This window comes from Pinus tabuliformis, chromosome 6, assembly GCF_031772625.1.
Source record: "Pinus tabuliformis cultivar Carrire ecotype Pingquan chromosome 6, CPIR1, whole genome shotgun sequence".
Classification (NCBI taxonomy): Eukaryota; Viridiplantae; Streptophyta; class Pinopsida; order Pinales; family Pinaceae; genus Pinus; species Pinus tabuliformis.
Genome location: NC_142292.1, coordinates 85,311,815 through 85,383,903, shown reverse-complemented (window position 1 = coordinate 85,383,903; position 72,089 = coordinate 85,311,815). Strand labels below are relative to the sequence as shown.

Here is a 72,089-nt window from a genome sequence, read left to right as displayed (position 1 = left end):
CACAGAACACCCTCAGACAGCAGAGCTACAAAAGGAAAAGCAGGTTGATGAACAACTGGACCTCATCATGCAGCTGAATCAGAAGGTCCTCGATCTGGAGAAAGAGCTAGAAGGAGCACTACAAGATAAACAGGGAGAATCCACATCCCAAGCTCCTCCAACAACTTCAACAACAGCAACAACTACAGGGGCAGCAGTGGCCCCCACATCAAAAGCAGCAGGAACAACAACGGCCCCAGATGCCAGTGCAAGCATAGAAGAATTAACTAATGCCATCAAGGAAATGGAGCTCCAGGCAAATGAGATAAAGAAGGCCAAGGAAAAATTGGCAGAACTGGATGCCAAGTATGACAAATCAAAGGTAACTGTAGCAGAACAGGGCAGAGAAATAAAGGCCCTAAAGGAAAAAATAAAGGCCCTGGAGAAGGAGCTAAATCTGGAAAGTGCCATGGCCGACATAAAAAGAATTTTATGGGGTAAGATTGGCCAAACTATCACCAAACAATGGAAATCCATCAAAACAATCCATGAGCAAATGGATTTGATTGGCCAAGCACAGACAGAAATCCAGAGGGCCAAAACAGTGCTGGGAAACAGACCTGAGCAGGCAAACAGACTGATAGATTTTTTGAACGGGCAAGACAAAGAGGAGCTGGCAGCCATTGGCATCAACAACAGAACAGAGGCCATCCTCACAGCTAAAAAGGTGCTAACTCTCAGAAATTATGTGCAAACTGTGGAGAGAAAATGCTATGAAATACAGGCTGAGGTGGAGGAGTATAAACTCAAAATGGGGATGCTGCAAGCAAAGGGACTGCCCAGCCTACTAAGCAGCACAGGGAGATTGATCACCAGAGATCAATTTACCAACAGGATGGCTACTTATATTGAAAATAAAATCACCGCATCTGGCAGTACTCCTGAGCAAATAGGGCCTCCAACAGGACAAATCTTGTACACTAAACTTGAAGGCCTATTCTTCATTGAAAATGAGGCAAACCATCTGTTTGAAACTCCTCCTAACTTTTGGCAGTATACAGAGGCCGATGAGACCTTAATAAAAATTCGGAGACATCAAATGCCTAAGGAGGATTGGTGGCAGGCAATGCTCCAGATTTTGCCACGGTAGCTTCAGTCATTCGGCCACTGCCAGCTCCAGGTCACTAGAAGACAAACAGCAGAAAAGGGTTAGCATTTAAAAGCAGCTAAAAAGTGACTCATCACATAGACGATGACAGCTAGCCAAGTTTTGAACAGCGCATCTCCAACCGACTCTAACAGCCATAAAGTCCAAATATCTTCTGACTATTTTGACAGCTGAAGCATTAAGGAATTACTGCAGCATTCACTCCTTCAGCTACTGCATTCCGGAGATTAGCATATCATAAATGAGATATTAACTCATTCGTTGATATTTTTGATGTAAATTTTGTATATAAACTCCCCTGAGTAACTCATAAGGGGTTGGTAATTTTCTCTATGAGACAAATGTATTTGACACTTTCAGAATTATCTAATACAAAGGGCTGGAAGAGCTCAGTGATTTCCTGAAACATCTGATGTCATATTGATGCCATGCGTACTGGTGCAGAATTCCTTTGCTGTCTGATGGAATAATAAGTCTTTCTCAAACTCTGTTTTGTCTTCTTATGTTTATCAATACACACTCATGTTTTATTGAACTAGCAGTATAGTAAAAGAATAGTGCTAGACATGTTTTGATGACACCTAGTGCTCAATCTTCATTGTTGTATATGTTTTCTTCAGAATTAGCCATGAACATGAATTCTTAATCGCTCATGTTCCACTGATTCCATAAATATGAATGTTATTTAGAAATTCTTTACTGCTTCTAGATTAACATTTTCACTGTTTTCTCCATGATCATTTAAGTGAAAGATTCTTAATTGCCTTTCCTTACCTGAAACACATCACATCTAATTACAGTATCACATCATTATTTCTCAGACACTAAACTGGCTCTGCAGCATTACCACTGTATCAAAGCAGCATATCAAAGAACTAAAGGACCACTGACTCCATTGCCCAATGGACTAGAACACCCTGGAAAATGCATAAGTATCTTGACTAAAATTATCATCCAACAAAGACCTTAAACAAACCTGAACTCATAGCTAGCCTAAAATCATTTCAAAACAGAGACAAATCATAAAGAGAGAGCCCTCTCTGATTACAGTTTGGCTAGAAACTGCAATCCAAAGATTGGTTAGTGGTTACCCCGGCCGTATTCCCTTAGAGTCAAAGGGAACAACCTGGGTGTTAACATAAATGGCGACTCCACTGGGGACTTCTTAGGATTTTCCAATTTCTATACATCTCTCAAAGCTGCAAATCGAGCCTGAAATCAGTCAGGAGGCCTTCAAAACTGTTTCTGTATTACATAAACAGCTTTTAGGGAAGAGCTTTTTCAGTGAGTCTTCATCTCAGCTTTGAAATATATATAGCCATTCCAAAATCTTTATCCAGTCCTTGCAAGTATAAAAAACTTCCTATAAAATCCTAAAAAACAGTTAGAAGCTGGCTCCCAAGAAAAATCCACGGCATACCAGGGCAAATCCTGACCCTAATCCACCCATCATTGTTGATAATCCAAATACCATCCCTAGAAACATTAAGAGGCAGCAAAGGCAGGAGCAGCCTGCTGATTTAACCTCAGATTCAGATCATCCCAGCCTTATCTCTACCCCATGCAAGGTCCTTTTCCGGTCTACCCCTAGTTCCCCTAGTTCACCATCCACATCTCAGAGTCCTCCTCTCACATCTTCATCCACTGCACATATCCCCTTGACCAACACTCTAGGTTCACCCCTACTTATCACCCCAGTGATACCCACTGTTCCTATTATCCCAGCTACCCCTGTTAATCCTCTAAACCCTGTAAATATGGCTAACAGGTATGCACCCTTGCAAATACCAGCTAATGCTGCAGCTCTACCCCAAGATTACCAAACCAAAATCTCATATTTTGACTCCAATGGCCCTCTGACAGCTGTCCAACATGCTAAGAGGATGCAAGACCATTTTGAGACCTATGAAATAGATGATGACAGTGTCAGAATGAGGATGTTTGTTCAAAGCCTAACTGGGGATGTAAGAACTTGGTTTAGGTCCCTGAATGCAAATTCCATCACAACTCCTGATGAACTATATCAAGCCTTTACTAGTAGATGGGAGAAGAAGAAAGATCCTCTGCACATACTTGGGGAGTATGACACTATCAAAAGAGGTCCCCAAGAGACTGTTCTGGAGTATTGTGCAAGATTTAACAATGTATATAACGCGATTCCACAAAATTTAAGACCTCCTCCTGATTTAGCCTTGTACAAATTCCCTAATGGTTTTGACCCTGACATGGCCTATCAGTTGAAGGAAAGAGATCCTCAATCCCTTGCAGAAGCCCAAAGGGTTGCTGTCACAGTGGAAGCCAACCTAATTGCCAAAAGAAACAGGGCAAGGTTGGAAAAGAGGACTGCTTTCAAAGAGGAACCCTCTGCCTTTGATCAAAAGCTAGATGCAATTCTCACTGGAATGAAAAGATTGGGTGATAGAGTGGAATCGGTTGAAAGAAAATCATCATGGGAAGCACCACAAAACAACCCTCCTAGGAATCCAAATTTTAGGAGAACTCAAAACCCAAATGTTGGCAAGGCCAGTGCTGACCAAGACATAAGACCCCCTTTCCAAGAAAATTATGCAGAAACTTCCACATCAATAGAGCCCAATGAAGATCCTGAGATTAATTTAATGGGTCTAGATGGTGAAAGTCAAGTTTTCTTAACACAAGAAGATCATGAGGATGATGAAATCAAACTGTTCCAAACTAAATCAGGTGAATCCTTTGACTTCAAACAAGGCTATGATACTGCTGTCTATGAAGTCCATAAACAGTACAAGCTAAGGAGCAGAACTGTGAATGTAAATCAGCCTGAAAAGATAAAGGATAATCAGCAGCCTAAAAGAGCCATAGTCACAGAAACTAATGACAAAACAAATTCACCTGTAGAAGAAGTGATTATTGAAGAGATCACTGAACCACTGTCCTTAAAACAGCAGCCTGTGGCCACTTCACCTTCTCAGCCTAATTTGAATGTCACTCCCCAAGAGATGAGTAAAAGAGGCAAGTCCCAAAGCCAAGATAAAAATCAAGAAGAAGATTTAATGAACAAGGAAAGGACTGTTATCCATAACCCCAAGACCCAATCTGAAAAACCTTTTGACCTAGAAACAGAAATTGGCAAACTAAAGATAGCAATTCCTCTCTCAGAACTAGCCAAGCATGACATCTATAAACTACAGATCAAAAAGTCCCTTCAACTCACTAGCAACAAAGATGATGTCAATGTGCTGGATGACACCCCAGAATTATTGTTTGGCCCGAAAGTGGATGGAAAAACGGTAGCCACAGGGGTATTACCTTTTTATGTCAGCTTACACATTCATGATAAAATACTACATAATGCAATGTTTGACTCAGGTGCCTCTCACAATCTCATGCCAAAAGCAGTCATGGAGAGATTGAATCTAGACATAACAAGACCATACAAGGACCTGTTTTCCTTTGACTCCAGCCAAGTCAAGTGTTTAGGTCTCATAAAAGACTTATGTGTGTCTCTGGTTCAATACCCAAACAAAACAATCCTAATGGTTGTGGTAGTTGCTGATATCCCACCTAAGTATGGGATGTTGTTATCAAGATCATGGGGAGCTAAACTCCAAGGTTCCCTACAATTAGACATGTCATATGCCACCATCTCTGTTTTCGGGCAACCAAAAAGACTGTACAGAGAAACACTCATGAAATATATGGTCAGCAGTGAAGAAAAGCCTCAAAACTTTCCCATATATGCTGTCCATTCAGACATAGACTCATACATTCTCTTCAATGATAGCACAACTCCCTCAAAAGGTGAGGTTGATACCAAGATACTCATACCGGAGGAAGACTCAAATGGAAAAATTACCACCCATGAAACAACAGTCAATCAAACACTAGATACTGTTGTTGTTCTAAATATCAAGCATACCCAATCAAATGATGAAACTGTCCTAGAAGACAAGCTAGATGAAAAACCACAACTTCTACTCACATTGCCAGCCCATGAACAGATCATTAAATCTCCTTCCCAACAGGATATTCTATGGTTCCTTGAATTTGATGGCTCAGTCAACAAGTTAGGGGCAGGAGCTGGAGTTTGGGTACACAATAAAGAAAATAGTCATGCAGAAGGCAGAGCCTATAGATTGAACTTCAGATGTACTAATAACATGGCAGAATATGAAGCTCTTTTACTAGGCCTCAAGTTAGTAAAGTTCTTACAAGCTGTCAGGGTTTCAATCATGGGTGATTCAGATTTAGTTATTCAACAAGTGAAGGGAAACTTTGTCACCAACGACAAAAGACTAAGGACTTATAGGTCTGCTGTTGCTGAGGTACTAAACTTTTTCTCTGAATTCCAAATCACTAAAATTCTTAGAACCCACAATCTACATGCTCATAGTTTAGCCACCTTTGCAAGTACCTGCAAGCTGCCTTTTGAGCCCCATCATTGTTTTACAGCTGAGGTAAAACACAGACCCTCCATTCCAAACAATGTTAATGATTGGCAAGTATTTGAGGATGACAAGCAAATAAACCATTTTTTAACTCTGCAGCAAGAATTTGCAGGATTAAATATTGACACTGATACAGCAAGTCAATCACAAATACTTGATACAGCAAGTCAATCACAAATACCTGATACAGCAAGTCAATCACAAATACTTGCAAGAGCAAGTCCATCACAAATACAGTTTCAACAGATTACTCACCCAATATCACCTAGAACAGCAAAACAAATGCTAAATCCAACTATTTTCAACAAAGACAACATCCAGCAGATTCAATCAATCAGTTGTGAGGAAGTGGCCGATGCTGAAACTGAAATCATACAGCTGAAAGACAATTTTCTACCAACAGGCCTAACTCCACTAGAAGACATCTTTGACTCAAATGATATCCCCAGAAAACCAAAAATGCAGCCCTTAAATGCAGCCATTGAAGAATGCAACATAGGTACAATTGACAAACCCAAAATAATTAAATTGTCTGCTTCTTTACCTCCTGACCAAAAGCCTAAATACATCGACCTCTTTAAAGAGTTCCAGGATGTCTTTGCATGGAGTTATGAGGACCTAAAGTCCTATGACACCTCTGTTATCCAGCATACAATCCCTCTCAAACCTGATCAAAAACCCTTTAAACAAAAATTGAGGAGAATCAATCCTATGCTTCTCCCAGCAATGGAACAAGAGGTACAGAAAATGTTCAAGGCTGGCATCATAGCACCAATCAGATTCTCTGAATGGATCTCCAACTTAGTCCCTACAAGGAAGAAGACTGGTGAAATTAGGCTGTGTGTGGACTTAAGAAATCTGAACCAAGCATCCCTCAAAGACAACTATCCATTACCCAAGATGGATCACATTCTCCAAAGAGTGGTAGGGGCCTCAAGGATCTCATTACTGGATGGATTTTCAGGCTTCAATCAAATCCTGGTGCACCCTGATGATCAAGACAAAACAACATTCACTACCCCATGGGGAACTTTCAAATATGTAAAGATGCCTTTTGGATTGAAAAATGCAGGGGCAACTTTTCAAAGAGCAATGGATATTGCTTTTTCCAAAGAGATTCATGACTTCCTTGTCATTTACCTAGATGACCTTACACCTTTCTCAAAATCAGACCAAGAACATATAAAACATTTGAGACAGATCTTCCTAAAATGCAGAAAATATGGAATTTCCTTGAATCCCAAAAAATCCCTGTTTGGTTTAGAGGAAGGTAAGCTATTGGGCCATATCATTTCTAAAGATGGCATTAGAATTGACCCAGATAGGATACAGGCTATCCTACAAATGCCCCACCCAAGAAATGTCAAAGAGTTGCAAGGATTCTTGGGAAAAATCAATTTCTTGAGAAGGTTTATCCCAAACTTAGCAGAACTAATCAGATTATTAAATAACATGCTAAAAAAGGATTCAAAAGTCAAATGGACTGTTGAAGCCAATCAAGCCTTTGAAGGTATAAAACTGGCCCTTACCCAAACCCCAGTGCTGACCAATCCTCAGTTTGACAGAGAATTTATCATTTTCTCTTTTGCCTCCCAGCATACTATTGCTGCTGTTTTGTTGCAAAAAGATGACCAAGGAAATGAGAAGCCAATTGCTTTCTTTAGTAAAGCTCTTAGAGATGCACCCCTGAAGTATCAAATCATGGAAAAGCAAGCTTATGCTTTGGTCAAAGCCATTAAAGACTTTAGGATTTACATCCTATACTCCCATGTTATAGCTTATGTACCAAGTCCTATTGTCAAAGACATTCTCACCCAAGAAAATTTAGAGGGCAGAAGAGGAAAGTGGATTGCCAACATCTTGGAATTTGATATTGAGATAAAACCTACAAAACTAATAAAAGGGCAAGGCTTGGCCAAATTAATGATAGAAGCAAATTTCCAAGCCTTAGACATTAACCAGCTGGACAGTGAACCGGAGCTGGCGACTCCAAAGATCAATGTAGCCTTTGAACAATCCCCTTGGTACTCTGATATATGTTATGTATTTCAAAACCTGTGTGCTCTCCCAGGATTGTCCAGAACTAAATGTAGGTTCCTAAAAAATGAAAGCTTCTAAATTCTGTGTTATGGATGGAAATTTATTGTGGAAAAACCATGAAGGAATATTGCTAAACTGCCTAATTGAGAATGAAACTGACAATATCATAAAGGAATTTCATGCAGGTGACTGTGGTGGACACTTGTACTGGAAGTCCACTGTGGATAAAATACTAAGAGCTGGGTATTACTGGCCCACCATGTTCTCTGATGTCAAGAAATTCACCACCTCATGTCATAAATGTCAAGTGTTTGAGGGAAAGAGACAGTTGCTGCCACTTCCCTTAAGGCCTATTGCAACAGAGAGACCTTTTCAACAATGGGGCTTGGATTTCATTGGGGAAATTCATCCCTCATCTTCAGGCCAACATAGATGGATCTTAACAGCCACAGACTACTTCACTAAGTGGATTGAAGTTGTTCCATGCAGACAAGCAAATGATTCCACTATCATTCAGTTCTTGGAGAACAACATATTGGCTAGATTTGGCTGTCCTGACAAAATTATAACAGACAATGCTGCGGCTTTCAGATCCAAGAAGATGGTGAACTTCTGCCATAAATTTCACATCACCTTGGGCCATTCTACTGCATACTATCCCCAAGGAAATGGCCTTGCTGAGTCATCAAATAAAAGTCTGGTAAACATCATAAAGAAAGTGCTAGAAGAGAACAAAAAGAACTGGCATAAGAAGCTTGTGAACGCCCTATGGGCAGATAGACTAACAACCAAAAGATCAATTGGGACCAGCCCATATGAGTTGGTTTATGGATTAGAGGCCAAATTTCCTTCATCACTAGGAGTGCCTGTTATGAAACTTCTTCAAGAAAGCCAAGCTGAACCAAATGATATGCAAAGAAGAATCAATCAAATCATATGTTTACAGCAAACTAGAGACCAAGTTTTCAGCAGAGTTCAAGTTCTACAAAAAAAATTAAAGAAGGCTTTTGATAGAAGAACTAAGGCAAAAGATTTCAGCATTGGAGACAAAGTCCTCAAGTGGGATGCAAGAAGAGAGGATAAAGGAAAACATGGAAAATTTGATTCCCTTTGGAGAGGACCATATGCTGTCCAAGCAGTGCAAGGAAACAATACTTATTTCCTTAAAAGTCTAAATGAAACTGACTTGGATGAAGGTCCTGTGAATGGCAGGATGCTGAAGCACTATTTTGACTACCATCCATAAGTACAGCCTGAGTTTCCATTGTACATATCCAAATGTATATATTACTTTCTGTTAAAATGTAAAAATGCAGTTTCTCAAGTTTGATTAACTACCAGCACAAGGTGAATAGAATCAGAGGTCTACCAAGAAGAGAAGCACACAATTTTGGCATTCCAAAGCAGCAAACTGCAAGATTGGCAAGAGCAGTCAAGGAGCAAGGCAATCTGACCTGCTGTTCTTGGTCTTTCAAATGAAACACCATCCCCATGTGGAGCCACTGTTAGCTACCTATACCAATAGGTTTCATATTTCATGATTGGCACTGAAAAGGTCCAAATATGCTCTGCTTTGATGATTCAAAGATCACATATTTCCAAGAGAATACAATCTGTGCTTATAGCTTGGTATGGACTTAAATTTTGATGGATGGTCCAACAGTCTAATCTGGATCATGTCATGTTTTAAATTTTCAGTTGTAGAATAGAGAAAGAAGTCTGTCCAAACTGTTTAATCTTGGCAGACAAGTAGTTTAGGTAGAGAAGAAAGGCTCCCAACAGCTTAATCTGGGACCTTGGAAGAAATAAGGGTAGAAGTAGATAGAAAAAACAAAAGGAAAAGCCAAAGAAAAGAAAAGGCAAGTAAGGGTCTGCAAGCCTAAGTGCACCCTCCAAGAAGAAACAAAAAATGCTAGGCAAAGTAGCGGGGTAAGTAGATGGGGTTGCAGAAATGGTATTCATTTCAGATTTAACCTTGATGGTCAAGATGAGAAAAGAAAAACAAAGAAGCATGTCTAACTTCCCAATTACCCCTTTCCCCACTCATTACTAACATCCCCTCATCAATTGAAATGCTTAGAAAAACTTGAGGTTTGATGGTGGTTTTATTCATTGAAAAGCCACATTTCTTGTCTAAAAATTCTTTTCATTTTGATCTACTCCCTAAACTGAGTAAGTTTCAAATAAACTTAGTGATTTTCCCCCTCATTCACATTTTCCCCCATATTAACTCTAACTCTATTATGTAAATCCCCTATGTCACCCTTTCCCTAGTATTATTAACACCATGGTGTATAAACCCCCAAGCACTCTATAAATATCCTCCTTTTAGCATTATAGCTAAATATGTTTGTCTAAGGGAGACTTTAGACCACCTGGGACTATGCTCAACCCTATCAAGGGATTACTCTAACCCCTGGTTAAGAGCAATAACCTCTCCATAAGCCCAAACCTCACCTCTGCTAAAAACCCTCCATAAACCCTTTTTCACAAATTAACCCCAAAAACCCACGAAAACCCACAATCCTAAAGTTTTCCGCCGAAGGTATTTAATTGAATATTTAAATAAACCGGCGGGACCCCCCAACCTGCACGATCCGTCGGAGGACCCGCCAGCCGTCCGATCCCTGGCGCCCAAGATCTAACGGTGGGCGGTCATTTGCGCTCCCCGACCTGCCGACCTTTAGCGTCCGGGGAAAGTGGTTTTGGGCGCCGTACCCTGGACGCGTGGTAGGCGGGGGGGTTGTTCGGAACCCCCCTCCCCGATACCGCCTTTGCCCAAAGGTGGTGCGGGGAACCCGCTTACCGCCTCCCCGTTACTGCCCATCCGGCGCACATCACCCTCACGCCATCCTGACGTCATGTTCCTTCCGCCCGCCCCCGCGCCCCGTGGCCCTCCACGCGGCCCTGCCGCCACATCCGCCTGCCACCTCGTCCAGGCACGCTGGCCTCCAGCTCAGCGTCCACGTCACCCGTACCCGGGCCCGCCGTGACGTCATGCTGACGTCATCGGTGGAAAGGCGCCAATTACTTATTTTTGCCAAATTGGTCGTTATAAACGCCCAAAATAGCAGTTTTGTGTCATTTTCAAGCGAATTGCAAAGAACTCTTGTCGCTGCCTCACCACCAACTCGCTTCTGGACCTCCAAATTCGAAATTTCGACCGTGCCAACTCATCAAATCAACTACCACAAAGCCTTCACGGTTCGGCCCGCAGGCTTGCCGAGCGTTTATCCAGGTATTCACCGTAAATCTCATGTTTTGCCCCATGCATGCCATTTCTCTGCTAATTCACCATTGAACACTTGTCAAAATCCTAAATTCAACTCTGTCTGCTACCTGAAAGTCAACTAAAGTAACCTACATTGCCTCTGCATTATAATTCGGCATTGAAACAGTCGACCCACGCACCTAGAACCATAAAATTGTCCTCAAGGTGCTCGGCATTGTTCCCTTTTGCCGAGTACAGGCCAGCTGCAAATTAACCAAAATAAATCCTGCACACCCTCTGCAAATCATTCCTAACAATTCACAACCCCTGTGAATTTACTAAAACCTGCAGAAACAAGCCGGCCTCTTTCACTGTGAAGAAGAGTTCAAGCATTGTCAACATTGAGGCTATTACTGAACTCTGAGGAGCCTTGCAAACCACTGCAATTACATTATTCACAATCAGATTATACAATGGCTGCCCCTGCACCCACAGCTGTCAATGTTACTCCTTTAAATGCACCAAACAAAGACCTGGAGGCCTTGCCTCTTGTTGACAGGGACTCCCTTATTTAAGACTTTGTGGGTAACAGGTACTTCATGCAGACCTTCAAGCAGTTGAGAGAAGACTATTTGAATGGCAAGGACACCTATGGGATATGGGAGTCAAACCTACCTTACTACTGCCTCCCCTCTGTCAATGTTTTCCCTCAGATTGTGCGCCTATGTGCTGAAAACTATGATGTGCAGCAGAGAGCCATTAAGTCTCCATCTGGGAGCATCCTCTTTCACATCAATCCTGAATCCATTAATAAAATGCTCCACTTTGACCAGACTGAGCTGCTATTTCCCTTTTCCATGAATTATCTGCTGGATGCTACTGCCAAAATGACTAGTGAGGAGATTCAGAATGTCACCAGGACATTCATGAAACCTGAATGCCAGCCTGCAGGGCCACCTCCCTATATGGATGTCTCCTTTACAGAAACAGGCAGACTACTACTAGATATGATCTCTTATGTGCTGGGGTACAGAACCAGTGAGCATGTGGATGGAACAATGCTGGTTTTGTTATCTGTTTATAGTCCAGGCCAGCCCCCTGCCCGCAAGTTTAACTTTGCTAAGTTAATAGCTAACAAAATTCATGATCAGTTGAGCAAAGTGGACAGACAGGGTGTCTTCAAGTACTCCTCTTACATCTACCATCTTTTCATGTATTATCAGTCCCAGGTTTTTCCATGCTACATCAAAAAGCTGGATTATAGAGGGGAAAGAAGATCTGTCATCTTCTGGACATCTGTCTATCACCTGGTCCAAAATTCACCTTATTCCTATTGTGAGTTTATTGACCAGTTTGTATACCCTGTCTCCTGCTTGTTGATGAGGGCTCCTCCTTCCAGAATATCAACTGAAATACAGAAAGCTTTGTAGCTTTCCAAGAAGTCCAAAATAGGTGATTGGTACCTATATGAGGATCATACAGTCATCAGAGTGTATGGCTGTGAGCTTTGTCCATTCAGGCTCCCAAAATATGTGCCTATGAGGATATTTGCCCTTGAGTATTATAGGCAGCTGATTCAGTCTGACCTTACCCACTTCCACAGCTCCAAAAAGAAAGCCCACCTCAAGTTCAAACATCAGCTGGGCCCTTTCATCATGAATAAAAAGGAAGGTTGGGAAGAGGCTGACCAGATCCTCAAAGACAAATACCAGCTGTCATATAGTTTTCGGTGGGTCCCTTATGACCATGAAGGCTTCATTTCTACTAGGAGAGTCAAGTACAGGCTAGTAGGCATTAAGCATTGCAGTTATCCCCATATTGAAAAATATGCCAACCAGCAGGAATGGCTACAGGATTCTATAGTTGACAAATTAACTGAAGAAGAAATGATGATAAAGAATGTCAAGGAATTAGAAAAGACTCTTGACCTAGACTCTGTGCAGCAGGTACCCTTCAAACGGCCTCATTCAGCAGGAGAAGGGACCTCGACCTCAAGGACTGCACCAGCCACACAAGCATCTTCTACAGCAGCACCAGGCTTAGACAAAGGAAAAGGAATAATGGGTGCTGAAGAGGAAGCAGTGAAAGAGAAGGCTGCGCCTTCAACTAAGCAGCAAACTGAACAGCAAAATGAGCTGCAGAGGGAGGAGCAAACAGAACAGCAGCAAGAGCAAACTCCTCCTCCACAAACTGAGCCACTAATAGCACCAATTTTGCAGACCCCAGCACATGAGGAGAGGGGTACTAAAAGAGACAGAGAAGAGTCCACTCCTATTAGTGGATCCTCCCATCAGCCAGAGACCAAAAGGCAAAGGGCTGACTCCCCAGAAGTTGAAGACATCACTGAGGAATTCCTTGACAGTTCAAGGAAAGACAGGGAAGCAAGCCAGCACACTGGTACCAGCTCATTCCAACAGGAGCAAGGCCTGCAACTTGGTTTGGAGGTGTCATCCTCTTCTCAGCAAAGCAAGAAGCCTAAAAGCACTAAGGCTTCTTTTAAGCAAATCAAGGCAGAGAATGATTTGCTAAGAGTGGAGGTGTACAAACAATTTATGAATGCTACACCAGCCCAGCAAGAAAGATTAATGTCTGTATATGACATTAAAGAAGAAAAAATGATATTAAGTCATTTCAGGCCTACAGTACCGCAGCCGAGATCAGCTGCAGATTTTGTGAAGACAAGGGTGGAGGTAAGGGCAAAGGACATCCACCCCATGGACCAAATTGAACTCCACAAATAGACTGGAGAAATGGTCTATGCAACCTTGGTGGAGAAGGCAACCATGGCCCATGAACTGAAGGAGTCACTCAAAAATACCAACACTCAGTTGGATTTTGAGAGAATGTCCTCCCTGGCCAAAGATAACAGAATAAAATCTTTGGAGGACATTATCATAGACCTAGGACATGATCCTAAGGATCCAAAGGGTGTAAGGGCCCTTATGAAGAAAAAGGAGGATGACCTCAATGCACTAAAGAAGAGGTTAAGACTGCTGCCCACAGAACACCCTCAGACAGCAGAGCTACAAAAGGAAAAGCAGGTTGATGAACAACTGGACCTCATCATGCAGCTGAATCAGAAGGTCCTCGATCTGGAGAAAGAGATAGAAGGAGCACTACAAGATAAACAGGGAGAATCCACATCCCAAGCTCCTCCAACAACTTCAACAACAGCAACAACTACAGGGGCAGCAGTGGCCCCCACATCAAAAGCAACAGGAACAACAACGGCCCCAGATGCCAGTGCAAGCATAGAAGAATTAACTAATGCCATCAAGGAAATGGAGCTCCAGGCAAATGAGATAAAGAAGGCCAAGGAAAAATTGGCAGAACTGGATGCCAAGTATGACAAATCAAAGGTAACTGTAGCAGAACAGGGCAGAGAAATAAAGGCCCTAAAGGACAAAATAAAGGCCCTGGAGAAGGAGCTAAATCTGGAAAGTGCCATGGCCGACATAAAAAGAATTTTATGGGGTAAGATTGGCCAAACTATCACCAAACAATGGAAATCCATCAAAACAATCCATGAGCAAATGGATTTGATTGGCCAAGCACAGACAGAAATCCAGAGGGCCAAAACAGTGCTGGGAAACAGACCTGAGCAGGCAAACAGACTGATAGATTTTTTGAACGGGCAAGACAAAGAGGAGCTGGCAGCCATTGGCATCAACAACAGAACAGAGGCCATCCTCACAGCTAAAAAGGTGCTAACTCTCAGAAATTATGTGCAAACTGTGGAGAGAAAATGCTATGAAATACAGGCTGAGGTGGAGGAGTATAAACTCAAAATGGGGATGCTGCAAGCAAAGGGACTGCCCAGCCTACTAAGCAGCACAGGGAGATTGATCACCAGAGATCAATTTACCAACAGGATGGCTACTTATATTGAAAATCAAATCACTGCATCTGGCAGTACTCCTGAGCAAACAGGGCCTCCAACAGGACAGAGCTTGTACACTAAACTTGAAGGCCTATTCTTCATTGAAAATGAGGCAAACCATCTGTTTGAAACTCCTCCTAACTTTTGGCGGTATACAGAGGCCGATGAGACCTTAATAAAAATTCGGAGACATCAAATGCCTAAGGAGGATTGGTGGCAGGCAATGCTCCAGATTTTTCCACGGTAGCTTCAGTCATTCGGCCACTGCCAGCTCCAGGTCACTAGAAGACAAACAACAGAAAAGGGTTAGCATTTAAAAGCAGCTAAAAAGTGACTCATCACATAGACGATGACAGCTAGCCAAGTTTTGAACAGCGCATCTCCAACCGACTCTAACAGCCATAAAGTCCAAATATCTTCTGACTATTTTGACAGCTGAAGCATTAAGGAATTACTGCAGCATTCACTCCTTCAGCTACTGCATTCCGGAGATTAGCATATCATAAATGAGATATTAACTCATTTGTTGATATTTTTGATGTAAATTTTGTATATAAACTCCCCTGAGTAACTCATAAGGGGTTGGTAATTTTCTCTATGAGACAAATGTATTTGACACTTTCAGAATTATCTAATATAAAGGGCTGGAAGAGCTCAGTGATTTCCTGAAACATCTGATGTCATATTGATGCCACGCGTACTGGTGCAGAATTCCTTTGCTGTCTGATGGAATAATAAGTCTTTCTCAAACTCTGTTTTTTCTTCTTATGTTTATCAATACACACTCATGTTTTATTGAACTAGCAGTATAGTAAAAGAATAGTGCTGGACATGTTTTGATGACACCTAGTGCTCAATCTTCACTGTTGTATATGTTTTCTTCAGAATTAGCCATGAACATGAATTCTTAATCGCTCATGTTCCACTGATTCCATAAATATGAATGTTATTTAGAAATTCTTTACTGCTTCTAGATTAACATTTTCACTGTTTTCTCCATGATCATTTAAGTGAAAGATTCTTAATTGCCTTTCCTTACCTGAAACACATCACATCTAATTACAGTATCACATCATTATTTCTCAGACACTAAACTGGCTCTGCAGCATTACCATTGTATCAAAGCAGCATATCAAAGAACTAAAGGACCACTGACTCCATTGCCCAATGGACTAGAACACCCTGGAAAATGCATAAGTATCTTGACTAAAATTATCATCCAACAAAGACCTTAAACAAACCTGAACTCATAGCTAGCCTAAAATCATTTCAAAACAGAGACAAATCATAAAGAGAGAGCCCTCTCTGATTACAGTTTGGCTAGAAACTGAAATCCAAAGATTGGTTAGTGGTTACCCCGGCCGTATTCCCTTAGAATCAAAGGGAACAACCTGGGTGTTAACATCACCAACGATGTGGTATTAGAACTTTGATACATTTATATGGGGACTTGGCTTCACCAGAAGCAAAGCAAATCACTGTGTGTATTTTAAATTAATTGGTGACCGTGTTATTTATCTGGTCTTGTATGTGGATGATATGTTGTTGGTTAGAAATGACAAATAAGTTATCCAGGATTTGAAGACCCACTTGTCCTCTAAATTCGACATGAAAGATCTTGGTGCTGCAAACTATATTTTGGGCATGGAAATTAAAAGAGATCGGGCAAATAGGAAGCTCTGGTTAAACCAGAGGAAGTATGTCGAGACAATATTGCAGATGTTTAATATGCAGGATAGTAAACCGATGAAGGTTCCTATTCCTGTAGGTGTGAGGTTATCTGTTGAACAGTGTTCCAAGACATAAGAAGAGGAAGAGGACATGTCCCGTGTTCCATATGCAAGTGCAGTCGGTAGCTTGATGTATGCAATGGTCTGTACTAGACCAGACATTGCACATGCAGTGGGAGTATTGATCAGGTTTATGTCAAAACTAGGGAAGGAGCACTGGACAACAGTGAAGCGGGTTTTTAGGTATTTTCGTGGCACTAGTGATTATGGTTTGTGCTACCAAGGAAGACCAGGATTGGACAGAGTGTTGGATATTCATGGCTTTGTTGATGCAGACTGGGCTGGAGATCTAGATCAGAGAAGATCTATAAGTGGGTATGTGTTTAACCTATTTGGAGGTGTAGTCAGTTGGATGAGTAAGAAACAATCTGCAGTGGCATTGTCAACTACAGAGGCAGAATACATGGCAGCCACTCATGCAAGCAAGGAAGCAATTTGGTTGTAGAGATTGTGTTCAAGTATGGGGTTAGTACAGGAAGCTATAAAGATAAACTGTGACAACCAAAGTGCAATTTTCTTGGCAAAGAACCCCACATATCATTCAAAGACAAAGCACATTGATGTTCAGTATCACTTTGTGAGGGATATGATAGAAGACAAAAAGGTGTTGCTGGTAAAGGTGGATACTTTGAAGAATACTGTAGATGCATTGACAAAATCTGTGAGCTCTGAGAAGTTCTCTTGGTGTAGAGAGACAATGGGCATTTCAGGGATGGAAAAATGACTAAGCTCTCTTGTGGCCCCCTATGGAAAGAAAAAAACAAGTGGGAGAATGTTGGGTTGTGTTATATTCTTTCCACGTAGTTAACAGGGGGTTTGAGGGGCATCCGTAACCCCACTTTATGGGGTCCACGGCAGCGCCCCGGAAAATTTTGGTTTTTCACCCTATGTTAGGTTGGACAGACCCACCTATGGTTTTGTGCATGATTTTCGCACATGTTTTTTGGACGCGATGGTTTTCAGTCCATGGTATTGGACGCGATGGTTTTCGATCCATGGTATTGGATGCTTTAGCATGTATAAATATGTATTATAGCATTGAAAGGAATATAATTAAAAATCAATCTGGTAGTCCCGGTTTTGGGATCCAGGGGAAAATCTCTATGTATATGTGTTTTATGTGTTATGATCTCGCATTGTTTATTTTCTGTGTTTTAGAATTTGTATGCAGGTAATTTCTGTACAGGGTTAAAACCTACATCTTCAACATCCTTACCTCTATCACTAGAAATGTGCACTGCAAAGTACACACACCTTTTTCTATGACTACACTTTGCCTACATAGATGTAACCATTCTGAATAATGTATCTTTCTTCTTACCCTGTAAGATTCTTCGTTCTCCATTGTCATACATGCATTCAATGGCCTTGTCATAACAATCCACCTTGGTCCTATGAAGATACAAGAAGTCCATACCCAAAAGCATACTATACGATCCCAATGGAAACACATTAAAATGTGCTGATGTAGGCATACCATTGAACTCAAATGCACAAGCCATTACCCAATGATGAACTCTTTTCTTTGTACCTATAACCAACTACACTATCTAAGATTTTGCATGCACTTCCTTATTAAAACCACACTTATCCACCAGGCCAGGATTAACATAACTATAATTAAATCTAGGGTCAATCAAAATAAAAACAACTTGATCACAAAGCTTACCAGCCATCTAGATAATAGATGCCTAGTGATCTGCCTACCTATTATCTATGTTGGGTTGTGTTATATTCTTTCCATGACTAACCCACGTAGTTAACTGGGGGTTAGAGGGGGGGATGTCACAGGGGGTTTGACAGGTACCTATAACCCCACTCTATGGGGTCTAGGGCAGCGCCCCAAAATTTTTTGGTTTTGGACCCTATGTTAGGTTGGGTGGACCCACCTATGGTTTTGTGCATGATTTTCGCACATGGTTTTGGACGCGATGGTTTTCGGTCCATGGTTTTGGATGTGATGGTTTTTTGGTCCATGGTATTGGATGCTTCGGCATGTATAAATATGTATTATAACATTGAAAGGAATATAATGAAAAATCAAGCTGGTAGTTCCGGTTTTGGGATCCAGGTGAAATCTCTGTGTATATGTGTTTTATTTGTTATGCTCTCGCATTGTTTATTTTATGTGTTTTAGAATTCGTATGCAGGTAATTTTTGTATGGGGTTAAAACCTACATTTGGTATCAGAGTTGTTTTGGCTTCAAGGGGATGCCTTTGTTGCTGAGGGGTTCCATTCGGGCCTATGGTAGACCCTGTTCAATGGGAGATCTGCGAGATTGATTCTAGTGGTGAAAGAAGATGGCAAGTAGCGGAAATATAGAGATCAAGAAATTTAATGGTCAAAGTTTTGAGTTGTGGAAACTCAAGATGGAGGATCTGTTGGTGGATAAAGATCAGTGGATTGCGATAGATCTGGGTACTAAACCAACAGGAATGTCCGATGAAGAATGGAAGAAGTTGGATCGAAAGGCAAAGAGAAAAATACGATTGTGTGTCTCAGATTCAGTATTGCTGAATGTATCAGGGGAAGTTATGGCGAAGGCTTTGTGGGACAAGTTAGGGACATTGTACCAATCTAAGTCTTTGGTGAATAAACTGTTCCTGCGGAAAAAGTTGTATAACCTGAGGATGAAAGATGAAGACTCGATGACAGAGCATCTAAATGCATTTAATGTTGTGGTAAGTCAGTTATTATCTGTTGATATTAAAATTTCAGATGAAGATAAGTGCATCAGTTTGTTGTGTTCTCTACTATATTCATGGGATATTCTGGTTATTGCAATAGGTAGTAATGCAACTGCCTTGAAGTTTGATGAAATAGTCTCATCCTTGCCGATGGAGGAGATGAGATAGAAAAATATGGAGATCCAGAATGGTGATGCCTTGTCTGTACGAGGATAGTCCCAGAATAGAAATAAAAATAAGTCATCGAGTGGGAGATCTAAATCTAGAGGGAGATCTAAATCTCCAAGAAAACCTGTAAAGGTGGTGTGATGAAAATGCAGAAAGGAAGGGCCTACAAAAGGGACTGTAAATCTAAAGCTCCTAATAAAGGAAAGGGATCTGATGATGCTCCTTCTGCAGAGATGAAAACCACCTCAGATGAAGGTGGGGATGTGTACTTGGCTTCTTCAAGTACACATGTAGATCATGAGGCATGGTTGATTGACTCAGGTGCATCCTTTCACTTCACTCCCCATAGAGAGTGGTTCTGTGAGTATGAGAAATATGATGGTGGTGATGTCTTCTTGGGGGATGATAGGAAGGCTAGAATCGTTGGTCGCGGAAAAGTAAAGTTGAAGTTGCAAGGTGGAAGGGTTAAAACACTTCTGAGTGTTCTGCATATTCTTGCATTAGCTAGAAATCTAATTTCTGTAAGCAAGTTGGATGATGCGGATGTAAAAACAGTGTTCGAGAAGGATACCTTCAAAATGGTTCAGGGAGCACTGGTATTAATGAGGGAGATCAGATTGGAACTTTGTATAAGCTGCAAGGTAGCACTGTTATTGATGGGTGCAACAGTGTTGTGGTTCCTGAAAGTGGAGCAAAAAATCTAGTGGTCTATGGAGAGAAGACCATGCTGTGGCATCAAAGGCTTGAACATATTGGAGAGAAGGGCCTTTGAATACTTCATGGTAAAGGTATGGTAGAAGGTATGAGTAATAGCTCTCTGGATTTTGATTTCTATGAAAATTGTGTATATGGGAAGCAGAATCGGGTGAGTTTCCCCTCTGGTGGTAAGAGGGCAAAACATATAATAGAGCTTATGCACAGTGATGTGTTTGGACCTATGAAGGTTCCATCACTAGGTAAGTCTGTGTATTATGTATCATTTGTAGATGACTTCTCAAGGAATACATGGATATAATTCCTTAAGAAGAAATATGAAGTCTTTGATAGGTTTAAAGAATTTAAGGCTCTGGTGGAAAACTAGACAGAGAAGAAGATAAAGGTGCTGAGGACAGATAACGGTGGAGAGTTTTGCAATAAGGAATTTGAAGAATTCTGTAAGAAGTATGGTATAGCATGGAAAAAGACTACTCCATATAGGCCTCAGCAAAATGGAGTTGCAGAAAGAATGAACAAGACGTTGATGGAAAGGGCAAGAAGCATGCTCAGTGGTCCCGGGTTAGGACAGGAATTCTGGGCAGAGGTGGTGGAGATAGCATGTTACCTAGTCAACAGATCACCTTCATCAGCGTTGGAGGATAAGACTCCACAAGAGGCATGGACTGGTAAGAAACCCTCTCTTTCACATCTAAGGGTATTTAGATGTGATGCATATGTAAATATTCCAAAGGAGAAAAGAACCAAGTTGGATAGTAAATCTCGAAAGTGCATATTTATTGGGTATAAAGATGGTTTAAAGGGTTGTAAGCTTTGGAACCCAGTAACAAGGAAGGTTTTGTATAGCCAAGATGTGGTGTTTAGAGAGGTGAAATATGTTATTAAACATGAAGTCCAACCAAAGGAACCTAAGAAGATAGAGTTTAAGCTAAAGGAGGAAGAATTAGATTCTACAGTAGAGGAGGAATCAGAAGATGAAGAGCCACAAACTCTGGGTCTGAGAAGATCAGTTCGAGAAAGAAGGTAGCTAGAAAGGTATAGTCCATCTGCTTTTTGTTCAAATTTTTCTTTGTCTGTTATTGATGATGATCCCAGAACTGTGAAGGAAGCAGTGGATTCACAAGATGGAAATCTCTGGAAAGAGGCCATGGTTGATGAAATGACATCTTTGCACAAAAATGAGGCTTGGGATCTGGTGGAGTTTCCGGCTGGAAGGAAACTCATTGGCAACAAATGGGTGTTCAAAAAGAAGACAAATGCAGAAGGAAAAGTGGAGAAATATAAAGCTCGGTTGGTAGCAAAAGGTTATTCCCAGGTGTCGGGAATTGATTTTAGTGATATTTTTTCTCATGTTGCCAAGGTAACTTCTATTAGATTACTTTTATCTGTTGTTGCTGCTTTTGATTTTGACGTAGAACAAATGGATGTGAAGACGACATTTCTTCACGGGGATCGGGAAGAGGAGATATACATGAAGCAACCTGAAAGTTTTGTGGTGAAGGGTAAGAAAGAACTAGTGTGCAAGTTAAATAAGTCTCTGTATGGGTTAAAACAGTCACCAAGGATGTGGTCTCAGAAATTTGATACATTTATACGGGGACTTGGCTTCACCAAAAGCAAATTAGATCACTGTGTGTATTTAAATTAATTGGTGACCGTGTTATTTATCTGGTCTTGTATGTGGATGATATGTTGCTGGTTGGAAATGACAAAGAAATTATCCAAGATTTCAAGACCCATTTGTCCTCCAAATTCGACATGAAAGATCTTGGTGCTGCAAACTATATTTTTGGCATGGAAATTAAAAGAGATTGGACAAAGAGGAAGCTCTGGTTAAACTAGAGGAAGTATGTTGAGACAATATTTCAAAGGTTTAATATGCAAGATAGTAAACCGGTGAAGGTTCATATTCATGTAGGTGTGAGGTTATCCGTTGAACAGTGTCCCAAGACACAAGAAGAGGAAGAGGACATGTCCCGTGTTCCATATGCAAGTGTAGTCAGTAGCCTGATGTATGCAATGGTCTATACTAGACCAAACATTGCACATGCAGTGGGAGTATTGAGCAGGTTTATGTCAAAACCAGGGAAGGAGCATTGGACAATAGTGAAGCAGGTTCTCAGGTATTTGCGTGGCACTAGTAGTTATGGTATGTTCTACCAAGGAAGACCAGGATTGGACAGAGTGTTGGATATTCATGGCTTTGTTGATGCAGACTGAGCTAGAGATCTGGATTAGGGAAGATATACAAGTGGGTATGTGTTTAACCTATTTGGAGGTACAGTTAGTTGGATAAGTAAGAAACAATTTATAGTTGCACTATCAACTATAGAGGCAAAATACATGGCAGCCACTCATGCAAGCAAGGAAGCAGTTTGGTTGTAGAGATTGTGTTCAAGTATGGGGTTAGTATAGGAAGCTATAGGATAGACTGTGACAAACAAAGTGTAATTTTCTTGGCAAAGAACCCTGCATATCATTCAAAGACAAAGCACATTGATGTTCACTATCACTTTATGAGGGATATGATAGAATAAAAAAAGGTTTTGCTAGTAAAGGTGGACACTTTGAAGAATACTGTAGATGCATTGAAAAAATATATGAGCTCTGAGAAGTTCTCTTGGTGTAGAGAAACAATGGGCATTGCAGAGCTGGATAAATGACTAAGCTCTCTTATGGCCCCCTATGGAAAGAAAACAACAAGTGGGAGAATGTTGGGTTGTGTTAGATTCCTTCCATGACTAGCCCACGTAGTTAACCAGGGGTTAGAGTGGGGTAGGTTACAGGGGGTTTGAGGGGTACCCGTAACCCCACTCTATGGGGTCCAGGGCAACGCCCTAGAAAATTTTGGTTTTGGACCCTATGTTAGGTTGGGCAGACCCACCTATTGTTTTGTGCATGATTTTCGCACATGGTTTTGGATGCGATGGTTTTTTGGTCCTTGGTTTTGGACGCGATGGTTTTTCAATCCATGGTATTGGATGCTTCAACATGTATAAATATGTATTGCAACACTGAAAGGAATATAATGAAAAATCAAGCTGGTAGTCCCGGTTTTTGGATCTAGGGGAAATCTCTTTGTATATGTGTTTTATGTGTTATGCTCTCGGATTTTTTATTTTATGTGTTTTAGAATTTGTATGCAAGTAATTTATGTATGGGGTTAAAACCTACAATCCAATGTTGCTTAGATCCATGAAATGATTTTCCCAACATCCCCAACTATCTGTGCTTCTTATGTACTATAGATTTGAGGCCTACCACCCTGATTTTGTGGAAAATCCTTCTTGAGATGCTCCTTACCACATTTCTAGCACTGCAAATGTCTCCTACCATCACCTCTATTCTATTGTTCTCTAGGCTAACGTCCATTAAAATTCTTGTAAGGTACAACATTCTCTTTCTCACTTACATCCTGGGGTCTTGTTATTTTCAGCTTTCATTTACCTTGAGTCTTGTCTTTCCCTTTCCAACACTGCTGAGATTTTGTCTTACACTTTGCTTGCTCATAATAGTGCTTCAACTTCCAAATGACTTCTTCAAGTGGCTGAGGATCATCATACTCAAACCGATCTTTAAATGCTAATGGTGATCCACTAACAAATCTTTGAACTTTGGTTTTTGCATCTTTAAGATATGATACATACCTCAATAACTCCAGGAACTTTTTCATATACTCCTCATTTTTCACCGATCCGTTATTTAGCTCATAGAACTCCTTAACTTTACTATCGTAGCACCTCTATGACAAATATTTCTTCGTAAAAAGTCTCTTTAATTCATTCCAAACAACTCCTCTGCCTTGATGTCTCTCACAAACTTCACGTTTTCCCACCAAATGTCTTCTTTCCCTTTGAGGCTGAAGATATCTATTCTAGCCTTCATGTTCTCTGTGTAATCATGCAACTCAAAAAATTTCTTCATCTCGAGTAACCATGCCTCTGCATCTTCCAACTTATTCAAATCCCCATCAAATGTAGGTGGCTTTGTTTTCTTGAACTCCACTGGAAAATATCCCCTGTCACTCATCTTGTAAGGACGATAACGATGATGACCATGATACCTGTCACAACTCGAACTAGAATAGAACCTATGTCCATCACCTTTTCTATCCGGTGTGTCCAAGAACCTTCTATCCCTGACTGTGTCATCTCTATTCGACCAATGACCACCATAAGACCTGTTACCATATTCCCCATTCATCCTTTCCTCTTGTTCATGACTGATCCTAAGTGGTCCTTGTCTCTGCAGATTTGAAAGACTATGAAGGACGACTTCATTAAACTCTACTTGTTTCTCCTATGCCTAAATGATCGTGTGATTGTCTTCCTTGAAAATTCTTATTTCTACCTTCAAACTTCTCAAATTGTCTCATATATCAAGAGAGTACCTATCAACATGTTGGTCATTAGATCTATAGGGAGAATCTCATGAACTATAGTCTACCATCTTTGTTAGTCATGTTTGATCTTATTCCTACAAGTATACCATGTAAGCTAAACCAAAATATAAACATAACCAACATACCTCAGTATAGTTCAGGGGAGGATATCTTGTGTGCAAGAGAAACCAGATTAGCATGATAAATGTATATTCGTTCATAATCAATGTACCAATATCATCTCAATAATTATCCAGTTACCATGAATGACAATACCAACTGCATACCATGACCTCATGCATGACAACTATATCCATGAAAATGCATGCACACATCCACATGGACAACCGACATTCACAACAAATGCATATTCAACTAACATGCATTCACGAAAAACACATTCCAACAACAAAATCATCAACTTCTATGTGACAACACAATTGTAACAATGACCATCACCATACATACACATCAAACACATACAAAACCTACATGCTTGCATGACAACCATATTCCGCCCATCTAGTCCAAGGGGTGAACCATGCTCTGTTACCACTCTGTAACACGCTCCTCCCACATATACTAGATCTAACCGATCTACCAGGGTAAACATGTGACTAATAGTTACTATGATATGATTCAAATCCCCAAGTATAGTTAAGGAGGTGGAATCGACAAACCAAAACCAAATTAACCTTCCTTAGAAGCTATAGAAGCTATAGGACCCCCAGGGTCTAACCAACAGCTCCAGGTACCAAACCCCTAAGTTAACCTACTATCTGACTGAACTATACCCCTAGTAACACACATGAAAAACCCTCCATGCAATTGAGACCCTCCAATCACACACATGAAATGCCCTACATGCAATTCAGACTGTCCAATCACTCCCACAATAAGGCATCCATGCGACTGTAGCCTTTTTAGGTTGTTTTGTGCTAGCAACCTCGAATTCTGAGTAACATTTTCAGGGCTAGGACTCAGGCCTCTATCCAAAACTTGATGACACTTTTAGAAATAATAAATAATAATATGACAAGGCCTCTAATGCAAAACTTGAACAAGGACATGACCTAACAAGGCCTATCCATGACGGACATTCCCTCAAACACATCATTAACATGTAATCTATAGGTCATATAAACACATCTGATCATAGGGACTTCATGCTTATTTGAGAATCTTCAAGAAGGTCTAATGCCATTTCACAATAGTTATATTATCATCTATTAACTCATGCATTCATTAACATTTCATTTAAGAAGCAAAACAATATTATAGCCATAACTCAAGTCTTCTTAAACCATGCTTATAAGCAACATATAACCAACAAAATAACAATGATAGAAAACCATTAAAACCACATATTAACAAGTACATTCACACATGGAACAAAAGAGGAAAAGAGCTCTTATTTACATATTCAAAATGCAACCAAGTCAGGGACTTCCATGTACCACCCGACCATAGATTGGGCTGAAATAAATCTTTGTTTCAACCAATCACCCCTGTGCCATATTCTAAGCATGAATGTGGGACTTAAAACAATAAAACCAAGTCTTCCTTGGGCTTTACCATAATCCACCAAGGGATTCCTAGGCCCAAGCCCCCATCTATACAACCAAGCTTTATTGCAATCCCGCCAATTGATTCCTAGGTCCAAACAAGAAACATACACTACATAATTTACCATAATCCCACCACATACCGATCCAAGGATCACTAGGCCTATACATGCATGGATGTCTCTGGATCTCTCCAAGTAAACCATGAGGAATTTGTTTGTCTCCACCCTATAGGATTTACCGTATATCCCACGATTCATAGTTGAGGATTCCTAGGCCCAACAAGGGTATACACAATCTAACTTTATTGCAATCCCACCTTCACTAGTCCAGGGATTCCTAGGCCTTGTGTTTCCTCCTGAGACCATCCTACTCAGTTTCAAAATCATCCAGTAATCCAACTCAACCAAGTAAGAGAAACCCCATCACACCATGGCTATTCGGAAATGGTGAGGCAAGGTTGAAAATCACTATCACACCTAGAAAAACCCATGTCAATGAGAGCAAGAGAACCAAAAACACACATGCATGTACCATGCATGCCAAACAAGCAAGGAAGTCATACATACAACTCGATGCCTGCAAGTGATCTTGCTGTAGCCGCTTGATCCAACTCTTCCTTGTGTGATCTTGGCTTCCCTTTGCTTCCTTGTCCTTCCTTTTCCTTCCTTACTCTAATGCTAGAGTGCTCCAAGAATGTTCTAAGTGTCCAAGAGTATGAGAGATAGAGAATAGAGGGAGAGCTTCAAAACCGAATTGACAAAAGTTGTGTACTAATCCTTAGAAGGCCTTTTATCATTGAGGCCTCTAATTTCTTCAATTTTCCATTATTTTCCTTCATTTTCCTCCTCACATGAAACATGTGACTCTTCACCTTCCTTTCCTCCTAATTTTCTTTATTTTCATAAATAAAATGTCAATTAATTCCTCTTTTCCATTTCAAAGCCTTTGCCATTTCCTTTGCCAATTTCCTTGGCATATTAAACCAAATGAACACCCACACTAGGATGTTTTTCCCAACATTCATCTTGGAGTAAGTGTCCCATGACCTTGGTCTTATTTTTCCTTTATTAACTTTATAATTACATGAACTTTTGACCCAGGCCTGTTATAGTTCACAATAATTATTGAAACAATAAATAAGCTTGGAAACAATGTAGTGGGATGACACTTTATCATTAGATTAGTTGTTACATGGAAATGAAATTGGAGTTATGAGGTAAAGGGACATGTGGAGCGATAAAAATGTGTCTTTTTAACTCCTAATTACCTTCACATTAATTATCAACCCAGAGACGACTTTTTATTTCAAGAGTGTACTCAATCTGAGGCGGCTATTTACTCAAGAGTAATGTTTTGCAGTATAGTGCTTAAAAGCTACAAAAGTAAATGGTTGCATGTCTATAACTTAACTACTTCAAAAGGCTAAATCACACCAAGCATTGCATCAGTCGAAGGTTCGGTAGCAATAACCCATCCTTTTCATAACTGATGAGAAAAAATCCGAGGTCTGGGAGCTAGGTAGCAGATGCTGGGGCTCACTACAGCCTGAGATCGTCCTTTATGAATATAAATGAAACGACAAGTAAAGGAAATAACGATGAAATAGAATAGCACATCAGCCAAGGGTTTGGTGGCAATAACCTATTCCTTTCATAACTGATGGGAGCAGATCAGAGGTCTGGGAGCCAAATAGCAGAAGCTGACAGTCACTACAGCCTGAGTCTGTCCTTAAGAAATGGCAAGTAAATGAAACAACAAATCAACAATCTTGAAATAGACCAGCAATTGAAATGGAACAACAACTAAATATGAATGTACAACAATTCAAATCAAGCACGCAACACACTTATCATTAAAAGGGACAGTAATCCGAGCTTCGATACAATATGCATGAATCACAGTTATAAAGTAACAACAATTGTAACGGAACAACAATCCCGAATAAACAACAGTCACAATTTAAGAATACACCATACAGTTGTACCGATTTAGGAACATACAACGCGGTTAATCTGTAATCGAATGACAATCTGTAAGGAACAACAATGTTATATCAATTATCAACAGGAACAGCGATGCGATACAAAGTTAAAATGATAACATAGCATTCCTGTTGCAGATAACGATAGTATCCAATCAAGTATATCTAATAGCGCTGATATGTAAAACAGTAAAGTGCGTCAGATTACTGAACAGAGTAAAAGAAAGAAATCAAACCACACATGAAGCATAAAGATATAATACAGCAGCAGCGTACTCCACCAGAGGCTGGGCCTTTAGCCGCCAGTGGATGCTGCTGGGTTACTTCAGGATCAAAGATGAAATGACAACTAGATTTATATTAAAATATCAAAGCAGAGTTACAGTGGATTACAACAAGAAATCTCTCAATCTCTCAGCCATTATCCATTCTCTCTGCCATCCTCAATTCTGAATCTCTAATTCATCCCTAATTCCATCATTCGAATCCCTCCTCCATCTCTGATCTCTGTTTTCATTTAAATAGAGAGAGATCAGAGAGCAGTTACAATAGAGATAACTACAACATGATTTCTATTACAAAATTAGATTGTTTCCAACCAATTGATAAACAAGAAGATATATTTCCATCCATCTTTCAACAAGAGCAAGACGAATTTGGATTTGCAACTGAGATTTGGAGGACGGCCACACAACGAATCTGAGAAAATCGTGCTCAAAGAACCCTGTTTTTCTCTTAGTACAAGCCGAATTTGGGCAAAACATTCTTTGAAAAAGTTAATTCGATTCATTCTGGATAAAACCCATGTTCCAGATTTTCCAGATTCTTCTTCATTTGCCCAGAATCCCAACCGCAAAATTGTCACTTCTTATTCCAGCGAATTGCTGAGTTGGCACTTTTAATGATCAAATCTTCAATCTGGAAATTATCTTGGAGGCTAAAAATGGTGAATAATGTTACAACCAATTTATTAAAACTATCATTGATAAAATCATGCATAATCATCTCTTTATTAGAAATAAAGGAGAATAATAATATTTGTTCATAAGAGCATAAATCATCATAAAATGGATTTATATAATAAATTATAATAAATGACATGATAAAGAATAATAGAAATGGGTGGAATAAGTGTTCAAAAGTGATAATAATAATGGCATATTAATGGCACAACATACCCCCACACTCAATATGTTGCATGTCCTCATGCAACGAAAACTGAATATATTGCATGTCCTCATGCAACCCAAAGACAAAAACCCATGTGTTAACCAAGCAATAAAAAATATATTCATCTCAGCTCATGAAATGGATGGAACAAATGAATTCTTCCTTAATTAATGAATATTCACTTTTAGTATTCTTGATGAAGGCATAACAATTTTTACATTGACATTCAACTATATGTATATATGAAGTTGCAACAAAATATGATATAAGTAACAGCAAACTTCATTAACCATTTTCTCAAAAACTACAAACTAGCTTTTGTTGAAATTTGGCAAGTAAATTTATAATATATGAATTCCTTTATGATCCAAAAAATCAGATTGTTTTGATGCACGGATCATGAGATATAAACAAAATGGCTGTAGGTGAGAGTGCATGATTTCCGAAATTTTATGAACCAATTTATCTTGAAATTATCTAGGTATGTGTATTTTAATAGTATGTCTGTGTTTCCTAGAGATCACAAGAATTGAGTTGATAGTTTTAAAAATATTATGGAAATCAATTTCTACACTGAAATTGTATGCCTTAAATGAGAAAGAAAATAGAAAACATCCATCATGCGTAGCAATTCCTCCCCTCTTTGAAAAATTAGCATGCCCTCATGCGATGCTAGAAAACAAATAGAGGTGGTTGCTACTATTTGTTGAATTCTGTGCTTGGTGTAAAATAACATGGAATAAGGGAGGTGTTGAGAATGAATAAGAATAGCAATGGATGATAAAGAATATGAATGACATGGTCATAAGAAATAAATGAATGAAAGCAACACTCACCCAAACTGAAAGATGATATGTCGGTGAAAAATGGGAAGTGGTACAGATGTGGAGTGAAGGATGATAAATAATGCTCAAAATGGATTTTTATGAAATTCTCCTAAATTTGTAATAAATCAGAAAATTATGTGATTTTACCTCAAGTTTTACCTCCAAAGATGTGGAATGACATATATGGACTGGCAGTTGTTGAAGCTGATGTAGGCAGAGTTGGCACTGAAAGTGATGCAAAAGGTGGAATCCAGGTAAGCACATCATGTCTGAAGAATTGTTCACGTTCACGAGTTGCTCGAGCCTCTTTTGTTATGTGCAATAGTGTGGTCATGCTATGAATAGAATTATGCCCATACTTGTTGTTTTCCTGCAAACAAATCACTATTTTGCATACAATGTTCTTGAACCCATAGTGTAAGCAATAGATAAGATGCATGCAAAAATTTCAATCAGAAAAACTTATGTATACATGCAATACTAATATTTTGGCAAATCAACAAGTGATGGTAGAGTGCAGTAATCATATAGCATGCAATCCCATAATGCATACATTCCCCCCTCCAATTGGAAAATGAATTCCATGACCATAAAGCATATGAGAGGTGTTGTGCTGATGGCAAGGCAAGGGAATGAACAATACAACAGTAGAGTACACATATCAATGATAGGACGATGAGAGTTATGGTTATAATGAGAGCAGAGTGTGTAAAGATAGTTATGAATAAGAGATAGGACACTTTGAATTGATGATAAGTGATGAAAAAGAGAAAAAGAACAACAATATGCCAATAAGATGCTTTACTGATAGTATGCTAGCTGAAAATGATGTGATTGATCATAAAACAATTTCTCATGCATAAAGGTTCAAAACAGGGAAAAAGTTAAGGAAATAACTTCTCTAATAAAAAGAAAAATAAGAAAAGGGTATTATAATAATAATTGACGATAAGATATAACTTCAATACCATAAGCAGAGCCGCTGCTGCCAGCAGGCGTCCATAGCCTCGGCAAGGTTGCTTTTTAACCCATATGAGCCAGGATCCTCAATTTATAAATGGAGAGTTACAGTGTTGTTCTATAGAAGAGATCAGTGTGCTAGCATGGTAACCAGATAATCACACTGCCATTCACTGGGATGTAGCAAAAGTGATCAGGCCAGCTCGTGATGAAACCTCCTGTTCCAAGGATAATTTGGCTATCCAATGGATCATAACTCTGGTGTGGTGGCCATAATGGGAATGCCACTTTCTTACAACCTTATGAACATGGTAGGCTGGCTCGTAATGAGACCCCCTATCCTCCATCTGAGAACAAAATTTTGTTGTTATTACATATTTTTATGATAAAAAGAGGGAGGCTCAGTACTCCTTAAGAGCAGGGATGGTGGAAGAAGTTGAACATGCCAATAGAAAAAAAAAATATACCCATAATCTCATTTATTACAGACAGAGAAGATTATAACCAGGGAGGATGGAACCAACATGGTATTAAGATGATCAATCAGTATCATGTACAGCAGAAAACAATGCAGTAAAGTAATATATAAATAATTGTGTCCCTTTTGAAAAGAATCTATCATCAAGGAGCTATCCTGTTAAAGATCATAACGTGAATGATATTAACTCGCTTCAAAAGAATCCATAATTCTTGTCCTCATAAAAGTAGTGTACTTCATGCCATAAAATGGAATCAGTTAAAATATGGTTGAGATGAATTAGGAATAATCCCACAAGAGGAAGGAAGGGTTGCTCTCAAAAATAATCCCAAAGTGTTGCTCTTTTGAAGGAACAGCAAAAACACTCAAAAAGAAAGTGGTGTTCCTTGTAGGGAACAACAAAGAAAATGCATGTGAAAAAGTGTTGTTCCTTAAGAGGAACAAAAAAAAAAAAAATGCGAAAATGTTGTTCCTTTGAAAAGGAACAATAAAAATGTGAAAGTGTTGTTCCTTCGGAAAGGAACAACAAAAATGTGAAAGTGCAGAAATGATGTTCCATTCGGAAAGGAACAACAAAAAGTAAAAGTGCAGAAGTGTTGTTCCATTCGGAAATGAACAACAAAAAAGTGAAAGTGTAGAAGTGTTGTTCCATTTGGAAAGGAACAACAAAAAGTAAAAGTGCAGAAGTGTTGTTCCATTCGGAAAGGAACAACAAAAAGTGAAAGTGCAGAAGTGTTGTTCCATTCGGAAAGGAACAACAAAACGTGAAAGTGCAGAAGTGTTTTTCCATTCGGAAAGGAACAGCAAAAAGTGAAAGTGCAGAAGTGTTGTTCCATTCGGAAAGGAACAATAAAACGTGAAAGTGCAGAAGTGTTGTTCCATTCGGAAAGGAACAGCAAAAAGTGAAAAAGGAACAGCAAAATGAGTCGTGGAAAAGGAACGACAAAATGAACCGTGAAAAAGGAACAATAATTTGAATTGCTGACCAAAAAGGTGTTGTTCCTTTGGAAAAGGAACAGTAAAACGAAATTGTTGTCCCTTTGAAAAAGGAACAGCATAAACGACAAAAGTGCACACAAACGCTATCCCTTCAGAAAAGGAACAGCAAAATGCACAAGCATGAAATGCAAGCACACAAAGAATGAATTAGCTGTTCACTGTATTGATGCTGAGGATGGGTCACAGTTTGAATGAAGCAACACCTGAAACACAAAATATAAGAAATATCAGAAAAGAAACAACGTTTTATTTAAAAACAATATGTAAATAACTAAATTAAGTTACAACAGCTATGATGTTATGTCAAAAAAAATGATCTCTTTGAAAAATGTTTTGGCAGCAGTGATAAGACATGAATCTTCAAATTGAAATCAATTCTTCATTTGTTCTATTATGAATCCGTTGGGTAATGAGTTGGATGAAATTCCTTTGTTTTATTAAAATTTGTTTCAAGAATCACTCGTCCATAAATTGACCTTCTTTTTCTCCTAGGACCTGCAAAAAACAAGTGTCTACTTGCAATAAAACATTAAATCATAGAGAAAGAGAGGTGATCAAGCTCCCCTAATCCAAGAATTATGCAAAAAACAACAAGTAGTTACCCTGTATAACAAATCCATTGAGAAAATAACAAAGTAAAATTTATCTGTCACTTGGGGGAGAGTAGTGGCCAATCATGCTAACCTGCAGTGTTTTAATCACAACTTCTTTGTTTTTTGTTGAAATTGAGTGATTCCAAAGCAAAATGAGAGATAATTCAAAGGGTTATATTTATTAGAAACAGGTTTTAAAAATTCAATGCTATGATATGTCAAATTTGTTTAGAACAACCTGCTTAATAGAGTCATTTTCGATTACCCAATCTAGACCAACGATTGATATTTCAAGCATAGATTCTTCGTTTGATGTTGGATTCAAATGATTCAAATTGGAAATGAAAGTATATTCATTTATTTATCTCCAAAATAAACAGGTTTTGAAGAAAATAAGAATTGATAGGTCAAATACTGTAAGAAACAGTCAGAAAGACATAGTTTTAAGGGTGCTGATTTACGATAGACAGTCAGTATTTTGATCATAACTTCCCCATAAGATATCAAAAATGAGTGATTCCAATTTCATTGTAAACTAGATTCATAGGGGAATATACCATAGTAACAAGTTTTAAAAATTCGAACATTTATGCCTCCAAAAACTGACTGTCCCAACTCTGTTCCTGAGTTGCCCACTAGACACCCTGTCAATGTTTTGTTTCTAACTTTTTCGTTTCAAATCCAAATTGAGTGGTTCAAATTGGGTTAGAAAGTAGACATCAAGGGCCACCTAGGGTAGAAACATGTTTTAAAAATATTCACTTTTGGTCCCTCAAAACATGACTGTCCCGACTATTTTTCCAGAAATCTCATCAAGCCCGAAAGCCAAAAAATGATATTCAACCATTTTTTCATATTGATGATAAAAATGAATATAAGTGTTTGTAGAACTATTATTTCCATTATAAGTCATTTACATACACAAATGAATTTAAAAAAATTATCACCGATGTTGATTTCCGTAGCATGTTGCAACAAAAAACAACTAGCTTTACAAAAATAAAAATGAAAAAGATGTGTTTGTTTTATTTGTTTATTTATTTTATTTTCTCCACTATCCTACTCTTCTTTGAGAATCGAATATGTTTATGTATAAGAGTATTTCCAGTGGAACCATTTTAGAATTAAGGCTTTACGTATGCACATACCCAAATTTGAAAAATGCATGTTGATAAAAATTAGGGTACGAGAAGCCAACTTCCCTTGAAAAGATGGTATCAAAAATTGTTGAAGTATGGAGTGATGATGCAAACACGTGATGGAGTGAAACCAATCTTCAATATATCCGTTACTTTCTTGATTTCCCATCATACCATGAAGTTCTTGAGCTTTTAAAATGGTTTGTTGGTGCAACCTAAAGAAACCTCATTTTCTTCCATAGCTTCTACAATTTTTGAATTTGAAACATTCTTAATCTCATTGTAAGTTTTATCTAATGGCACATGTGAGATAGAATGGGTGGGAAGGTTGGGTAAATTTGGCAGTCCAACACTGTAAGCATGTTGTACTGGTTTATTATGGTGAGGGTGTGGAATTAGTTGAGCAGGAAATTCAAAAGTAGAAATGTTGGGCAGTTTCTTACCATAATAGAAGATGTTCTTAATGTGTTTCTTCGAAGCTCCTTCTTCCAATGTTCCTGTCAATTAGTTAGTGAAATGGGTGGTGCTTACATCACCACTTGAGTGAAACCTTGGGATTCATTTTTCAAAATTTCTATTTTTCCTAGTCAAACAAAAATTCAAACAACTATTTCTACCCAACAAAAATTAACAAATCTGCCGAAAAGCGGGCGAGGGAGTAGGGCTGTTACATGCTCCGTATGCAGGTTCTTACCTTCCATTTTTAATACCCAATTCTCTCCTAGCAGGCACTCATCAGATTCACACTACTCTTTAGAAATGGATACACTCTCCCCGGCAACGGCGCCAAAATGTGGAGCGATAAAAAGGTGTCTTTTTAACTCCTAATTACCTTCACATTAATTATCAACCCAGAGACGACTTTTTATTTCAAGAGTGTACTCAGTCTGAGGCGGCTATTTACTCAAGAGTAATGTTTTGCAGTATAGTGCTTAAAAGTTACAAAAGTAAATGGCTGCATGTCTATAACTTAACTACTTCAAAAGGCTAAATCACACCAAGCATTGCATCAGTCGAAGGTTCGGTAGCAATAACCCATCCTTTTCATAACTGGTGAGAACAAATCCGAGGTCTGGGAGCTAGGTAGCAGATGCTAGGGCTCACTACAACCTGAGATCGTCCTTGATGAATATAAATGAAGCGGCAAGTAAAGGAAATAACAATGAAATAGAATAGCACATCAGCCAAGGGTTTGGTGGCAATAACCTATCCCTTTCATAACTGATGGGAGCAGATCAGAGGTCTGGGAGCCAAATAGCAGAAGCTGACACTCACTACAGCCTGAGTCTATCCTTAAGAAATGGCAAGTAAATGAAACAACAAATCAGCAATCTTGAAATAGACCAGCAATTGAAATGGAACAGCAACTAAATATGAATGTACAACAATTCAAATCAAGCACGCAACACACTTATCATTAAAAGGGACAGTAATCCGAGCTTCGATACAATATGCATGAATCACAGTTATAAAGTAACAGCAATTGTAACGGAACAACAATCCCGAATAAACAACAGTCACAATTTAAGAATACACCATACAGTTGTACCGATTTAGGAACATACATCGCGGTTAATCTGTAATCGAATGACAATCTGTAAGGAACAGCATTGTTATATCAATTATCAACAGGAACAACAATGCGATACAAAGTTAAAATGATAACATAGCATTCCTATTGCAGATAACGATAGTATCCAATCAAGTATATCTAATAGCGCCGATATGTAAAACAGTAAAGTGCGTCAGATTACTGAACAGAGTAAAAGAAAGAAATCAAACCACACATGAAGCATAAAGATATAATACAGCAGCAGCGTACTCCACCAGAGGCTGGGCCCTTAGCCGCCAGTGGATGCTGTTGGGTTACTTCAGGATCAAAGATGAAATGGCAACTAGATTTATATTAAAATATCAAAGCAGAGTTACAGTGGATTACAACAAGAAATCTCTCAATCTCTCATCCATTATCCATTCTCTCTGCCATCCTCAATTCTGAATCTCTAATCCATCCCCAATTCCATCATTCGAATCCCTCCTCCATCTTTGATCTCTGTTTTCATTTAAATAGAGAGAGATCAGAGAGCAGTTACAATAGAGATAACTACAACATGATTTCTATTACAAAATTAGATTGTTTCCAACCAATTGATAAACAAGAAGATATATTTCCATCCATCTTTCAACAAGAGCAAGATGAATTTGGATTTACAGTTGAGATTTGGAGGACGGCCACACAACGAATCTGAGAAAATCGTGCTCAAAGAACCCTGCTTTTCTCTTAGTACAAGCCGAATTTGGGCAAACCATTCTTTAATAAAGTTAATTCGATCCATTCTAGATAAAACCCATGTTCCAGATTTTCCAGATTCTTCTTCATTTGCCCAGAATCCCAACCGCAAAACTGTCACTTCTTATTCCAGCGAATTGCTGAGTTGGCACTTTTAATGATCAAATCTTCAATCTGGAAATTATCTTGGAGGTTAAAAATGGTGAATAATGTTACAACCAATTTATTAAAACTATCATTGATAAAATCCTGCATAATCATCTTTTTATTAGAAATAAAGGAGAATAATAATATTTGTTCATAAGAGCATCAATCATCATAAAATGGATTTATATAATAAATTATAATAAATGACATGATGAAGAATAGTAGAAATGGGTGGAATAAGTGTTCAAAAGTGATAATAATAATGGCATATTAACGGCCCAACAGGACCTTGGTAAGACATTTACCCTATTGTCTTATCACATCCATGCCAACAACCACAACTTTGAGGAACATGCATTTATCTAGGCTTTATGGGAAATGATATATGGGAGTTTTCAAGCATATTATATCCAAAGCAATGCTATTTTGAAGAAATTGGCTATAGGAAATTAGTTCTTTTAGTACCCAGGGAAAAGTTAACATAAATTACTACAAATAAAGTGTACATCCCATCCTCACAAGGAAAGCTTTCAAAGCTTGTCAGAAGGTTGACTTGCAAAGTGAAGAGTTATTGCGATCAATTTTCTGACTATTTCAAAAGGCCAGGTGAATATGTCAAGGATTTAAAGATAACTCAATGCAGGAATGAGGGAAATGCACTTATAAATGCAATCCATAACCTTGATTTGAATAGTTTATGGTGGTGATGAAGTGCACCACTCAGTGAGAAATCTTGAATCATAGAATTCAAAGTGCTCAATTTTGGGTTTTTGGCAAGGCACTTACCAACCAAAAGGAATTTTTTTTTGAGATAGTTTTTAATATCAACTTTAATTATTTATGAGATTATAGATGGGTGTAATAATAACTTGTACTAATTCCTTCATTCTATTGTTTATAAGTATGATTGTGATCATTGCAAACTAGAAAGTCTGGAAATATGAAGCATAGTGGAGATGAGGATTGAGGGGCTCTAGAAAAGAGCCATCAATTTGGCATAAGTTCATTACTCTTGTTACAATCCTAAAGATGCAAATGGGAGCCTGAGGTTACCAGGAAATGATAGTACCTACAACTATTGGTAATTATGATTATACATGTATCTAAATGCAATAAGGATAATGCATAAATAATGGGGAGGGGAACGTAATACCCCCAAATAAGATCCCCTTAATGGTAATATGCGTGTACATGTGACACCTAAGTTAGTGAGTCAGAATCCCACTGAGGCATGCATGCCTCTATATGTATGTATGTATGTCAATGTATTATGCGTGGGCACACACACTTATGAGTTTAAGGCCTGAGCACATGTGTGATGATCTAGCCAGTGGGCCTAGATGACTTGTCATTTTGTTGTGAACCAAGGGATAGAAGAGTGTGGGGGACATATAATCCACAACAAAAGCGTATCATGATATGCAATTATATCATAATATAATAATATATAATATTATAATATAATGTAAATGGGACACCTAGTCTATAAAGGGTGTTTCCCCTATTCAATCTATAATGAGAATAGAGGCACAAGAGTTCATGTATAAGAGCCTGTAAGGGTACCTGGAAGAGTTGTAAGGGAAGTAAAACTCTTGGAGTCACAAGACTCTTGAACATCCTTGGTTGGTCAAGATAGAGGGCTGATGGGGGATGCGAGCCTGTTGGACGAAGGTTGTCATGTTTGGTACCTTGGTTGTGTGAAGCCCTGTAAGGGTACTTGGAAGACCCATAAGAGCAGTGGAATTGATGGAGCCTGGGACTCTAGAACATCCATGGCTAGTTGAGATAAAGGGTTGATGGGGGATATGAGCCTGCTAGTTGGATGTTGTCAGATTTGGTACCTTGGATATGTGAAGTTCTGTAAGCGTATGTAGCAGATACATATTAAGGGTAGCGAAACTCTTAGAGCCAATGAACTTTGGAACATCCATAAACAAATAAGATAAGGGCCAATAGGGGATGTGAGCCTACTAGTTGAAGGTTGTCGGGCTTGGTACCTTGGCCCCGTTAGGTACGAGGCACGTACCTCGCTCAAGAAGCTGACACTAAGTGGAGTAATGTCCCCAACTCGAGGGTGATAGATTTATGAGAAAACTATAACAACACATTCTATTGTTTGGAGGAAAGTCTAAGGTCCATATCTAGCTGGAAAGTTTAAGAGATAAGTATTTATAACTTGTTATGTGCTCGTTCATCAATTATTATGACATGTTTTAATGTGTCGTCAAATGATTTTGGGTTATTATGGTTTTACTATGCATGTGAAGTGTTATGGTCACATTGTGTAACTATTTTTCGATTATGTCTTAGTAATGTTGGAAATTCATGTGAGTGGCATCTCCCAATGGAAGGCCCAGGGATGTCACAAATGGGGCTAGATATTGGTGAGCTTAATTGAAAAATGCAAGTTTTCTAGTTGTTTCTGGTTTTCCAAGATCACACAAAGCACATGGTAAAGAGCATACATAATCAATAAAACAATTTTCTTTGTGTCTAACTTTCCAAGATTGCATAGAGCATACGTAGTCTAAAAAGAGTAGAAAAATAAGAATATAAATAAAAAATTGTAATATGAACTTTGTGAAAAAAAAAAATTAAAAATGTTATATTTGATTTGTATACCTGAAATCAATGAAATATGATGTATATTTTGGAAACAAACTCCTTTTTATATGAAACAGAAAATGTTCTTAGCTGAAAACAACATTCTAGATGCAATGGAATAATATGTTTAGGCTAAAATGGTACAAAAGTACCAAATGTTAGAAATGTAGCAAATCAGGCTTCAATATCTCGATTACCAACATGAGAAGTTATTGAAACAAGCTATGACACCATGGTCAAGTAAACAATATATTCCATACAAGATGAATACCTTCAATAAATGCTCACACAACCATATCAAATATCACAATGCTAGTATTATTACGTTGTTAAAACCCTATGATAGTGAAATAGTCAACAACCCTAGCCAACACGACCACTTAAGGAGATTTTATTTATGAAAGAAAAACATATTTCACATAAGAGAGTTCTCACAATTGATCATTCACCATGTCCTTCCATGCAATTTAAATAGAGATCATGGACCAATTGAGTGTTAAGAAACACATCAATAGTCATTACTATCAAGGAGAATATGAGTTTTCATCTCACTTTATGTCTAGAACATATCAACAAAGTCATTTACCTTTTTAATAATATATTGTTGAGATAATTTTTCTTTAGCATGAAGAGTCAATTTCATAATGAAAAATGGAAAATTTTCCCAAATTCCTCTAAGTCATTTCCTTTTTTTTTGGCATTGGCTTTGTATTGGTTAGGATTTTTTTCTTTATCATTACATACTATATCACCTATAAAAAATTTCCTTGGTAATAGACATTATATCACCTAGACAATATTTTCCTTCGAAATTCACATTGTATCATTCACAATTCTTATCTTTGGAAATATATTATTTATTACTAACATTTATTTTTTATTTTTATTTTTGGCCATATAGTCTTTGTTGTTGATAACTTCTATGTTTGGTGATGCATTCTTTATCACTGATAATTTTTATCTTCAATAGCAAAAGCCATGACATGTAATTTTCCAAACCTTTTACTTATCCATTTTCCAAAACAATTTGGGCTCATGACTAGCATGTAACCCATGAACCTTCCATCCTAGTCCATGTTCGACCCCTTTAGATGCATAAATTCCCCTCCTTTCTTAATAATTTGAATACCAAAAATGAATTTGGGGGAGTTCAAATCCACATATTCTTATTGGGAAAACACAATTTTAAGCTAAATTTATCCAGGTTGGAATCGTGGAAAACACTTGCATGCCTAAAGTTGCAATCTAATGCTCTAATACTACATGTGAAATACCCCTCCTACTAAAAATCAAATAAAATTGTCACATAAACAATAGGTCTATATTTTCTCATGCATTTAAAAACAATTTAAAGTGAGGGCCTGCACATCATCAAGCAAACAAGACAACATTCAAGTAAAATGTTTACACAATGTAATTAACATAATAAAATATAACATATAACTTATCATTTAATAGAGGAAGTGACTAACTGCATAAGAGAGACATTCCTCCCAACCATAGGTTCATTGTTCCATTTTTCTCAATATCAAGGCACTGTCAAGATGGAACTATGAATCCAAAAAAACGTTTAGTTCTCATGGTTTTTCAATATACACATATAGTATCACAAAACCAAAGTTTACTCCAATGACAATACTGATCCACCAACTCTCTTTCCCTTCAATCTACACAACCTAGGGAATGGGATCCCATTCTCCCCCATGTAGTCCCTCAAGTTATCCCACTTCCCTTCAATGCTTCAATCCATGGTTGACTACAAAATCTCATAATTTGGGTTTCGATGAATTCTTAGCTATTTCAAGAGTGCTCACATTATCCCTCTCAAGGAACTTAAGCCATTTCCTCAAAAGGAAACATGTAAAGGCAATCAATCTAACACTCACTAGCTGACACCCTAATTCTCAACATCAATTGACCCCCCACAGGGTTGTCTTCATACACAACATGTCCTATGCTCTTTTTCAACACCCAAATCACCTCTTATTTTCTATTTGCAACTTGTAAAAACTATTTGAAATCTCCACTGGAATTTCCTTTTTACTTCCATCATGCATTGTTTGACTCTTATGCATTTTCCAAGAAAGATTGTACACTTCCCATGTTGTCATAGATAAGGAAGATGACTTTCCCACCTACCTCTTACATGCAAACACTCAACCTAGAGTTTCTTATTCAAGGAATGATATTCAATAAGTCAAAGAGGCATTATAATGAAGAATAAGAAATTAATCTTGGCATTTGATAAGCCCTGTGGTAATTTCCTCATTGGAACCCTTTTAGTAGTTTATTTTATTAATAATTTGGATGTACAAAATTTAAGTAGCTAGGCCCTTGATTATATTCATCAATATCTCTGACAAACTAGGTCACCATCCTAACCATATTTGCACAATTACATTACAATTTACAAGGATTAAAAGCGGGGTTAAATAAATCATAGACACCCATAAACCCTATGGAAGGGCCAAAGGTTCATACAAGAGTTATATCCAACTTAAAATGTTTTATACTATATTATTTACAATTCAAAAATGGTCCATATAATTTACCTTAATTTTAAATCAACTTAACTTCATTGTGTTCTCTTTTTTATATAATTAAAAAGTTCTCTACATAATTAGCACTGATTTAAGTATGTCTCCTTGAGATTCTCTTTAGATTATTACCACATACTTTCTCTATAGCTTACTATTGTTATTTCAAGCCATGGTTTTCTTTAACTCATTTCTAGCATTTTTTTTCCCTAGATAGTAGTACCTTTTCTAGTGCTTTGCACATTCAAATATTCATAAATTTGGCAATTAATTTAGAGATTAGCAATAAAAATAATTATTTAAACCTACCATAACAAGATAAGCTTAGTATTTGATCCTTTTGGACACTTGGTAGATCCAGAGTTCAGATGGATCCAACTTGACTTAATTATTAGTTGTAATTAATTATAATTATTAATTTTATGTTTTATATTTTATTTTATTTTGATCAAGTTAAAATGTAAAACATTATGACATTTCAATGGCGTAGGATTTTAGAACAATTATCTATATATATATATATATATATATATATATATATATATATTCAATAATGAAAAAAGTAAAAATAACAATTATCTATATATATATATATATATATATATTCAATAATGAAAAAAGTAAAAATATTTAAGTATAACCGCAAAACCCTAATGAGATTTCTAGAACAATCATATATATATATATATTCCATAATAAAAAAAATAAAAATATTAAGTATAAAAACAAAACCCTAATGATATAAATAGAAGTGGCGAAGGAAGAGGAACACAGTGAACTCTGTGTTACTCTTAAGAGAAAGATGCAAAGATTGATGATATCCTTAGAAGGGAACCCAACTCTGAGAAGGAATGGTTGGATAAAGCAAGGGAACCCACCTGTGGGAAGGAATGGTTGTGCGAAGCTAGATGAATTACTTCTTCTAACATTCAAGGCCGAGGAAGAAAATATCAGCGGTGGCTGGTTGCTACATCTCTTCCTCTTCTCTAAATATAAAGTAAGTTATGTAAACAAAATTGATTTGCAAAGTGATTGATTGTCAAAATATGTCATTTTGACAAATTCTAAAAAAAAAATATTTAGATGACTTCTTAGATCTATGTATCATTAGATCAACTCTTAGATTTGCTCTTAGATATATGCTTAAATAAGGAATACAATGAAACTCATTTGCTCTTAGATTGGTGGTTAGATTAGATATACAATGAATTCATAGTGTCAATCCACATTTTAGTCAAATTTGGATTCCCTTAAATTCCCTTACCTACATGTTAGATTTTGGATTCATTTTCCTTAAAACAGCAATAACCGTCAACACCTCCCAATAAAAACTAAACCCTACACAAACCCACTTCATCGGTTTGAAAAAAACTGTTATTAACTCCACTAAATCTATGCATTATTATATCAGACACAAGTAAAAACTCATTAAATAATGAAATGGATTTCATAGTAAACCTCTGTCTCCTTCTATCCATTCCCACACACTATATTGAATCTGAATCCCCTGTAATGACTCTGCAAAGTGGGAACAACATTCACAGGTTTGTTTGTTGGTGCTCATTATCACATTTCTTTCTGTTTTTCCTTCTTGAATAGCTTTGATATGGAAATGAAGGTTGTGCATACACTGACTGAGAATCTTGATTGGGATATAAGGGTTTTACAATCTCGAACCCATCCAATTACGCGTGTTTATTGGTGGCAGCATTTTGGTGAATAACCCATTCCAACTTACTAGTTGTCATCACGTGAAACAATATTTTGAATTTTTTCCTTGGATAAAATCAATTTTACATTGAGAACTTCCGAATACCGATCTGAATAGCTTTTTTTTACCCTTCTTGAATAGCTTTGATATGTAATCTGAATCCCTGTAATGACGGTGCAAAGTGGGAATACCATTGACAGGTGCTGATCATCACATTGTTTTCATTTTCCTTCTTGAATTGCTTTGCTCTGAAATGGAAATTTCCTATGCACTCATTGGGAATCCCTGTTGACCATCCCTGATCATAAGGGGTCAGCCTTTGCATATCATTCAGCGATCTTTGTTGCAGTTGAATGGGTAAGCCTTTGCATATCATACCGCGATCTGTGTCAGTAGGGTTAAAATGTCAGCCTTTAGTTTTAGCTTATTTTTTTAAACAATTTATAAAAACTTAAATACAAGAAAATGAAATATAAAAAAAAATAAAAGATCCCTATCTTTATGAATAAGTGGAAATGAAACATATTGAAAAAATCAGACTTTTTTTTAACTAATTAGGGAACTGAAACTAACGTAAAGTTATCAAGAAATCTAACCCCATATGAAAGTTATCCAGAAATCTAAGCCCATATGATCAAAAGGCTTATCCCAAATTAAAGAAAAGTTCCCGCAGTAAAAATAGGTATAATTCAAAAGATTTTTTTTTTAACTCTTAAAAAATCCTGGGACATAGTTTTCCAACTCCCCTTGCAAAGTTCAAGATCCTCCATTTCAATAGAGGGAAACTAGAAGCAAAGTACAGTAAGATAAACGTAAGGTTTCGTGATACAATTTTTAGTCAAAAGTTTAAGGTGATAGATGTGAAATTGGTGATGATGCACTTTGTTGTTGTTGATTATAGCTGGGGTGGTTTTATTTTTCCGGTTGATATTGATATTGATATTTAGTAGCTCTAAGAAGATAATTAGTTGGAAGGTTTGGTATTGAAAACTTAAATTTTTGCATATGATATAAGTAATAGTTTATTGTTTGTAGGTAACACAAGAGTGGCCAGCTGGTGTGAAATTTGAACCCACTGATGAAGAGCTAGTAAAATATTTATGAGCAAAATTTGGAACTGGAAATACACAGCATCACCCATTCATTGGCGAATTCATTTTGACATTGGAAGAAGAAAATGGATTTGCTCTACACAGCCTGAGAATTTACCAAGTTATTGTTAGCCACTTCTCAATTAATATTGTTTTTTTTGGGGAATGTGAATTATAAGCTATTTTGTAAATTGAGATAGTTATTTGGAATTAGATGGTGCTATCCCATCATCTATTACAAATATTATGTCATGGGAAAAGAGTAGCAGCAATCAACAATGGTGGGACTGGTAAAATGAAGATGATGAAGATCCAAGTATTAGCCAAGAAGTGAGAATCTCAAACTTTTGAGCAAATAGTGCGACTGGTAGAAATGGAAATGATGGTAGAAATGGAAATGATGATGATCCAAGCATCAACCAAAGGAGGTGAGAACTTCAACTCAGGTACTTTTTCAACAAATAAATTTGTCAGGTTATCACACTTTACAGACAACTTCCAAGCATGCTAGTTGTGAACTCTGAAAGGATTCAGAACTAATAGTCCTAAGTGATCCAGAGGAAGAAAATGTGGGATGATGTAAACATTGGTTAATCTATTGTTTCAAAGTGTATAATACGGTATACCATTGAATTCTCATTGTCACGAAGGTTTCCAGGAGGCATCACAGTTTCATTCACCCTCATTCTCTTGGACTTTTTTTATGAAGTTATTTCACTCCAGCATAGCATCAACTTTCCACTTGGTTATATTGTTGGTGAGTTCAATTTGTCAAATTGGTTACCGCACCCTCAGAATGCAGCATTTCATTTCAGGTAGCTCACAATGTGCATCTGCAGTACATCAAACTCCTGTTGGCTTCAAATTCCTGTAGTACATCAAACTCCTGTAGGAGAACACAAAGGTGGGACCAACAACAGGGACCAACAAGTGGTGATTTGAGTAGATGTCCTTATACAGTTCCTTCTTCCACCCTGCCTGCACAAGCATCTGTTCAAGCCCATTATGCAACTTGGTTTTAAGGAACCTGTTGCAGGCGCAGGGAGTCTGCACCTGGGGAGATGGACTTCACTCATTACCTACAGGAATTTGGACCTTTCTGTGGATTGGGTGGCAGCATTCAGCATCAACTTTGCCTCTGGTCTGGCATGCCCCTCTGGTTGTTATTTTATGATTTACATGGAAAAATTACTTTTCTTATGGTGTTTGTGTGCAAGAGATAACCGCTTTTTAATGAACAGCAAGTGGTGAATGTTAGCTTTTTGTTGGTTAAAAATGTAATGACAATCGATGCTGCAATGCAAGCGCTGCAGGGACCACAGTTTTGAATTTTTTCTCCACAAAAGGATGATGTTTTACATGTCTCTATGAACACACTGTGTACATGCATGGCTCAAGTTGCCTTGCTTAACTTCATAATGGAAGCATGTTTTTATCATGGCAAATAAATTAATGGAAGCATAAATAAATTCTTTATAGACTGAAGGCCAAATAAATTACTGGCAGAGACTTGTTAATCATGAAAAGTTTATTATCAAACCAGTGCATAAGTCTTTTCCTGGAAGCAAGACTAAACTAAATTCATTAAAATTCCATTCATTAAAATTCCTTGTACACTATTATTCAATTTTATCTGAAGACAAAGGTTCACTGAATTTGATCTAATGAGCAACTGCATAAAACCACTAAATGAAACACAAATCCAAATGAGAAACATATTTTTGGAAACCCTCGTCAATGATCTCATCTTTTATGAATTCTATATCTGTAGAGTTGATAGTGCAAGTAATCGAGAGGTTCAGTTTAGGCCTGCTATTCTGGCTATTCATCACCGTGGGACCCCAGGAGGGCTCGGAATATTCTTGTAATTATGCTGATTTTCATGAAAACACTTCTAACATAATTTTATCACTAATTATGCAAGTGGTTATCCTGTAATCCATACTTTAAATAAGTCACTATTGAGGATATGTTTTTAACAAGTGGCAATCAATTTACAAACCAAGAGAAGTTTTAAATTATTTTAAATGGATATTATATCTGGCCAATAAAGAATCATTAATCCAAAATAAAAGATAAATAAATAAAATATCTCATCGAATGTATGTAACCCTTTACAGAGATATAAGATGATATGAATACAGTTTGTTTGATGGTAATACTTCAATCAGAATAGGCTTTGTGTTTAAGTATTCAAAGTTAGTGTTTAATAAGTCTAATAATGATGGAATATTTCACTCATGCAAATACTGCAAATATTTCCAATATAATGCTAAGCATAAATTTGTGTTGTGTTTGAGAATAAGTTATTAGTCGGTGGATTGTGATGATTTTTCGTAATTTAATACATTAACTTATTGAGTTTTTATAATTTCATTAATATATATACATATTAATTTGTACAGTATTAAGGAAAAAATTTAGTATAAGTTTTGTTGTGTAAATGATGTGGAGTGTCCATTGTATCCTCACTTTTACAACTAGCAATATTATTTTTTTGGAATCATGTGAGCTTATTGAAAGAGTTGGTGGGCATTACATCTTAGTATGTTTAAAATAAGACCAACAAGGTCCAAATTCTTCGCTCAAGGCCCCCACTTCTCCTTAGAGCGGTGTACCTTGCAACAAATCTATTCTAGACATTAGCCCCCGCATTCTGATCTTGGAGGAAGGTGTCCCCTAGCTGGAAGGTCAAGAGCCCTCTACCGATCGGTCCCCGCAAGGACAGAGGTAGTGGAAGCTGGTAAAAGGTACGAGGCTTCAAAATTTCATGTTAGAGAATAGATTTCCTATTCGAACAGGGTTTTGATCCTTTTGTAGCAGACTCTGGTTGGAAGGATGTTCTATATTTCTTTCTCTAAGGAAAGTATCCCAAAATGGGTAGAGTTAGCCTATAAATCCATTTTCGGGTATGCCCCTAGGATCAATCTTTTGGCGAACGTTTGGCTTACATTTCACTTCCTACGGGAAGAAGACTTAAGCCATGGGTGCTTGGCAGAGACTTTCTTTGGACCCAAAGATGGTATATTAGTTTTAACCCATCTAGTAAGAAACCCTGACTAAAATAATTAAGGGTTAAACTGCCATATTTCTCGCTCAACATGTGGTCAAGAAATATCTTCATTAGTGTAACATACACTTTGGGGAAATTTATTTTCTTTGACAACAAATTACTAGTGGAGTTTGATAAAAGGGTTGCTTGGATTCTCGTGGAGATGAAAATTGAGGACTGACTCCTTGAAGAACTGAATATTTCTTGTGGAGATCATCTTTATGTTCAGGCTCTAGACTATTGGAAAGTTTGTCTCAGTTGTCACCAGACTAGCCACCTGAAGAAGGACTGTCGGAGGCTGCACAGGTTTCGTGTCACTGAAGAGAAGGGCAATAATCACATGGAACTGACGGATTCCCTATCTTCTTTTGTGGGTCTGTCAGACTCAGAGCAACATGTAATCACAAAAAATCTTCCTCAACTCCTTTCTTAGAAAATATTTCTAGGTCTATTGGACACAATTCGGGTTGGTCAGCTCCTTACTATCTAAATCCTGAGCCAATAGAGGTGTTGTCGAACACGGGGTTCCTTACAGCATTCATAGTAGGAACTGATCTCCACAGACGCTTTCTCGCTCCAGGTAGCCCCCTTTCAAGATTCTTTAATTTTGGATTTATCTCTAGAAGATATGCTTATGTTGGATGATATCTTTATTTCGTCTGCTTCCTCTGGTATTTCAATCTCTTTGGATGTTAGTTTGTTAAAGAATTATGTTTCGGGACTCAATTCTACTATCAATGGCATTGCAACTCCCTTTCTCGAGCAGGGTTCTTGATCCAGATCGATCTAAAATATTGAAATGGATCTTGTGGGGGAGGCCCCCAAGATCTAAAGAATTACAATGCTAGAAAGAAATTGACAGAACACACAGTAAATAAAATCACAAATAAACTTTTTATTAAAACCGATAATAACTATAAAGGCTACATTGTGGTGGACCCTCCTGTCCTTTTACAAAATGCGACTTGTTAATTATAGTATTTTTCAATTACAATACCACGGGTCAATTCCATGGGTGAATAAATACCATGGGTGGATGTCACAATACCACGGGTCAATTCCATGGGTGAATGAATACCATCGCTGTATGTCACAATACCATGGGTCAATTCCATGGGTGAATTAATACCATGGGTGGATGTCATAATACCATGGGAAAATACCATGGGTGAATGAATACCATGGGTGGATGTCACTTACAATACCATGGTAGGATAAATACCATGAGTGGATGCCACTTACAATACGATGGGTAAATTCCATGGGTGAATGAATACCATGGGTTGATGCCATTTTCCATCTAGATCAGTTCTTGTCCTCTGGCCTCCCAAACCGCTTTTCGACTCCCCTCCCCCCTAAACATGTTCCTCCTCTGATTCATGCCATTTTCCATTTAGATCAGTTCTTGTCCTTTGGCCTCCCAAACCGCTTTTCGACTCCCCTCCCCCTGAAACATGTTCCTCCTTTGATTCATTGTGTTGTAGCATACAAAACCCCCATTAGTTTTTATTTTTAATAAAATATAGGGTCTTTTTAATTTTTTTTTCTAAGTTATTGAATTTCTCTTAAAAATAAGATTGTTTATCATTTTTTTTTATTTTTAATAAAATATAGGATCTCTTTAATCTTTTTCTAAGTTATTGAATTTCTCTTAAAAATAAGATTGTTTATCATTTTTTTTGGTTGATTGGTCATTCTATGAATAAAAGGGCTAAAGGACTAGGCCAACTACCTTTTCCATTCAATTAAGCCTTTGAAAAACATTAAAACCACTTAGTTTTAAAAGAGAACCTGGAATGTCGAGATCCTGTAACTCCAAATGAATTGAAATTTAAAATATTTAAGGGATCCAGGATTATCGAAAATAATGCCCATTACCTGTTGACTTGTTTAAACATCCTCCTGCAGATCTGTTTTGCCCAACTCCCAATTTAACCTGGAATCCCAGAAAACCAGAAGCCCGGAGGTAATTCATAATTTCAATTTGTAGAACATCTAGGATTTGAGATTTGGTATCCACATCATCCTTTTGGAGTTGGCCCACATATGCGCATAATTGTTCAAAATTTTAATGTTTTAGTTAGATGACCCAAGGTTGGCATCCCCAAAGCACGAAAATTTTAGGGGTTAACATTCGCAAATGGGCTAATTTTCCATGTTTCTTTCCAAAAAAAAGATTCACTAATTTCCATTTTTTTCTAAAATGATTCGCCCAAATTTTATAGTACACCGTTATTTTACCTTGAAAATCTCTGAAATATATATCGATCACCAAAATTTTTACAATTTGCATATTAGGCAGTAGTAAGATTCACCAAGATTTCTAAACTTTAAAATAAACTTCCACCCTTAAATTTTTCCTTGCCTAAAAATCTTACGATAATTCAATTTATAAAAGTACCGGAAATCTGGTATATGACATGGTATATGACCTGGTTACCTGACATGGCCTTCTCACGGGGCCTCCTACTTTTGCCCATCCAATCCATTAAATTGGTAATTAAAATACCTAATTGATACATTAATAATCAAAAATCTAATTTTATTTTAACTTTGTTTTACCCTCATTTTTCGTTATTGCTCATTATCTGCGTGAGAAACCATTTTTCTAGCCGTAGTCTTTAACGCGACTTTTTGAAAGCTTTTCCGGCGATTTTTTCCGGTGAAAATCCGGCAGTAATTTATTGAAATCCAAGTTTGATAACTAGTTTCTGCACAATGAAAGCGTCCCAGGGGTTTTTGAGGGTGCTGAATCCGAATATGCAGTTAAAAAACCATTTTAACTGCAACAAATCATGATTTCATCTCAATTTCTTCCACCGGATTCCGTCACCGGAATCTCAAAAAGTCGCATTATAGACAACTCCATTTTTCTATGCTAAACTTCTATTTTATTATTATAGGCAAATTTGAGCGGCAATACCAGGGAAGAAATGAAGAACGCTAAAACAAAGAAGAAGACTCCTAAGCCCAAGCCGGTTGGCCCATACAGAGAAAGAATAGATGACAAATCGCCAGAGGCAGGATTGTTCTCCGACACGGTCTGCACTATGGATTCCGATAATTCATCATGGGAAAAAATGTATCAATATTGCAAGGATGAGGAGCCACAAGTCACGGTAAAGACACCAACAATAGTTGATGATATTCCTTCTTCCGAGCCCACTGTCCAGGACGCGATGAATTCATTCCTGCACAAAATTGTTGCTAGGCCAAGGCTTATGCCATATACTGATATGATAAGATGGGTGATTGAAGATGTTACATTCACAAAATGAAAGTTTATTACTAATAAGCCCACGGTTATTGGTTCATTTGCAGTCTAAGACCTCTAGGTTATGTGCAAGCTTCCAAAGTCGCAATATCATTTCAATATGAAATATGTAGAGAAGTTTATAAAAAAGCATGAGGTACGAGCATCCTTAATGAAAGATTGGAGACATAATCCTAACAATCATAAAATCGAGGTTGATGGTAAGTATGCCATTGCTTCTCTCACATCCCCTTTTGGTTAAACTGTTGTTATGTTATGTAGGATTTTTTCATTGCCAAATGTTTCAAAATTCCCAGACGATTGGATTCCCTTAATTGATGGCACCTCAGAGGGTGACATTTTTCACTGGGCTACTATCTTATCACACAATTTAGCCAAAGATATTCTTGGTTTCCACACGTCCTGCATTGTTTCTGAATATAAAATCCCCCCTTTCTATATGTCTTCTTACATCATGGACTGACTATGCTTTTCGTTGGATTTTCCCTCCATGGGATGGAAAGGGAATATATCTAACCCTTTACCCATTTATGTCTATCAAAATGCCCTATGGGAAACCAACTATTTTGCACACTTTTACCAAATTTTCCGCAGAGTAATGATTCCTATTTATGAGTTGGTACATGAGAATAAACCACCAAGAATGTCCCAAGAGGCTATGGATAATACGAGAAAGATGGGAACCTGGTTTGGTGAAGAATTGTTTACCTATATTTGGGTTTCTGGGAGTTATGTTGCACCACATGTTTTTCCTCTTTATATTCAAGATAAGTTTCTTTGCAGGAAGTGGCCTTATCAACTGGTTTGCCATGGAATAAATAAAGATTTGAAAGATAATAATAAGAGGGTCTGGCCTCAATATCCATTATCATTTTGTATATTTTCCGTGACAAATTATCAACATGCAGAATTAGTGATACCCCACATAGAAGAGCTCAAATTGGCTATTATGCCTTTCCAAGTATATGACCCTAACAACGAAGTAAAGCAAGTGGCTGCCTTGGCCAGTATAAAGAGATATATCCATGAGGATAATAAATTTGATGATATCTTTTCCGAAGCCTCTTCTCCAAAATCAATTTTACAAAAGGTGATGAAATAATTATCAGCTGAAGAACGTGAAGAGTTCTATGCTTTCAGAGCTGCCAGACTAGAAACATTTCCAGCGGATGCACTAGAATTTCCTACACAAGAGCCTATCCAGGTCAGTAATCCAATTATATCTACTCAACAGTTTGCATTAACATCTACACAACAAGAGGTTTCTATACAACATCAACAAGCAAGAACACCAAGTTCTACAGAACCTAAAAGTACAATGTCTACATTGCCTAAGATGGAGAAATTATGGGATGAATTTGATTAGAATTTAAAGGATAAGTAGAATGTTGAAAAATAAGAGGTTGTAGATTTAACAGTTGAGACAGTTTCTCAAAAGACTACAACTAAGAATGACCTTGTTTCTATCCAGAAAACTCCTAAGCGTAAAGAGAAAATTAAGAAAGAATCTAGAGATATGGAAGTGATTCCAGTTCATCCCACTTCTGAAGTTTTCCTTAACATTGAGGAAATTCCTCCCCTGGACATTTTCTATAGTCCAGAACAAAAGGCAGCTGTGAGAAGAGGAAGAAAGAAAAAAATATTGAGGACTCACAAAGCTTAGTTACTAGAAAAACTTCTCAGGTCACATCTGTTGAAGTTCTTTGGCAAGGATCCTTTGTTGATTCCCCTGATGAGTTAGATAAATTGAGTTTATTTACAGGTGCCTATGCTTCAGCCAAAATTGAGAAAGTATTTGAAGTACAGGACCAAGTCAGGGAAAAGGATGAAAACATTGCTAATATGCAGCAGAGTTTCTGCAAAGAAAAAGAAAACTCAAAGTTCAGTGGTGAGCGGAGTTAAAGTCAAAAGATAATATCCTCACAGAGCTGCAAAATCAGTTGGCTTCATTAAAAATTCAGAATTTAGAACAAGTTAATGCAAAGGACAACCAAATTTATGAATCCCAGAGACAAGTAAAACAATTGCAAGCTAGTTCATTTTAGTTGGACAAGTTCAAGCATGAGGCTCTTGAACTTAACATTCAACTCAAGGAGAAAAAAATATTATTATTTGAAGAGCTTAGTCTAATGGAGATTCAATGCAAATTTGGTTATACTTTGACAGATGAATTAGTAGACATCATTTCTTCTTATGATGAAATGAGGAAGAAGCTCAAAAGTTTGTTAAAATAGCAGAACAACGAGAAAGGTAAAACATCACATGGGCCAAAGATTGTTGAAAGACAAACTAAGATTATTCTTAAGGGTTGGAAATTGAGAAGTCAAGCGATTAAGGAGTCTCTCAATGATGCATGGGATCTTTCCAGCCCCATTGTGGAAATAGTAAATGACTCATTACTCGAAGCCCATCTTATTTCAAAATGCCCTGAAAATTCCTTGCCATAAATGCAAATATTACAAGAGTAGTGGGATGAAAAGCAGAGTGATATTACCAAGCAAACCGAGCAGCTGAAAAAGTTAAACCTAGATGATAACTGGTGATATGTGTTAAAGCCTCATAGCCATTGGTTGCTATTAAAAGCACTTATAAACACCACCACTCAAATTATGCCATAATTCAAAGAAGTTATCTTTAGTTTTCAAATCCTAATTGAAGCCCTAGATTCCTCAATAAGTGGCATTGCTAATCGAAGTCTATGAGCATTGGCAAAGCATAATTGGATCAAGTTCAACAACCTCGGTTTAGTTACAACAAATTTATTTTGATGCGTATTTAGTTAAGCATTCTCAAAGAATTTTTTTATCTCCTATTTTTGTGAAAACTTTTGTAAATACCCCTTTCATGCATTTATACTTATCTTTATTAAAGTGAAGCTTCTATTGCACTACTATACTTATCTTTATTTTTAATATATATATACTTATCTTTATTTTTAATATATATATGAACCATTACAATTCTGAAGATGAATAGATTGCCATCAGATCTGGATCTGGTACTTTTATCTTATCTGTGCGTTTTCTGTCTTTAAGGAATTGTTATATATATTTGAATATTGTTTTATGTATACTTTCATATTAATTTGGTAACTTATCACTTTTGAATGTGTCATGATTATTTCTTTTAATTGTATTTTTTTTTAAATTTATCATATGTGGAAAGCTTAATATTGTTTTGATTAACTATTTAATAAAAGACATAACTTTAATCGTTATTTTGATATTTTGTTGTAACAATCCTTATTATTATGAAACGATATTATCATTTTAGCACATGTGATTCATATACCTGGGTACTATAGATAAGTTAAAATATTAGTTTTTTTTTTTCATAATTAAGTTTCGCATATCACTTTTGTAATCATTTTTATCAGCCATATATATTTTAAACGGGTAATGGAAACCCATTTGAACCAATCAGAACCACCAATTTCAATGGAAATAGGTCTAATTGGGACCTTGATAGGGTGGATTCCTTAAATTTTGATGATATCAATGTTGGCCATCAACATTTTCGGTGAAGGAGGGTCATCAGAGTATGAATGGAAAGAAGATCACATACTAAATCAAGTGGTCTCTACAAAAATCAACTTTAACTTCTAGATCCCATTCTAAATCAACACCTAATAGATTTGAAGTTGCTGAGCCTTCTTCTAAATCACCTAGCCCAATTAGAAGATCACCTAATGAACCTTCTATTAACACTCCCCTTCCTGGTCAGCCATTAGAGTCCACTAAGCTCCAAACTATCATACCGAAATTTGAAGGAATTTCAATTTATGCTGAACAAGTTGATCATCTTGAAACCTCTGAAGGAAGTGCTACATATTCGCTAACATCTTCTAGAGTCCTTACTAGAGCATAGAGTGAAAAACTAGGGGTCAAACCATTTGAATTCCTAGTACAAACCCATCATAGGAAAAAACATATCTTTGGTGTTGACCTCACCCATATTTATTTTAAACGGGTAACTGGAAACCCATTTGAACCAGTCAGAACCACCAATTTCAATGGAAATAGGTCTAATTGGGACGTTGACCTAGTGGATTCCCTAAATGTTGTTTATGTCAATTTTGGCCATCAACATTTTTGGTGCTAGAAGGAGGGCCATCAGGCTATGAATGGAAATAAGATCACATACTAAATCAAGTGGTCTCTGCAAAAATCAACTTTAACTTCCTGATCCCATTCTAAATCACCACCTAATAGATATGAAGTTGCAGAGCCTTCTTCTAAATCACCTAGCCTAGTTAGAAGATCACCTAGTGAACCTTTTGTTAACACTCCCCTTCCTGGTCGGCCATCAGAATCCACTGAGCTCCGAACCATCATACAAAAATTTGAAGAAATTTCAATTTATGTTGAATAAGTTGACCATATTGAACCCTTTGAAGGAAGTGTTACATCTTCAGTAATATCTTCTAGATTCCTTACTAGAGCATAGAGCGAAAAACTTGGGGTCAAACTATTTGAATTACCTGTACAAGCCCTGTTGGCTTGTTGGGGATTGACCCAGGTTCAGAAGTGATTTAGCCAAAAAAATCTTGAAACTACCAGCCCTTTCGGCAATAGTACGCAATGCGCAGACTGAGGTCTTACCCGAGGTAGAATGGGAGGGTACTAGAACCAGGTTTCCACATCCTAGGGATGTCTTGATGAAGTTTAGGAAGTTCGCGAACCCAACCTGCACGCTTGCGCTGCTCCACGCAGTCGTTTGTCCTTCGCAACTTGTGCAATTGCTTCCGTGTAGCTCTGTAAAGAGCGTGAAGAGGTGTTGTCTAGATCCTTTATCCTTACTGTGCTATTATTACAGATCTTAACTTAATTATGTGGGCCCAATATTCTCATTAATCATTCAACATTCATAACAAGTGCACGCAATCATAAAACTATAAGGAGATGCATAACAGGAACATAGACACAGAATATTCCAGAATCAACTTATCTTTTATTAATTCTCTGTCCAAGTACAATCCCAACTCTGCCCTGCGCACTCAGCTGCAGGGGTCCGCGCACACAGCTACGGAGCCTCTACCTATCACTATGACCCAATACCTTCAGATCTACATCTAGCTTCTAATCATGCCTTCGCATCTCACTATTACTTTTCAAAAACTTAGACTCCCTTTACACTTAAAGACTCGCTCTATTTATACAATCCCATGGTCCGCGGACCATGGGTAGGTTGACACACTTTACATTAAATTACATTATTTTAGGGTGGAAAACCCTAGACTCTTGCGCTCTGTGCCCACATTTTGTGGGGTATTTACATTACATTGACCAAAACTCAGGCTTTAAGCCCAAAAAACTTGCTATGGGGGGATCGGCTGCCCAACAGCCCCCCAACACAATCATCGCAACTCGTCCTAAGTCACTCGGCTGGTGCAGTGATCTTCGCGCGGAGTCCATCCAGTAGCTTCTGCGCTTTGCCTAAGTCTGCAACACATTCTTCCGCTGTCCACTGTACCAGTTGTGCGCGTATCTCCGATGCGTCATTGTTAGGGCCACCTCCTTGCCTTAACGCATAAATGCCCTACATCTATGCTAGCTTTCCCTCGATCTTGGCAGTGACCGTGAATGCTTCACCGAGCTAAGGCTGGATGCGCGCTTTAAGCACTACTTCTTTCTGATGCGCGACATCCACCTGTTCCTTTAGAGCCTGGGCCTCCTTCATTTTGGCCAGTCGCTGAGTAAGGGTGACCATCTGCGCAGTCCCCCGGACATTGTCATATGGTTGTTGCAACTGTCATGCTTCTGTCTCTAGACGCTGTATAGTTGGATCTTCCTGCATTGAGGTTAGCATGAAGAGTGACTGATCCAACAAGCCCATGCAATCATGTACGATGTGCTCTATTGCTTCCAACCCCGATTGAATTGCGCGGTGGCGCTGCTCTCTGACTTCCGGGGGTGTAGAGGGTTGCGCCTGCAACTGCAGCTCAACGATTTGCAGGTTCAGCTCCAACTCAACCTTTGTCATTTCTTCGCGGGCTTCATGGACTCCAGCCGCCAATCTATGGACGCGCTCTACTACTGGTAGCTCTATCGGCACGACCAACTCTAGAATGCTCCGACATGCATCTTCTACGACTTGCTCCAATCCGCTAGCTTGCACAACCAATGCATCCCTCTGGATGTTGAGTGGGTCCATGTTGATTTTCTGCTCATGTAGGACTTGGATCACTCGGCCTTCCCGGGCACGGAGTTCGGCAATGACCCCATCCTGCAGCTAGTACAGTAGTTCGTGCGGCAGGGCGACCAAGTTCAAGCCGATGCCTTTCATACTACTCATCACGACCTCCAAATTCGTCAAGTTCATACCCAATTGATAGCGCAACAACTAAATTCTCAAAATGCCAAGGGTTGTTCAGTGGAGAGCCACCTGTGATTTATAGGCCTGCCGGAATTCAAATTCGATCGTTCTCCCCTCCTTCAGCTCATTAATGCAAGATTGTCAGCAGATCGTTCCAAATCTAGCTCTGACTCCATGTCTTAATTTCCCGCCGCCCATTCCTTGTTGTCTTAAATGGGATATCTTGTCATGAATAGTGACTCCAACAGTCACTTCCCAGTCTACTCGTGCGGCAGCGCAACCCTCCATGCGCGGGCGCGACCCTGGTGGCCTGCTGACCCTGCACGTAGTCCCCCTATCACGCCGCTCCCATACAGACTCTTTTATAGTCCCACGCCCTCTTCCAACTGCTTGGAGTGTTGAGACTATGCTTTCTACAGATAGTCAGGTGGTCACACCACCCGTGCGAGGATTTCCTGCACCTTCCAGCCTAGTCCACGGGCACCCCTCAATTACCCTCGCGTCAGTCAGTGCTTCACGTTCTTCCTTATACGGTGCACTCCCTTGGTTCCTTTGTCTAGTGAGGTGCAGCCACAACCATGGTATCAGAGCCATAAATCCTTCTAATGCAGTAGTATGGCTACCTCCCTCTTGTCCTATCGTACTTAGTTCCTTGGCGCAACCTGCATTTGTGATTTCGGTTTTCAGTTTGTTGATTTCTTTGTCCAAGATCCTGCTTTTCTCCCTCAGCTGTACTCGATTTTCTTCGAGTTCGCGAATTTTCAAGTGCCCTCGCCGAATGGTGTCCTGTAACTGCATATAGTCAACTTCACGTGGTGGCATAATTCCTTCATCTTGGTTCCTACAAATTGTTCCAATTATGTGAGGATTCCTTCCTCCCAAACCTATGGTCTCTATTCTGCCTGTGATCTTTAGGATCGTCTCTACGCTCAGATTCTAGTACAAGGCCCTAGAGGCCCATCGAACTACTAGTACGTACCGGTCCCAATCAGTCAGTTTGGCCTGGTGAACCTTGTTCAGGATCCCGCATACCTTCTTGAATTTTCTATGTGGAACGTTTGTGGTGCGTGTTGCTTTTCCTACTACTGCAACTAGTTCTGATTGTCGATCCTTAGTCTAGGGTGTGCTGGCATGGACTGCACAGCCCAAGTTTGTACCCATCAACACAGGTGAGCATGCAAGCTTCTCCATCTTGGCTAGCCGGCTCTCATTCGTTGCTAGGGGCTTCCAAACCGTAAGTGCATCCACCTCCTACATTCACGCTAGTTTACCATGGTCTCCTGATGTGTGCTCCACCATCGTGCAGGTGTTGCGCACAACGCCCATTCCAGTGCACCGCACCGCTACTGTTCCAGTACTGCACTTTCAAATTTGTCAAGGAATTCATCCACCACTGTTACTCCATCATATGTTGGCAGTTCCCTTGGCTCTATCATCACACAACGCATTGATCTAATCATCATGTTGCAATGCAGCGTTGTCACTTCGTGCAATCAGTTTTGCTAGTGTTCTACTTCTTCATCTGAATCCGAAGTACAGGAGTTGTCGCGTTCCCACGAGATTCTCCCATCTGTGGTTGGGTTCACCCGATCCTGGTCTTGCACCATTATCTGGTAAATACCATCTAGCTCATCATTGCTTTCATCGTCGCGCACTAGTAAAGTGTAGCGTGCTCCTTCGACTGGATCTAGCGGAACTACTACGCGTAGGGACTTTTTCTCGAATATCATCTTCCGCTTCTTCAAGTTAATGACTGCATTCATATCATTGGCCCAGTTTACTCCTAGAAATGCGGGATAAGGGTTGATATCATCGAAAATCTCTATTACTTCAAATTCCATTTCTGTGCTCACGCCTTCGATATCGACTGTTACCCCTTGCCACCTCCCCCTGGGAAAGATATTCTGTTGGTTCGCCATTCATAACTGAATAGGGGACCACTGCAACATGGGCCTGCCCATGTGTTCCCATGTTTGCTTTGGTAACACATTCGCATCTGAACCCAAGTCTAGGATTACCTGATCCATTTCATACTCACCAATCTGCGTCATCAATCTCATCTCCCTTCTAGTGCGCAATGTATGCTTCCCCAATTTCTAGACTACGCGCGATTCTCCTGACCCTGCTCACATGGTGATCAATTCCTGTATTCCCTCTATTGCCTTATTGTTTCACAACAGCTTCATGCATGTCTCCAGAAAGGTAGTAAGCATAGACAGATCCATCCCTGGCTCTGGTTGATCCTTACTACCTGAAGTAGAGGCCTCCGCGAAGCTCTTCTTAACTTCCATGAACGTCTCCTTTGCGCGTTCTAGGTCAAACTCAGGTTCCTTTGTAGGAGCCTTGCGAACCCATGTATCTTCCTCAGGCTGCTTCCCCTTATCCTCCCCTATGGTCGCACCGCTTCTGAGCATCATGTTCACATTTGGGTCTTATTCACGCGGTTTAGACCTCATCATTTGGATATTCTAAGTTGGAGGAGGCTGGAGTACCCCTTTCTCGCACATCTATGCGATCAAATTAGGACTACTGCTTCATGATCAAACTGGGCACAATATGAGCAGGATATTCTTGTGAGGTTGGTACAATCACGGGCGTAGTGCCCTGTCTCTCCGCAATTGTAACAAAATAATTGTCTGTGACCCCTTCTTGGTCCCATTCCTCCTCATCCTTGACCTTGCCCTTGAAATCCAGCACGTTCCATCCCCGCAGCTGGGTCGAGGTCTCGTGTTTCTATCTGCATTCTATAGGCTGGTGTCCACTCCATCATTAACTCATAGCTGTGACAAGTACAATCGTCGTTGTCTACTGACCTGCAAAAGTTACAAAACAACTGTTGGGGAGTCTGTGTATACTTTTGCAACAAATGACAATTATCCGTCGTGTGTTTTCCTCTTATCTGACAGATCACACACCATAACATGGGTGTCGCACTTGGCCCTGCCTGTGCCTCCGGTCTCAATGGCATTGGCCCCCCTCCTGCCAAGTAGTTCGTGAATACTAGACAGTGGTCCTTGTCATGGCCCTCGCCTTTGCATTTTATGCACCACACCTCTGCACTCGCCTCTGGCCGCGGTGCCCTATCTTGCTTCAAGCTCTGCATCTCCAGGTAGAGATTCTATAGTTGCGCATGGATTTGTTGAACTCCCAGCCCTGGATCTTGTATTGGTGTCTCATGCAATCTCATCGCCATTTCCATGCTTCGGCCTGAGTAGAAAATTTCTGTTGTGATAGCATTGTCCTCAGGTGCAGTGTCAGAGATGCCACAAACCATGCGCGATGTTGTGCATCTGTGAGCATCATATTAGCCTCGTGGACCATACTCTTCAGTCGCTGGTCCAGATATTAGGGGGTTTCGCCTGGAAGCATCACGATCTCCTTAAACCTGATGATGGACTGTGTCTCTGATTTCGGCCGGCTAAATTCTCTATGCAACACATTCTAGATCTTTGCTATTCTGGCATTTGGGTGATCATTAGAGTGCTTGATATACCATGTCAACGCGCGATCCTGTATCATGCTCACCAATGTAGCCTTCTTAATGTTGTCATCTGTGACCCCTTGCACTTCCCACACTACTCTTACCACGAACCAAAACTGGTCTGGATCCTCATTCCCTACTCCTCTGAATACAGGTAGCTTGATCGTGCTCGCCATGCTGAACTACGGGGTTGGTGGAGGTGGAGTGGGTGGAGATGGAGGTGAAGGAGGTGAAGTGGGTGATGGTGTGGGTGGGGATGGTAACTGCGGAATGCGCTATCTTATCAAACTGACCGCACTTCTCGGAGAGGCATGAGCGAGCTCCTCCTCGCTCTCTTGCGAAGGTGAAATTAAGGGACTGTTTCCTAATTTCCCTCTACTTTTGTAGATCCTTCCGCTCCGCATCGTTCCAAACATTAATGTATTCGCATAACCCGCTTTTCACATAATAACATCTTAATTCAGGTATTCAGAGATTTAATGTACTTACTTCGTGGCCCCTTGAGAAAACATCATTCTGCTTCATTGTAGCTTACGGTCGTGTCTATCGCAAACTCAGTGATAAATCCACCTATTATCGGGTTGAGCCAATGTTCCACAGCTCACGCGATCTTATCTTCCGATGCCTATAGTTTCACACTAATTTCGGAGTCTACACTATCGGTTGGTCGAGTTTACACCTTCCCTGACTATCGGCTAGCTTCGCGATCCACTCATACAGTTCAGAAGGAAAAGATACGAAGAATATCTCGTGTATTTCTGTATACATGTAGCAATCCAGCCACCTTTTCTCAGATACCTGCGGAGTTCTGTTTTCTTGTGTCACGAACTTGTGAATCTTTTTATCCAACCACTCTTCAATTTCCTTCTTCATTGGGTTCTAGTGTTTCGACATTAGACATCCCTTAGGTAGATCCTGGTCTCAGCAACGGAACCATTTTTTGGATTGTTGGGGCCTGACCTAGGTTCAAAATTGATTTAACCAAACAAATCTCGAAAATACCGGCCCTTTTGGCAACAGTTCGTGGTGCGCAGACTGAAGTCTCACCTGAGGTAGTATGGGAGGGTGCTGGAACCAGGTTTCGCACCCTAGGGATGTCTTGATGAAGTCTGGGAAGTTCACGAGCATGCTTGCGCTGCTCCGCGCAGCCATCTGTCCTTCGCAACTTGTGCAATTGCTTATGCGCAACTCTATAAAGAGCGCAAGGAGGTGTTATCTATATCCTTTATACTTACTATGCTATTATTACAGATCTTAACTTAATTATGTGGGCCCAATATTCTCATTAATCATTCAACATTCATAACAAGTGCGTGAAATCATAAAACTATAAAGAGATGCATAACAGGAACATAGACATAGAATATTCCAGAATCAACTTATCTTTTATTAATTCTCTGTCCAAGTACAATCCTAACTCTGCCCTGCACACTCAGCTGCAGGGGTTTGCGCACATAGTTGTGGACTCTATTAGGCCTCCACGCACTCAGCTATAGAGCCTCTACCTATCACTAAGACTCAATACCTTCAGATCTACCTCTAGCTTCTAATCATGCCTTCGTATCTCACTATTACTTTTCAAAAACATAGACTCCCTTTACACTTACAACCTCGCTCTACTTATACAATCCCATGGTCCGCGGACCATGGGTAGGCCGACACACTTTACATTTAATTACATTATTTTAGGGTGGACAACCCTAGACTCTCACTCTCTGCGCTCACATTTTGCGGGGTATTTACATTACATTAACCAAAACTAAGGGCTTTAAGCCCCAAAAACCTGCTATGGGGGGGTCCACTGCCCAACAAACCCATCGTAGGAAAAAACATATCTCTGGTGGTGACCCCTTTACTAGTGAGAATATTTCATCTTCCCCACCACCCACACCTAACATTCCTTCAGTTTCATCTAAACCCATGCCATTTTCTTCATTTCCATCCTCTTATCATCCTTTATATGCTCATATTCATTCATCTACAGCCCCATCTTCATCTACATATTCATTTTCTACCCAACTAACATGCACTACTAGTAGTAGTTCCATTGGGGCATCATCTTCTGCAAGTACTTCAACTGTCCCTTCATCAAGTTCATCCATTTTTGGGTCTACCTCATCTACTACTAGTCATATCATCGATCCAAAAATGGAAAATAGACCTTGGAATAACCAAAAAGCAGTAGTAATGAACCCCTCCTTACATCCCCTTCCCAAACACCTAGAGATATGGTTGCCAAAATATAACCCAGATGATGGACTTCCTGTTAGGAATCATGATTGTCGTTAGACCAAAACCTATGGGTGTTAGTTAACGATTGCATCGCCAGAGATAAGGATCCACGAGAGGGAGTTAGTCCATGTTGCGAAACACATAGGGAGCATTGATTTATCCAATGTCCAATAATCTCACCCCTAACACGAGCCGAGTGTGTATCGAACTCGTGACCTATGCTCTGATACCACTTATTGGGAATCACAGTTGTTGTTAGACAAAAAACCGTAGGTGTCAGTCAACGATCACATTTCTAGAGATAAGTATTCATGAGAGGCGACTAGTCCATGTCATAAAACACACATGGAATGTTGATTTATCCAATATCCAACACTTCCTACTGAAGAAAATATTCAAAATTTTATGTTAGCTATCAATCTGAATGGAGTGTAAAAGGAAGATGTAGTATGTAGGTTTTTTCCTTACACATTTGAAGGATCAACTAGATCTTGGTATTTTTCTCTACCCGTTGGATCAATAAACAATTGGGATATGTTTGAAGAGAAATTTATTAAGAAATATGGAGAAGACAAAAAAAAAAACTACATTGATTAATGACTTATCCAATCTTAAGATTTCTCCCAATGAAAATATTAAAGAATTTAATTCCAGATTCAATAAAATTTTGAACAAAATTCCAACTACATACAGACGAGGTGTAGAAGTCCAAGTAGATTGGTATATTAGTGCCTTACCTTAAAAAATTGTTATGTTCGTTGATAGAGAGCATAAAAAAACACTCATGGATAACATGAAAGAAGCTCTAGTGGTTGAAAACAGGTTGTTAGCTCTTGAAAAGAACGTTACAATACAAATATTGCATAGAAGGTCACCTTCAAAGAGGAAACAAAGAAGAAAACTATTAAAGACCCATTTGATATGGAAGGATTACAAAAAGTCCTCAAAACTATGTCAAACGAGATGGGAGAGTTGAAAATCAAGTTGTTGAAAGTTCATCTAACTAACGATATTTTAGACCGATCAGAAGGACGTAGCTAGCTACACCACTTGCTCAATCTCCTTCACAAATATCAGCTGTTGAAGATGAAGAAGAAGAAGTTGAAGAAGAAACTCTTGAAATTGAGGAAGAAAATGAAGAAGAAGAAATTGTTGAAGCACATGAACTTTGGGACTTTACTCTTCCTACATCTGATGAAGAAAATGAAGAAAAGAAAGTTACTACCAGAAGTAAGAATGTGGCAGATACATCTTCAAAAGGTCAAAAATCTACAACTGTCACTTCAACTGAAAAAGGTATGCCCAAGAAATCCTTTGCCCAAAATTCTAATACTCCAAAAGCATCTATTTCAAATTCTTCTCCATCCAAAACGTTATTGGAATCTAATAACATTGAGTATAATATTGTAGAAGATATGAAGAAAACTAAGGAAAATATTACACTCTATGAAGTTAGTAAACTTAAACAACAACATAAATTATTTCTTAATGCTTTAAATGTAGACCCCACATCTCCTTTTTCATATACAATTGTTACTACTAAAAATTTAAAGAGTAAATCTCAAAGAAAACCTCCTTCGTCATCTGATAAAATTGATTCAAAAAACATTATTATGATAGGAGACAAATCAAGTTCACACATTCCTCCTTTCCTATTAACCTTTGAAATTGATCTGAAAATCACTCGTGAGTGGTCTCAGTTAAATAATTAGTGAATGAAGGTACTACAAACTCATGTGCTAGTGTGTGTCCATGTTATCTTAGGCAATAGATTGATCAGATTGCAAAACACACAAACACTAGAAAATGGAAAACAGTAAGAGAAACACAGTAAGCAAATGCAAGGACACAACAAATTAATAAGGAGTTTACCCAATCCTCCTGGGCTATGTCTCCGGTCCAGCTTTCAGTGGTGGCCTTCTTTATTGTGTCTTTAAAATAAAGCTTTTACAATGAGGACCTCGATTTGAGTCTCCTGAAACAGATGATGCTTAGCAGGGTGGTTCTTGGATTCCCCAAGCCACTGGAGTTCACAGACTCTTCCTTACCAAGTCTTGACCTCAACTGGTCTGAATGGGATGAGTCCAATTTGGTACTTAGTTCCTGACAGACATCCTCACAAGGATTGCTTGAACCTATCAAGCCTTCTGTCTGCTTGATGCTACCTTAGTTTTGTAGGTCAGCTCGGCTCTTTGTTCTCTGCTTCACTTTCTGTTCGATTTCTCTGGCTCACTGTCTCCTTCGCCATTTCGTTCACTATCCTCTCTCTTGTTCTTTGTTCTGTTCATGGCTTAAAGCTAATCCATCTCATGATTGTTCACTTCCTCTTCCACCTCTTCAGGTCGCTTGCTACTATTCGCTTGGAATTCCTTGCCTCTGCGTCTTCGCCACTGTGTAACGTCTCACAAGGAAGTGGTCACTTGTCTTTCATGAACTGCACCAGCTCTTCCTCAAATTCTTCGATATTTCGGTTACTCTGTGTAATGATTCATCTGCAAAATCAATAGTCCATTTGGACTTCAAACTTTTATATGCCGTAGCTTAATTCTCCCTCCGAATTCAGTTTTCCATCGGGCGCAATCTCCGCCGTTAGATATGGAGCCCCCAGATCCTATGGTGTTCGCTCTTATCGCACGGTTGACTTGCTTGGATGTTAACCTGCAATGAGAGCGGTTTTCTCTCTCATCTGCCGGACATGCGTCATCCAACGTGTAGAATCGCTGGGTCCTCTGAAAATTCCGCTTACTACCCAAAACGCCTCTGATATTCCACCGGTTTTGGAGCGCGGGATCCGCCTGTCATTTCAACGCTTTTCCCATGGTTTTCAGCTTTCCTTGTGACCGAGTGCTTAGGGATATTCCTTCTCGAGGGGTTTTGCCTTTGTTTTCTAATCCGAACTTCCTAATTGCTAGTTTGCGTCCTGCGCGGTCTCCATGGGCCTCGGTCAGCGCGCTTTGACCAAGGTCCTCGTCGTTCTTTGCTGGCTACAAACTGCCACTATCCAGAGGTCATTCTTGATAGCTCTTTGTTCACAAGTTTGTGAAGTCTGTCATCATTTGATATAGTCATAGAACTCTGATAATTTTCCATGGATCCAATTCGGATCATGGCCTTCCCACTGAAAAAGCTTTTGGACCACCAAAAGTTGGTTTTCAAGCATTGACTAAGTGAGGGTACAATTGTCTCACTTGTCCAATCTCTATCCACTTTTCACTACTCGACTTTGAACCCTTGAGCCAACTCTGAGGTACTCAACATCTCCCCTACGCGTCGTTCTCACCTTCCTATCTAGAATTGTGTCTTCCTGCAATTCATTAAGATATTCAGGTAACAAGTCATCAATAGAAGGCAATTGAATTTGCTCTTCAGGATCCTCAATTAGTGAAGGTTCAAACAATCTCAAGCTATCTGCATTTACGACTGAGTAGATGTGCATGTACGCTGGTAGATCAAGGCGAAAAGCATTCTCACTGATTTTCTCAAGTATCTTGAAAGGTCCATACCTGATAGGCTTTAGCTTTTTACCTTCACTTTGCATCCTATCCTTGCTGATGTACAGCCAGACTTGGTCACCAACTTGGAAACTATGCTCCATCCGATGCTTTTCATGCCTTGCCTTGTATTTAGCTTGGCTCTTTTCCAACTATTCTTGTACTGCCTGGTGGATCTCTTGGATATGTTCAATGAACCTAGTTGCCTTGTCCACATCACTATGTCATTCAACTGTTGTGTCCTTACCAAAGACAAAATCCAAAGGAGACCTTGGTGTGAAACCGAAACAGGTCTCAAAAGGAGATATCTGTGTAGAAGAATGTTTTTCTCGGTTTTAAGCATGCTGCACATAACACAAATGTTCATCCCAAAGCTTAGGATGTTTGCTGCAATATCCCCTGAGTAACTGGATCACTGTCTTGTTGACTACTTTTGTTTGGCCATCAGTTTGTGGATGAAAAGCTATGCTTTTCTTCAGTTTGGTGTCCATCAGTTCCCACATACTTGACCAAAACTTCCCCACAAATCAGGTGTCTCGATAAGATACAATGGAAGTGGGTAATCCAAAATGAACCCATACATGTTGAAAGAATAGTTTTGCAGTTTGTTCAACTATAATCTGTTTATTACAAGGTATCAAAATACACATTTTGCTGAACCTATCCACAACAACATACAGATAATCACGACCTTTCCTAGATTTAGGCAGTCCTCCAAAAAAATCCATGGAAACAATTTCCCAAGAGTGAGAAGGAACTGGCAATGGAGTGTACAAGCCTAGTTTTCTATTTATGGGCTTGCTTTTAGCACACATAGTACACCCTCTTACATATATACAAATTGTCTCGTTCGTTTTTGGCCAATAACAAAATCTTTGTAGTTGTGCAACTGTTTTACTTACCCCAAAGTGACCTGATATTAAAGAAGTGTGTGCTTCTCGAATTATCTTTACTCTTTCAGTTTGTGGAATGCATAGCTTCCCACAATGATATAGGAGTCGGTCCTTTACATGATAATCCAATTCTTCTACTCGTTTGCCTTGACTTAAAGTTGCATATACATCTTTAAAGTCTATATCTTGAGCATATTGTTCAATGTAGCTCTCATGTAACACAAAATTATGCTTAAGTATAGTAGATGCATTTATAATTGGTCTAGATAACATATCTGCAACTTTATTGTGTATGCCCTTTTTATATCTGATGACTAAATGAAACTGTTGTAGAAAACCCATCCACCTATAGTGTCTTGATTGCTGCAACTTAGTTTGGGAGTGTAGATATTGAAATGGTTGATGATCAGTATGTATAACTGTCTCTTTGCCCATTAAGTAATGTTTCCACTTTTTCACACTCTGTACTAATGCATACAGTTCTTTATCATATGTAGGATAGTTAACTACTGCAGAATTAAATGTCTTAGAATGATAACATATGGGTTTACCGTGCTGTGTCAACACTGCTCCCATGGCATAGTCACTAGCATCCGTTTGGATCTCAAATGGTCTTTGAATATTAGGTAGTGGTAGTACATGTGCTATACTAATATTTTCTTTCAAGGTGTTGAAGGCTTTCTACTGTTTGCCTCCCCACTGAAACACCTTGTTCAATCCTGTTAAAGCATGTAAGGGAGCTGCAATTAAGGAAAAGTTAGAAATGAACTTCCTCCAATATTGTGCTGCTCCTAAGAAGCTTCTAACTTCTGTAGTAGATTTGGGTTTAGGCCAGTTCACAATGACTGCCACCTTAGAGGGATCTATCTTCAATTCACCACCCCCTACTATATATCCCAAATAATTCAAAGATGTTTTGCCAAATTCACATTTTGAGAGTTTAACATATAGTTTTTCTCTTTTTAAAACATCTAGTATCTGCTTAACATGCTTTAAATGTTCTTCCCATGTTTTGCTAAATATCAGAATGTCATCCAGATACACAATAACAAAATCATCAAGAAAAGGTCTAAGTATATCATTCATTATTCTCATGAAAGTAGCAGGAGCATTAGTTAAGCCAAAAGGCATAACAAACCATTCATACAATCCCTGATTTGTTTTGAAAGCAATCTTCCATGCATCTTGTTCTGCAACTCTAACCTGGTGATTCCACTATGCAAGTCTAACTTGGAAAAATAAACAACTTCTTTCAATTGATCTAATAGATCATCTATGCGAGGAAGGGCATAACGATTTTTGATGGTTATCTTATTCAGTGCTCGGTAATCAATGCACATTATCCACGAGCCATCTTTCTTTCTCACCAAAACGATTGGTGACCCACATGGTGATGTGTTAGGTCTGATGAACCCCTTCTCGAGCAACTTCTGCACCTGCCTCTTGATTTATGCGTTCTCTAAAGCGAACAACCTGTACATTCCAATGTTAGGCAATGGAGCATCTTGCTACAAAATAATATCATGCACTATTTCCTTTTTGGGTGGAAGACCTTTAGGTTCTTGAAACAAGATATCATACTCTGAAACAACCTTTTCTAAGTCAGCTTGCTGTTTAGCATTACAACCTTCAAATACATTGGTTTTATCAGGTTTCTTTTCCTTTATAACCATCAGTAAGAATTGTTTGCATGAATTTATCATTCATTTCATCTACCCTGAGTTTATGAGAGTATAATTATTCTTGAGCTTATGAGCTCTTACAAAGTATTTAATTCCATCTTTAACAAGTAGATACTTGTTCTCAGCTCTATAGAAAATAGCTTTTCTGTCATACAAGTAAGGGCTTCCTAAAATGATTCCACATATATCTAAAGTAATTATGTCTAACTCAACCTCATCTACAAATGCTAACCCAAAAGAAAACTTGAGTTTGCATTGTTTAGTCACTTGTAGTTGTGCTTTATCATTTGACCATCCTAATGGGTATGGTTTCTTGTGAGGTGTAGTCACTAAGCCCAACTTCTTTACAATTGCTTCAGAAATTAAATTTACTTGTGAGCCACTATCAAACAAAGTATCAATATTTTGATGTTTGGAAATAACTCGAATATGGAAAAGCTCATGTAGTTTTCTCTCATTTTCTTCATCAATAGTAGATTGTGAAGAATTACTAGTAGATGCTTCAGAATTCTTACCTTTGTAGAAATTTTGAATAATATGACACATATTCACAGAGATTATCCTGATTATACACTTATAAGCGGAACATGCATAATACATAACCTCCTCTACATTGATCATCAATTTACAGAAGCAGAAACATTCACAGGCGTACATAGAAGCATCAATCACACATATCAACACAATATTTTCCTGGGGAAAGCATCTCGCTAAAAACCCCAACTATCTATATATTATAGTGATTGAATAATGTAACAATACATAGTACAATACTCCTCACAAGTACTCAGTACTATCTCCACATGCTACACACAATACAACTCAGATCTGATCTCCAAATCTCCCTCGCTGCTTGCCTGCCTCCACAGCTCAATACTTGCTCAAGAATTGATGAGAATGGTTTACCAAACTCGTATTTGATCTGCAAATAATCACTCACATTGTGTTGGACGTGAGCACATGCTACAATTCTTGGTATTGGCCAATTCATTGGCATACTCAATCCCTCTGATTGTGCAAATCATCATGCACAACTATAGTCACAATTGATAGTAATCTGATCCTCTAACACCTATCCCTGCTGAACTGAACATGCACTGAGTTAACTGATGTATTCTATAGTTGCATTATGAGTTAATAACTTGTGAATTAATTAATAACTAATTCACCCAAATCATCTCTAGTCTATTGATCAGTTAGACTAAATACAACTAGTTTAACAAAGTTAAACTGAACACAACTCCATCAACTGCACCTCCAGTCCACTAAAAGCAACTCACTTGAGTTCTAACTGAAGTCCTGCATGTAAATATTAGTCATCCCATAGGTAACCATGTATTTCCTTCTGGGATCTGCATGTACCACATCCATAGCTCATCCTGAAGTGCTCCAAGAGAATAAGATCAAGTTTATAGTCCAAATATTATTATGAGACAATAATATTTGACTTTTCTATTTTTGACAGCCAGTCTAAAAATAGAATTTGATCACTCATACTATGATCACTCATACTGTGGTCACCCATACTGTGGTCACCCATACTGTGATCATCCCTACTGTGGTCACTCCTGCTGTGATCATCCCTGCTGGTTTCCAAATATAGAACTTGTGCCATAATTTGCCTGCAGGCCCACTTAGTGAAGGTGACTCCTTTCCACTAAGCTCCATCATCTTGTTGCATTCTCAACAAGCATTTCTTGTTGCACACTTTTCAACACTCCCTCTCAACAAGAAAGGCTTCCTCTCAAACCCAATCCTGTAACTTTAGAATGTTCTCCATGCAACACATCTGGCTGGTCCACTTGCTCTGTCATCAAAGTATCTGACTTCTATTGCCTCTATCGACTGAAAACTCTGCATCTCTGTGCTCTTCAATATCTGACTGCTCTAGCCTCTGTCACTTTGATCTCTAACTGCATCTGTGCTGTTGCTAGTTCTATCTCCCAGCATTACATCCGCACTACACCTCCCAACTGACCTCCCTGTTGGGCTAGAAACACCCTTTGACGCTGAAGCTCTACCTGCTGTTGACAAGTTCTCCCTCTCTGACATCTGCGCTACTGCAACATCTCCATGCATCTCACACCATTGCACACTTCTCTGTGCCACCTAGCACTGTGCAAAACTGTTAATTTTTGGTATGTTCTATGCTAGAGCAATTTATTTAAATTTTCACAGTTAGCAATCACATCAGCATTACGATAAACTGCAGATAGAACATAAATATAATACGCAGAAGACAAGCCAAGACAAGAGGACACAAGATATGGCGCAAGCCAGGGACAAACCCCACAATGTGTGGGGAAACCCTTTGATCAAATCTTCTTTTATCTTCAAAGTTTAGCAGAGAGAGAGAGAGAGAGAGAGAGAGAGAGAGAGAGAGTACAATTACAACAGAAGTCAACACTTTGACTTATCTAGATCTAGCATAGATCATTTCGTATAACGATGAGATCAGTTGAAGACATTCTGCTTCAACTGATTCTCAAGGTGACTCCTTCACCTATCATCGTGCTGCATTTGGTCTTATAGTTGCACCACGGCACACTGCACCATGCTATACTAATCATGATTATCATCATGCTTCCCATGTCCATGATCTTATCCATCATCATGCTTCATGCTTCCCATGCTGCCCATGCATCATATCAAGCTTCATGCTGCCCATGCTGCCTATGCATCATATCAAGCTTCATGCTGCCCATGCCTACATTCATCATGATGCTGTCCATGGTTCATGCAACATTGTGCTATCCATGATGCAAATATCATTTACCTTTGACAACGGATTGTGTTTATGTCTGCGCGTATAGTATCCATGCTGTGCGTATACCATGACGCTCATGATGCTCTACATATACATAACAGCGTATATGTCAATGTCAGCGTATACCATGATGCTCGGCATATACATAACAACGTATATGTTAATGTCTGCGTATGCCATGATGCTCTGCACATACATAACCTATGTTAATGTCTGCGTATACATAACAACGTATTCCCTGCATACACATTTCCATGACTGCGTTATTACTGTATACATGATAGCGTTGAATTTCCCTGTGTATACATGACATCATTGAATTTCCATAACTGCGTTATGACATCGTATAACCTCATCATGT

The 72,089-nt window shown here is 38.7% G+C and overlaps 1 long non-coding RNA gene across 1 annotated transcript; it reads left to right on the top strand.

Moving 5' to 3' along the window:
* Window positions 1–43,191: 43,191 nt before the first annotated feature.
* On the top strand, window positions 43,192–45,976 carry LOC149257385 (uncharacterized). Its single transcript, XR_016245950.1, has 2 exons — window positions 43,192–43,283; window positions 44,486–45,976. It is a non-coding gene; the product is annotated as an uncharacterized LOC149257385 (long non-coding RNA).
* The last annotated feature ends 26,113 nt before the right edge of the window (window positions 45,977–72,089 follow it).